Raw genomic sequence first — 72,089 nt, forward strand, 5'->3', positions numbered from 1 at the left:
ACGCACCGGTAATGATCCTTGCGGCTTTCTGGCTGCAGTTGGAGTTCAGCACATTAGTGAATTCTATGGTTTTGTCTTTTTGGGCAGGATCCTGACTTGGATGGGAAACATGACATGTGAGGAATGTGTTATCTGGTAGATAATGGGGGGGGGAGGGGGGGGGGGGCACAGATGTAATCACTGCTCCTGAGTGAGGTTAGTGCAGATCTTGCACATTTCAGCTCCGGAGATGTTTTGCCTCCTGGAAATCTCCATCTGAGACGTCTCCTACAGTGTATGGTGGGGGGAGGGGAGGCGTCATCAGAGGAGGGGACCAGGAACAATCACCGGGGGGCGCTGCGCACAATTTGAATCTTTTATTTGATGACTTTCACAAAATTATCACAGAAATTACCTGAAAAACAAAACTGCGTTCTAATTCTACCACAATTTTGGAAGTTTTTTTTCTAAATTCAGATCAGATTTTTATGCTCCATTTTCTGCCGGAGCTGCATTCACAGTGCGTCTGTGTTGATTTACAAGAGTATAGTTTGCAACAAAAAGCAGCTGTAAATCTGTCAGGTTATTGGTGTTGGAATTGGCAGAATTATGATTACAGCTCCGGATGTATTTAGAGACACATACACAGTAATGGCTCATCGTATAGGGTCAAATCGTGGCCATATTTTTGGATCTGTATCATAATTACAAGACCCCTCAGTAATACAATGACCCTAAGAATGGAATCGTCCTCGGGGGTCCGTTTCCTCCCGGACCCCTCACATATGTGCGTCTTATGCCTTTCTTCATCGATTCCTCGGGGCAGAACGACTTTTCTTCCACTTTCTTGGGTTTTCCGAGTCATAAATGCCTCCTGCCCCCCAAAAGAGGAGCCCCCAATACATTAGCAAATCTCCGGAATCCAACGACTCAGGAAAGTGTCATGCCCCCTGGAATTTTGGGGGTGGGGGGGAACATGGGGGGGGTGGAGAATTCCCAGGAGGGATGCGATCACTGTGAAACGGGGTGCAACTATTCCCAAAAATTTGGATACAAACTGTCGAAAGCTGCAAACATGGGGCAAAGCAGACCAGTCTGGCCACCCGGGAGATCATTTCCTAAAAAGGGGGCTCACAAGGGAGATGCCCCCCGTTTTTGGCTATGTAATAGATGGGGTTAATAATTTTCCAGTCCTAAATGTGAGCACTCTTGTGATTGGGGATATTGGGGTTCATTCTGTTGTATTATTAGGACCCTGCCCCAGAGAGAGAAACCAGTGACCCTACAATGAAGAAGAGGCCATGTTGTAGGGTCAACGTAAAAATCGGCTCACGATTGCAGAAAAGCCGGTCTTCAGCAGTGCGATAGTTGTTGTTGCCACCTCCGTAGCCACCGTCTTCTCTACTGCCACCACCGCCGGCTGTGCCATGACGACAGTCCCCCTGGCCGCAGCGGCCCCGACCACCCCATATATTCCAAGACCGGCAGTGACGCCCAGCGTGACGGCATTACATGTGAACCGTGTGGTGTAACCGGAGCAGAACTTCTCCTGCTCCTCCTGGAGATGAGACGTCAGCTCCGCCTGCAGCGCACGGTGATGAGATGGGTCGGGACCCAGGAGGGAGTCTTTGAACTTTGCTGTCAGTTCTGCAGATTTCTCCGAGACCAGGGTCCTCATCGTTGATGGCAGGAGGTGATAGGGCTACGGAGAGAAGAGAGGAGCACACAATGAGACTCATGACCAAGGTCCACCATCCATGAGACCAACCTACAGGGTTAGGACCTACATGCCGATAGGTTACATGGTTTCATCTGGTCTTAGGTCTCCACCAGTGAAGCGCGTTTCGCATCTCTAGATGTGACTCACCTGACTCTTCAGGAATTCCTGGAGTTCATCTTTGGTGCTTTCAAGGATCTTTTGGTTTTTGATGGCATAAAACATCTGTGGGGTGAAGAATGGACATCGGTGAAGACACAGCGAGGATGGGCAGTGTTCTATAGACTTAGATATTTATGGTCTATGAGATCCTCCGATAATTAGCCAGAGCCGAGAGTCTGAGATCATGGTAGAAGGTCCCATCTTTCCACAGCTCTTGCATCCAGTGAGAGGACATCACTCACCTCCATTGGGGTAGAGAAGCCATATTTTTGATGCTCTAGAACATCAACAAAGACCTAAAGGAAAACCGGTCATTAGAGATTTAATCAGTAAATTACAATCTGAACACATAACGGTCCCACAATATACACAGCGGGTGACATATAAGTACTTAGAAAATTGGGGACGTGTTCAATACTTATTTCACCTGCTGTGTAACTGAAGAGTCCCTACACAACACCCCTGCTGTCACTCCTGCCCGCCTCTACACCACACGCTGCTGTCACTCCTGCCCGCCTCTACACCACACGCTGCTGTCACTCCTGCCCGCCTCTACACCACACGCTGCTGTCACTCCTGCCCGCCTCTACACCACACGCTGCTGTCACTCCTGCCCGCCTCTACACCACACGCTGCTGTCACTCCTGCCCGCCTCTACACCACACGCTGCTGTCACTCCTGCCCGCCTCTACACCACACGCTGCTGTCACTCCTGCCCGCCTCTACACCACACGCTGCTGTCACTCCTGCCCGCCTCTACACCACACGCTGCTGTCACTCCTGCCCGCCTCTACACCACACTCTGCTGTCACTCCTGCCCGCCTCTACACCACACTCTGCTGTCACTCCTGCCCGCCTCTACACCACACTCTGCTGTCACTCCTGCCCGCCTCTACACCACACTCTGCTGTCACTCCTGCCCGCCTCTACACCACACGCTGCTGTCACTCCTGCCCGCCTCTACACCACACGCTGCTGTCACTCCTGCCCGCCTCTACACCACACGCTGCTGTCACTCCTGCCCGCCTCTACACCACACGCTGCTGTCACTCCTGCCCGCCTCTACACCACACGCTGCTGTCACTCCTGCTCACCTTTACACTACACTCTGCTGTCACTCCTGCCTGCCCCTATACCACACTCTGCTGTCACTCCTGCTCGCCTGTACACCACACTCTGCTGTCACTCCTGCCCGCCCCTATACCACACTCTGCTGTCACTCCTGCTCGCCTGTACACCACACTCTGCTGTCACTCCTGCCCGCCTGTACACCACACTCTGCTGTCACTCCTGCCCGCCTGTACACCACACTCTGCTGTCACTCCTGCTCGCCTCCATACCACACTCTGCTGTCACTCCTGCCCGCCTCCATACCACACTCTGCTGTCACTCCTGCCCGCCTCCATACCACACTCTGCTGTCACTCCTGCCCGCCTCTACACCACACTCTGCTGTCACTCCTGCCCGCCTCTACACCACACTCTGCTGTCACTCCTGCCCGCCTCTATAGCTTTCACCACCCATCTACAACACACACTTCGGTAGGTGTTAACTATGGAACAATAATAAGACAACCTCCAACTTTACCTGTAACATGGAGGGAATGTGACCGCAGGTTAACACTTCTCCCATCATATCCATCTTAATCCGGTGCCACACACCCCGCACCACGTCTGCCACGTACATCCTCAGATTTTCCTGGAAATCCTCGTCCATATCTATCAGGAAGAAGTTGCAGGTGGTAGGTTATGAAGCTTCAAGCTATCCCCCACTCTGCGGCACCCTTAAAACAGGATAGTCATCTGCCAAGTCTTTGGTAGAAAAGCATCATGGTTCAAAAATTTTGAGGCATTTCTGACAAGCAAACATTTCTCCTCCATGTCGGAGGACCTCACCTTGGAGTCTTCCTTGGCCTTCTCCAGTGATGCCTTTGCCTGGATGTGGCAGGAGGAAGCAGCGAGTGTGACTGCTCTTCAGACCCCATAAAACTTTGGGGTAACTGTGGCCTTTCTGAAGTTTCTAACATGGATGTAAGAACAGATAAATCAAAACTCATATTCCGAAAACATGGAGGGAAAAGCAGGAGGAGGAAGTCTGTAGCATCGGGACAAAGGATGGTTTGGTCAGTAGAGGAGATGGTCAGCTAAGATGGCCAGCAGTTCTCATGGACCACGGTGTATGAACTACCACTATGGTCAATGCTCTGAAAAGTCCAACTCATGTAGACTGAGATGTTTGGAAGATACCACCATGGATTTTCATACCTCGATTTCCCGGCTGATGTAAAACCGAGCCGCGTCTCTTCCGCAATTGCTGGAGTCGTGCCAGTCTCTGATTAAAATGTCCAGGAACTGAAACAACGTACAGAAGGGAGCAGAAAACATGGAACATCAATAATAGGAGACATGGAGATACAGAGCCTACAAAAACCTTGTATGTCAATCGCTCCATGATTATCCATCATCTCCTGGAGGAAGACAAGTCAGGAGGACCTACCTGCAACCGCTGAGAACCAAACTCCTCTCCCATGTGGAGATACATCTGGAAGGACATGGATTGTATCATTATTGATCATCATTACTGGAATGTTGCACTCGAAACATATTTATACCTGTCTCATTGTCAGAGTCTACTCAATATAAAGACCTATTATGGAGAACACAACCTGGGAACCCGGTCTTTACCCAAGTCCCGATAGACCTCACGATCAAACTTACGTAAGCCAATTTATGGAGAACACAACATATTGGAACCCAATGTTCAAACCTGTCCTGACTAACCTCACACAACCTGACCAATGGAAGCCATTTTATGGGGGGTGACGACCTATTGGAGAAGCCCAATCTTCATATCTGCCCCAATGGACCTTATGATCTAACCTATGTAAGCCATTGTATGGGGGCGATAAACTTTTTGAGAAGTCACCTTTTCACACTAATCCTGACAGACCTCACAATCTCATCTGGAGTATATCAGCTACACATGACTTACTTCATAGCAGATCTTATAATAGAAAGTGAAAGTCCCAATCTTCATACTCATCCAAATCTGGTCCAGTAATGATATTCTCCAGTTCTGTCTGCCAGTAGATCCTGTTCCTCAGGTATCCAAAATATGTGTCCATTACCAACCAGACATAGCAAACCGGTTCAGCAGCCTTGTAGAGTGACTAATACTGTATATCAGGATCCATTGTCGTACATCTCTAAATGTCAGTCACATTCCTCTTTAGATCACCCATACGGTAACAACTTCATGACTGCCTTCAAACATCAACAAGAAGCCATCATACCTCTCTAATCTCTAGTCTACTCTTTAAGAGGCCTCAGGACCCAGTTGCATCCCTCCAGTCTCCTTGAAGACATGGATACCAGATTTCCAATATATATTTGAAGACTTGATATGGAATATACCAGGATTCGGAGGAACCTACGAGTCCTCAGTCTCACCTCTGTATATTCAGAGCACCAAAAAATAATTCTGTCACTAGTCAGTCCTACATCCAGGTAACAACCATGCAAGAACCTATACACTCTAATGATTCCTACAGAAACGCGTTGAATCAGGACATTACTGTATAAATCTCACCCCAATGCTGATGAGGTCCACCTGTATGGCTGAAGGCATTGTAGACAGGTGATCGGCCAAATGCCCATACAACACTCACCTCCATATAGTCCAGTTCTGTCTCCTTCAAACTTCCGGCCACATTGAAAACCTGGAAGATACAACAGATTATTTGTTGAGTCCCTCATCTTCTGTATCAGACACAATAAGATCTATAGACAATAGGAGACTCCTCACCAAATGGGAGCTGAGGAGCATGGACAACGCCGAAAGCTTAATGCAGCTCTCCCGGTCACCCTCGATATCCAGCGACCCCTCTGTGTCCAAAACATAGACCACAACCTAGGGGAACAGAATAAGGTCAGTAAGGAGCAGAAAAATTCCCAGAAATATATGAAGGAGCAGGAATCTCAGATGAGACGGATGCCCTGCTTGGAATGTGATCCATGATCTCACCTTCTCTCCGTTCTGGCCCAAGATGAAGGGTCTGTTCCAGATCCAGATGCCCTTCGTTGTGCTGTCAATGCCACATCTCCAGTCAAAGCCTTGGAGGGGCTCATCATTCGCGCCAAGACTGAACTCCTCGCCCTTCTCCTACAAGAAGTTATAAAGAAAACTGATAATATCAAGTGAAGCTATTGGATCCTTCAGATTAGAAGACAACCAAATAAAGGGTCTAATCTCTCGGTGGGCCACAACCAAACTCGTCACCCATCAGTCCCTATGTAAGAGCTACCAAGGCCCCTATTAAAGCTGATGCCCTAGAGGGACGCTGATTGGCACGTCAATTGTTGGAGAGAGTCTCATGGAGAAGATACCAGTGGACATCTACTAACGTCCATGGAAATCACGGGGTGCCTGTTATCCCAGAATGTAACGAACACTTGTAATAACTTTGTTAGAATATGACCTGAGCCTCATAACTTTGTGGCCCCTCGGCTTCCTTTTACCTGACTCTCCAAAGCCCTCAAGATGTAATTCATCAGGAATGACTTCCCGCGCCGCTTTTCTCCAATGATGCAGAGCAGGTAGACGGGATAATTAGACAGATAGCTGTTCATGAAGCAGTCGTTCACCACCGAATCATCCAGGTGTACGCGGCCATTGCCATCCGTCCACACCAGCTGCATCGGGTAACCTTGATCCAGATGTTGGAGACATTCCTGTGGAGTAATGGATGCTGGTACCACCAAGGTCTCCGTTTTTCCTGATTTATTTATCCCGGTGGTCATATCGTTACCTGCTCAATGGTTTTCTCCTCGATTCCCTTTTGGATCTTGGCGATGAGGTTCATCAGGCGATAGTCGGGTGCAATCTGATTTCGGGCACACTGCGTCCTGCACTCGGGGCAGAGGTAACCCTCTGGGTGTGGGGTGCTCCAGTGTGTGGTAATGCAGTTTCGGCAGAAGGTGTGCCCGCAGGTGATGGACACTGGATTCTGCAGGTCATCAAGGCACACTGAGCAGGTGATGTCCTCTGCTAGGATCTGGAAGCCAATGGCACCATCTGAAGGCTGCGGAGGGTCATTACTGAAGGGAAAACAGATAATTCAATGCAGTCACTATAGGCAATTGGCTATGCAGCTACATTTGCAATTTAGCAGGACAGGGTGGCTATGCCGATGATCGAGCAGGGCACCAGTGATCGAGCTTTGCGGTGGTGGAGCAGGAGAGGGCGGCTATGCCAGCAATGGAGCAGGACAGGGTGGCTATGCCGGCGGTGGAGCAGGACAGGGTGGCTATGCCGGCGGTGGAGCAGGAGAGGGAGGCTATGCCGGCGGTGGAGCAGGAGAGGGCGGCTATGTCGGTGGTGGAGCAGGAGAGGGCGGCTATGTCGGTGGTGGAGCAGGAGAGGGTGGCTATGTCGGGGGTGGAGCAGGAGAGGGTGGCTATGCCGGCGGTGGAGCAGGACAGGGCGGCTATGCCGGCGGTGGAGCAGGACAGGGTGGCTATGCCGGCGGTGGAGCAGCACAGGGAGGCTATGCCGGCGGTGGAGCAGGACAGGGTGGCTATGCCGGCGGTGGAGCAGGACAGGGTGGCTATGTCGGCGGTGGAGCAGGAGAGGGCGGCTATGTCGGCGGTGGAGCAGGAGAGGGCGGCTATGTCGGTGGTGGAGCAGGAGAGGGCGGCTATGTCGGTGGTGGAGCAGGAGAGGGTGGCTATGTCGGCGGTGGAGCAGGACAGGGAGGCTATGCCGGCGGTGGAGCAGCACAGGGAGGCTATGCCGGCGGTGGAGCAGCACAGGGAGGCTATGCCGGCGGTGGAGCAGCACAGGGAGGCTATGCCGGCGGTGGAGCAGGAGAGGGTGGCTATGCCGGCGGTGGAGCAAGACAGGGCGGCTATGCCGGCGGTGGAGCGGGACAGGGCGGCTATGCCGGCGGTGGAGCGGGACAGGGCGGCTATGCCGGCGGTGGAGCGGGACAGGGCGGCTATGCCGGCGGTGAAGCAGACAGTGCTCTTTTAGAACACGGATTACATATTTCGCAGCTGTCTGTCTTCGTCACCTCCGGTGTACACTCTCGCTGTAGCCCCTGGGCTCTCACCTCACCGGCTCGGCGCTCTGGCTGGGTCTGGCCGCTCGCTCTCTCCGTGGCCTCCTTTTCACCCTCTTCCTTTGGGGCTCAGTCTGTGCTTGCGTTGTCCTCAGTGAGGTGTGAGGCTGCGGCCTCTCTGCCTCCCTTTGCCTCCTGGCCTCCATGTTTGTTTATCTGCTGCCGCCTCTCTCTGTCCTGTGACCGGTGTCTGCTCCTCCCTCACTGCTGCCTTCCTGATCCGTCACTACACCCTGCCCTGATGCAGCAGAGCTCCTCACTACACCCTGCCCTGATGCAGCAGAGCTCGTCACTACACCCTGCCCTGATGCAGCAGAGCTCCTCACTACACCCTGCCCTGATGCAGCAGAGCTCGTCACTACACCCTGCCCTGATGCAGCAGAGCTCGTCACTACACCCTGCCCTGATGCAGCAGAGCTCCTCACTACACCCTGCCCTGATGCAGCAGAGCTCCTCACTACACCCTGCCCTGATGCAGCAGAGCTCGTCACTACACCCTGCCCTGATGTAGCAGAGCTCGTCACTACACCCTGCCCTGATGTAGCAGAGCTCCTCACTACACCCTGCCCTGATGCAGCAGAGCTCGTCACTACACACTGCCCTGATGCAGCAGAGCTCCTCACTACACCCTGCCCTGATGCAGCAGAGCTCGTCACTACACCCTGCCCTGATGCAGCAGAGCTCCTCACTACACCCTGCCCTGGTGCAGCAGAGCTCCTCACTACACCCTGCCCTGATGCAGCAGAGCTCCTCACTACACCCTGCCCTGGTGCAGCAGAGCTCGTCACTACACACTGCCCTGATGCAGCAGAGCTCCTCACTACACCCTGCCCTGATGCAGCACAGCTCGTCACTACACCCTGCCCTGATGCAGCAGAGCCCGTCACTACACCCTGCCCTGATGCAGCAGAGCCCGTCACTACACCCTGCCCTGATGTAGCAGAGCTCGTCACTACACCCTGCCCTGATGCAGCAGAGCCCGTCACTACACCCTGCCCTGATGTAGCAGAGCTCGTCACTACACCCTGCCCTGATGCAGCAGAGCTCCTCACTACACCCTGCCCTGATGCAGCAGAGCTCCTCACTACACTCTGCCCTGATGCAGCAGAGCTCCTCACTACACCCTGCCCTGATGCAGCAGAGCTCCTCACTACACCCTGCCCTGATGCAGCAGAGCTCCTCACTACACCCTGCCCTGATGCAGCAGAGCTCCTCACTACACCCTGCCCTGATGCAGCAGAGCTCCTCACTACACCCTGCCCTGATGCAGCAGAGCTCCTCACTACACCCTGCCCTGATGCAGCAGAGCTCGTCACTACACCCTGCCCTGATGCAGCAGAGCTCCTCACTACACCCTGCCCTGATGCAGCAGAGCTCCTCACTACACCCTGCCCTGATGCAGCAGAGCTCCTCACTACACCCTGCCCTGATGCAGCAGAGCTCCTCACTACACCCTGCCCTGATGCAGCAGAGCTCCTCACTACACCCTGCCCTGATGCAGCAGAGCTCGTCACTACACCCTGCCCTGATGCAGCAGAGCTCGTCACTACACCCTGCCCTGATGTAGCAGAGCTCCTCACTACACCCTGCCCTGATGCAGCAGAGCTCGTCACTACACCCTGCCCTGATGTAGCAGAGCTCGTCACTACACCCTGCCCTGATGCAGCAGAGCTCCTCACTACACCCTGCCCTGATGCAGCAGAGCTCGTCACTACACCCTGCCCTGATGCAGCAGAGCTCGTCACTACACCCTGCCCTGATGTAGCAGAGCTCGTCACTACACCCTGCCCTGATGTAGCAGAGCTCGTCACTACACCCTGCCCTGATGCAGCAGAGCTCGTCACTACACACTGCCCTGATGCAGCAGAGCTCCTCACTACACCCTGCCCTGATGCAGCAGAGCTCGTCACTACACCCTGCCCTGGTGCAGCAGAGCTCCTCACTACACCCTGCCCTGATGCAGCAGAGCTCCTCACTACACCCTGCCCTGATGCAGCAGAGCTCCTCACTACACCCTGCCCTGGTGCAGCAGAGCTCGTCACTACACACTGCCCTGATGCAGCAGAGCTCCTCACTACACCCTGCCCTGATGCAGCACAGCTCGTCACTACACCCTGCCCTGATGCAGCAGAGCCCGTCACTACACCCTGCCCTGATGCAGCAGAGCCCGTCACTACACCCTGCCCTGATGTAGCAGAGCTCGTCACTACACCCTGCCCTGATGCAGCAGAGCCCGTCACTACACCCTGCCCTGATGTAGCAGAGCTCGTCACTACACCCTGCCCTGATGCAGCAGAGCTCCTCACTACACCCTGCCCTGATGCAGCAGAGCTCCTCACTACACTCTGCCCTGATGCAGCAGAGCTCCTCACTACACCCTGCCCTGATGCAGCAGAGCTCCTCACTACACCCTGCCCTGATGCAGCAGAGCTCCTCACTACACCCTGCCCTGATGCAGCAGAGCTCCTCACTACACCCTGCCCTGATGCAGCAGAGCTCCTCACTACACCCTGCCCTGATGCAGCAGAGCTCCTCACTACACCCTGCCCTGATGCAGCAGAGCTCGTCACTACACCCTGCCCTGATGCAGCAGAGCTCCTCACTACACCCTGCCCTGATGCAGCAGAGCTCCTCACTACACCCTGCCCTGATGCAGCAGAGCTCGTCACTACACCCTGCCCTGATGTAGCAGAGCTCGTCACTACACCCTGCCCTGATGCAGCAGAGCTCCTCACTACACCCTGCCCTGATGCAGCAGAGCTCCTCACTACACCCTGCCCTGATGCAGCAGAGCTCCTCACTACACACTGCCCTGATGCAGCAGAGCTCCTCACTACACCCTGCCCTGATGCAGCAGAGCTCCTCACTACACCCTGCCCTGATGCAGCAGAGCTCGTCACTACACCCTGCCCTGATGCAGCAGAGCTCGTCACTACACCCTGCCCTGATGCAGCAGAGCTCGTCACTACACCCTGCCCTGATGCAGCAGAGCTCGTCACTACACCCTGCCCTGATGCAGCAGAGCTCCTCACTACACCCTGCCCTGATGCAGCAGAGCTCCTCACTACACCCTGCCCTGATGCAGCAGAGCTCCTCACTACACCCTGCCCTGATGCAGCAGAGCTCCTCACTACACCCTGCCCTGATGCAGCAGAGCTTGACACTACACCCTGCCCTGATGCAGCAGAGCTCGTCACTACACCCTGCCCTGATGCAGCAGAGCTCGTCACTACACCCTGCCCTGATGCAGCAGAGCTCCTCACTACACCCTGCCCTGATGCAGCAGAGCTTGACACTACACCCTGCCCTGATGCAGCAGAGCTCGTCACTACACCCTGCCCTGATGCAGCAGAGCTTGACACTACACCCTGCCCTGATGCAGCAGAGCTCCTCACTACACCCTGCCCTGATGCAGCAGAGCTTGACACTACACCCTGCCCTGATGCAGCAGAGCTTGACACTACACACTGCCCTGATGCAGCAGAGCTCCTCACTACACACTGCCCTGATGCAGCAGAGCTCTTCACTACGCCCTGCCCTGATGCAGCAGAGCTCGTCACTACACACTGCCCTGATGCAGCAGAGCTCGTCACTACACCCTGCCCTGATGCAGCAGAGCTTGTCACTACACACTGCCCTGATGCAGCAGAGCTCCTCACTACACCCTGCCCTGATGCAGCAGAGCTCCTCACTACACCCTGCCCTGATGCAGCAGAGCTCCTCACTACACCCTGCCCTGATGCAGCAGAGCTCGTCACTACACCCTGCCCTGATGCAGCAGAGCTCGTCACTACACCCTGCCCTGATGTAGCAGAGCTCGTCACTACACCCTGCCCTGATGTAGCAGAGCTCGTCACTACACCCTGCCCTGATGCAGCAGAGCTCGTCACTACACACTGCCCTGATGCAGCAGAGCTCCTCACTACACCCTGCCCTGATGCAGCAGAGCTCGTCACTACACCCTGCCCTGGTGCAGCAGAGCTCCTCACTACACCCTGCCCTGATGCAGCAGAGCTCCTCACTACACCCTGCCCTGGTGCAGCAGAGCTCGTCACTACACACTGCCCTGATGCAGCAGAGCTCCTCACTACACCCTGCCCTGATGCAGCACAGCTCGTCACTACACCCTGCCCTGATGCAGCAGAGCCCGTCACTACACCCTGCCCTGATGCAGCAGAGCCCGTCACTACACCCTGCCCTGATGTAGCAGAGCTCGTCACTACACCCTGCCCTGATGCAGCAGAGCCCGTCACTACACCCTGCCCTGATGTAGCAGAGCTCGTCACTACACCCTGCCCTGATGCAGCAGAGCTCCTCACTACACCCTGCCCTGATGCAGCAGAGCTCCTCACTACACTCTGCCCTGATGCAGCAGAGCTCCTCACTACACCCTGCCCTGATGCAGCAGAGCTCCTCACTACACCCTGCCCTGATGCAGCAGAGCTCCTCACTACACCCTGCCCTGATGCAGCAGAGCTCCTCACTACACCCTGCCCTGATGCAGCAGAGCTCCTCACTACACCCTGCCCTGATGCAGCAGAGCTCCTCACTACACCCTGCCCTGATGCAGCAGAGCTCGTCACTACACCCTGCCCTGATGCAGCAGAGCTCCTCACTACACCCTGCCCTGATGCAGCAGAGCTCCTCACTACACCCTGCCCTGATGCAGCAGAGCTCGTCACTACACCCTGCCCTGATGCAGCAGAGCTCGTCACTACACCCTGCCCTGATGTAGCAGAGCTCGTCACTACACCCTGCCCTGATGCAGCAGAGCTCGTCACTACACCCTGCCCTGATGCAGCAGAGCTCCTCACTACACCCTGCCCTGATGCAGCAGAGCTCGTCACTACACCCTGCCCTGATGCAGCAGAGCTCCTCACTACACCCTGCCCTGATGCAGCAGAGCTCCTCACTACACCCTGCCCTGATGCAGCAGAGCTCCTCACTACACCCTGCCCTGATGCAGCAGAGCTCGTCACTACACCCTGCCCTGATGCAGCAGAGCTCGTCACTACACCCTGCCCTGATGCAGCAGAGCTCGTCACTACACCCTGCCCTGATGCAGCAGAGCTCGTCACTACACCCTGCCCTGATGCAGCAGAGCTCCTCACTACACCCTGCCCTGATGCAGCAGAGCTCGTCACTACACCCTGCCCTGATGCAGCAGAGCTCGTCACTACACCCTGCCCTGATGCAGCAGAGCTCCTCACTACACCCTGCCCTGATGCAGCAGAGCTCGTCACTACACCCTGCCCTGATGCAGCAGAGCTCCTCACTACACCCTGCCCTGATGCAGCAGAGCTCCTCACTACACCCTGCCCTGATGCAGCAGAGCTCCTCACTACACCCTGCCCTGATGTAGCAGAGCTCGTCACTACACCCTGCCCTGATGTAGCAGAGCTCGTCACTACACCCTGCCGTGATGCAGCAGAGCTTGACACTACACCCTGCCCTGATGCAGCAGAGCTTGACACTACACCCTGCCCTGATGCAGCAGAGCTCCTCACTACACCCTGCCCTGATGCAGCAGAGCTTGACACTACACCCTGCCCTGATGCAGCAGAGCTTGACACTACACCCTGCCCTGATGCAGCAGAGCTTGACACTACACCCTGCCCTGATGCAGCAGAGCTCCTCACTACACCCTGCCCTGGTGCAGCAGAGCTCCTCACTACACCCTGCCCTGGTGCAGCAGAGATCCTCACTACACCCTGCCCTGATGCAGCAGAGCTCGTCACTACACCCTGCCCTGATGCAGCAGAGCTTGACACTACACCCTGCCCTGATGCAGCAGAGCTCGTCACTACACCCTGCCCTGATGCAGCAGAGCTCCTCACTACACCCTGCCCTGGTGCAGCAGAGCTCCTCACTACACCCTGCCCTGGTGCAGCAGAGCTCCTCACTACACCCTGCCCTGATGCAGCAGAGCTCGTCACTACACCCTGCCCTGATGCAGCAGAGCTTGACACTACACCCTGCCCTGATGCAGCAGAGCTCCTCACTACACCCTGCCCTGATGCAGCAGAGCTCCTCACTACACCCTGCCCTGGTGCAGCAGAGCTCCTCACTACACCCTGCCCTGATGCAGCAGAGCTCGTCACTACACCCTGCCCTGATGCAGCAGAGCTTGACACTACACCCTGCCCTGATGCAGCAGAGCTCGTCACTACACCCTGCCCTGATGCAGCAGAGCTCCTCACTACACCCTGCCCTGATGCAGCAGAGCTCCTCACTACACCCTGCCCTGATGCAGCAGAGCTCCTCACTACACCCTGCCCTGATGCAGCAGAGCTTGACACTACACCCTGCCCTGATGCAGCAGAGCTCGTCACTACACCCTGCCCTGATGCAGCAGAGCTCGTCACTACACCCTGCCCTGATGCAGCAAAGCTCCTCACTACACCCTGCCCTGATGCAGCAGAGCTCCTCACTACACCCTGCCCTGATGCAGCAGAGCTCCTCACTACACCATGCCCTGATGCAGCAGAGCTCGTCACTACACCCTGCCCTGATGCAGCAGAGCTCGTCACTACACCCTGCCCTGATGCAGCAGAGCTCGTCACTACACCCTGCCCTGATGCAGCAGAGCTCGGCTGCTCTTTAACTCTTTCATTGTGGAACATGGAACTTTCTGAACAGTGAAGAGACGATAATGTGGAACATACATGAAATCCTCACAAGATGTCATCCGAGAACCGTCCGGGGCCGAGCTCCGCGTGTATGGAAGCAATTAGTGACTGGAATGGATCGGCGCCGAGTCTCCGGCACATCAAGTCCAGTCCCGTAGTGAAAAGTTCTGTAAATTCCTAACAGACGTTGGGGCCGCTTCATTACTCGCTCCATTATTGTCTGTTTGTTGTTGCTTTTCGCCTGTTTTTCATTTGCGCCTTTTTCTTCTTGACGGTTATTTTTTTTTTCTCCTGTGGACGGAGATTGGAGCTGCCAAAAGTCAGACAATGTCAAAAAAACGACAAACTAGAAAAATATTGGTGGAAAAGCAACAATGGATCGCTCCCAGGAGAAAAGCAACAATGGATCGCTCCCAGGAGAAAAGCAACAATGGATCGCTCCCAGGAGAAAAGCAACAATGGATCGCTCCCAGGAGAAAAGCAACAATGGATCGCTCCCAGGAGAAAAGCAACAAAGAATCGCTCCCAGGAGAAAAGCAACAATGAATCGCTCCCAGGAGAAAAGCAACAATGGATCGCTCCCAGGAGAAAAGCAACAATGGATCGCTCCCAGGAGAAAAGCAACAATGGATCGCTCCCAGGAGAAAAGCAACAATGGATCGCTCCCAGGAGAAAAGCAACAATGGATCGCTCCCAGGAGAAAAGCAACAATGGATCGCTCCCAGGAGAAAAGCAACAAAGAGTCGCTCCCAGGAGAAAAGCAACAAAGAGTCGCTCCCAGGAGAAAAGCAACAAAGAATCGCTCCCAGGAGAAAAGCAACAATGGATCGCTCCCAGGAGAAAATCAACAATGGATCGCTCCCAGGAGAAAAGCAACAATGGATCGCTCCCAGGAGAAAAGCAACAATGGATCGGTGCAAGGAGAAAAGCAACAAAGAATCGCTCCCAGGAGAAAAGCAACAATGGATCGCTCCCAGGAGAAAAGCAACAATGGATCGCTCCCAGGAGAAAAGCAACAATGGATCGCTCCCAGGAGAAAAGCAACAATGGATCGCTCCCAGGAGAAAAGCAACAAAGAATCGCTCCCAGGAGAAAAGCAACAATGAATCGCTCCCAGGAGAAAAGCAACAATGAATCGCTCCCAGGAGAAAAGCAACAATGGATCGCTCCCAGGAGAAAAGCAACAAAGAATCGCTCCCAGGAGAAAAGCAACAATGGATCGCTCCCAGGAGAAAAGCAACAATGGATCGCTCCCAGGAGAAAAGCAACAAAGAATCGCTCCCAGGAGAAAAGCAACAATGAATCGCTCCCAGGAGAAAAGCAACAATGGATCGCTCCCAGGAGAAAAGCAACAAAGAATCGCTCCCAGGAGAAAAGCAACAATGGATCGCTCCCAGGAGAAAAGCAACAATGGATCGCTCCCAGGAGAAAAGCAACAAAGAATCGCTCCCAGGAGAAAAGCAACAAAGAATCGCTCCCAGGAGAAAAGCAACAATGGATCGCTCCCAGGAGAAAAGCAACAATGGATCGCTCCCAGGAGAAAAGCAACAAAGAATCGCTCCCAGGAGAAAAGCAACAAAGAATCGCTCCCAGGAGAAAAGCAACAAAGAATCGCTCCCAGGAGAAAAGCAACAATGAATCGCTCCCAGGAGAAAAGCAACAAAGAGTCGCTCCCAGGAGAAAAGCAACAATGGATCGCTCCCAGGAGAAAAGCAACAATGGATCGCTCCCATGAGAAAAGCAACAATGGATCGCTCCCAGGAGAAAAGCAACAATGGATCGGTGCAAGGAGAAAAGCAACAAAGAATCGCTCCCAGGAGAAAAGCAACAATGGATCGCTCCCAGGAGAAAAGCAACAATGGATCGCTCCCAGGAGAAAAGCAACAATGGATCGCTCCCAGGAGAAAAGCAACAATGAATCGCTCCCAGGAGAAAAGCAACAATGCATCGCTCCCAGGAGAAAAGCAACAATGGATCAGTCCCAGGAGAAAAGCAACAATGAATCGTCCAAGGAGAAAAGCAACAATGGATCGCTCCCAGGAGAAAAGCAACAATGAATTGTCCAAGGAGAAAAGCAACAATGGATCGCTCCCAGGAGAAAAGCAACAATGAATCGTCCAAGGAGAAAAGCAACAATGGATTGCTCCCAGGAGAAAAGCAACAATGGATCGCTCCCAGGAGAAAAGCAACAATGGATCGCTCCCAGGAGAAAAGCAACAATGGATCGGTCCCAGGAGAAAAGCAACAATGGATCGCTCCCAGGAGAAAAGTAATAATGGATCGGTCCCAGGAGAAAAGCAACAATGGATCGCTCCCAGGAGAAAAGCAACTATGGATCGCTCCCAGGAGAAAAGCAACAATGGATCGGTCCCAGGAGAAAAGCAACAATGGATCACTCCCAGGAGAAAAGCAACAATGGATCACTCCCAGGAGAAAAGCAACAATGGATCACTCCCAGGAGAAAAGCAACAATGGATCACTCCCAGGAGAAAAGCAACAATGGATCGCTCCCAGGAGAAAAGCAACAATGGATCACTCCCAGGAGAAAAGCAACAATGGATCACTCCCAAAAGAAAAGCAACAATGGATCGCTCCCAGGAGAAAAGCAACAATGGATCGCTCCCAGGAGAAAAGCAACAATGGATCACTCCCAGGAGAAAAGCAACAATGGATCGGTGCAAGGAAGAATTTTTTATTTTGCACAAAATATATAAAATTCCTGCAACATTTTGAAGAATTTGGAGCTAAAACATCAACACAAATCACAAGACTTAAAAGAACATGAACTTCGGTGGTGAAACGAGCTCCTAGTGTCCAATGCTTCCTGGTCAAGGTCTCTGCTTGCTGTCAGTGAATGATCGTTTATGCAGCCGGGAACCTTTCCATAGCTGAGGGTTTGTTACAATTGTTTCCAGTCTGCGCATTTATCTGTGAGTTACATTAGCAGCACCGATCTTTCTCCTGATCTGGCAGTTTGTTACAATGTATCAGCGCAGGTCGCTGAGGATCTGATGCACTAATCTATAGTAACAGCCCTGCAGCTGTGAGAAGTCATCCGTCTGGAAGTTTCTAATCATGAATTTGTTTGTGCTGAAAGATTCCTGAATTTATTGTTCAGACAAAATGGAGTAAAAGCCAAATCCCCTTGTGAGGTCTGGGGCATTGTCCGCACCCTCCGGGGCATGGCCCGTCCATACGCCCCTCATCTGCTGCACAGTAATCAGCTGCATTGTCTCCAGCCCCTCTCTGTATAAGATCTCTGCTGCTGATCAATGAATAGAGCTGCACAAAAACGATTATCCCGCCACCTGCTGGTGTCACTGAGCATTGCAGCTCACAGGCTGTATAAACGCACGGGGCGCAGAGGATAGTGCAAATATTCATAAACAGCCCACAATGCATTGCATTATAGAGAAACCTTTCCAAAACTTGTATTAAATATAAATATGTCAGTGTCTGATGAAGAAAAGAGGATGAGGCTGAAGAGCGTGCACTCATGCCACGAAAAGAGGATGAGGCTGAAGAGCGTGCACTCATGCCATGAAAAGAGAAAAGAAAGATGGGAAACACGAAGGACGGGCACTAATAGGTCATCAGAGAAGATAGAACAATACTGCTGAGCGAGGACCACCCCGAGAGCACGGAACAGCAGATACAGGCTACCCTCTACCACCAAGTGTCATGGAAGTCAACGGGAAACTCAAGCATTTCCCCCTAGTGGTGGCTGCAGACAGGATCTCATCATGTATCTCTGTATACAGGGAGCTCCCCCTAGTGGTGGCTGCAGACAGGATCTCATCATGTATCTCTGTATACAGGGAGCTCCCCCTAGTGGTGGCTGCAGACAGGATCTTATCATGTATCTCTGTATACAGGGAGCTCCCCCTAGTGGTGGCTGCAGACAGGATCTCATCATGTATCTCTGTATACAGGGAGCTCCCCCTAGTGGTGGCTGCAGACAGGATCTTATCATGTATCTCTGTATACAGGGAGCTCCCCCTAGTGGTGGCTGCAGACAGGATCTTATCATGTATCTCTGTATACAGGGAGCTCCCCCTAGTGGTGACTGCAGACAGGATCTTATCATGTGTATCTGTATACAGGGAGCTCCCCCTAGTGGTGGCTGCAGACAGGATCTCATCATGTATCTCTGTATACAGGGAGCTCCCCCTAGTGGTAGCTGCAGACAGAATCTTATCATGTATCTCTGTATACAGGGAGCTCCCCCTAGTGGTGGCTGCAGACAGGATCTCATCATGTATCTCTGTATACATGGAGCACCCCCTTTTGGGCCATATAGAAATGTATCAGCAGATGTGTAGGTACAATGCTGTGTGAATAAGACACAGGATTTTGGCTCTTTATGAGAAACCTGATAAAGTTTTATTATATAATTTATCAATACAGAAAATAAACAATATCTTTAGTTTATAAGAAATATCCCACATTTCGGGGGCACCGGTTACTGCATTTATATATTTCATTGCTACATTCACTTTATACAAAACCATAAACAATTTATAGAACTTTTATTTTTCCTTTTTATCTATTAAAGTTAATTTACAGTGAATATATTAAAAAATTCAGGCCATTCTGAGGAGCCCCAGACTCGATATCTGGGGTTACGCGGCACCAGGACCGTCATTTCTGGGAACCCTGAGATGAAGCTGACCCTGCGGGAGGAGTGGCAGCAGCGCAGGACCGTTCCCCAGTGACGTGAATAGAGGACTCCAGAGAGGGCGCTCCGCCGACCCTGACCCCTCTCATCACTTCTACAGTAGATGAGTCTTTGATGGAAGCCCTTTTACTCCTCTTGAAGTTTTCATGAAAGTCTGTTCTGTTTAGCGCCCCCTACAGGAGAGACAAATCCAGTATATCCTATCAAGATTTCTCGGAAGATTTAGTTTGGTCCTCAAAAAAAGGAATGAAAAGGGGCCACAACTGTCCAGAAAATCTATAAATAATTAAGACATCTCAATACAATCTTGACGCTAGTGGCCATTTATTGGGGTAAAGGTCTTCTCTAGGGTCCAGTGATGGGTCTCGCGCTTCACTCCGCCTTGGGCACCAGCTTTTGGATGTCTTCAGGTGTTGAACCATTATTACCTTGGTTATTGGGCGTCTGATCCTTCTTCTTCTCCATATGCCCAATAATCCCTCCCACACCTCCTCCAACTCCAGTCCCGAGTGCCCCTCCGAGAGACCCTCCAACCGCCCCACCTATTATGACAGCCTCGGTGGCCAGGACTGTTCCAGCCACGGCTGCTCCTACGATGCCTCCTGCCAAGGTGAGGATCCCCCCACCCACCGCACACCCGATCCCCACCGCACACTTAGTGAAGCGCTTGGAGTATTCGACGCAGAATTTCTCCACTTCTTGGTTCAGTTGATCCTTCATCTCATCTACGAGATTTGCCCTCGCTCCATCAGTGCTGCCTTTCAGATTCTGCTCATACTCCTGCAGGAGACGAGAGGCCTCCTCGCTGACCTCCTCCCTCATCTTAGAGGGTCTGATCTTCAGCACCTTGATAGGAGAAGACGAGTTGGGGGCCTGAGGAGGACACGAGAGGTCACGTTACATTTCATAGATGTAGCACGGCCCGGTCTAATGGACAAGGCAGGCACTGATCCAGAAATATGCCACCACCATGGCCACCAGCACCGGCTCAGATGACCAAACACAATGAACCCACAGCTCGGGTGCTCTTACCTTATTTGCAACAAAATCCTTGAATATTTTTAGTGTGATCTTCAGGTTTTTGTGGTTTTCAAGGGCAAAGAACATCTGGAGGAAGAGAACGAGGCGTTAATGTGGGTGACTTAAAACGAGGAGTCTCATTCCATCCCTGTATATATGATATGGGGCATCCAGGGAGTGAGAGCGGATGATAGTTGGGAGGCCGGTGTGGGATCTGAGGATATGGGGCATCTGGGGAGAGAGTGGCTGATAGTCGGGAGGCCGGTGTGGGATCTGAAGATACGGGGCATCGGAGAGTGAGAGTGGCTGATAGTCGGTAGGCCGGTGTTGGATCTGAGGATACGGGGCATCGGAGAGTGAGAGTGGCTGATAGTCGGGAGGCCGGTGTGGGATCTGAAGATACGGGGCATCGGAGAGTGAGAGTGGCTGATAGTCGGTAGGCCGGTGTTGGATCTGAGGATACGGGGCATCGGAGAGTGAGAGTGGCTGATAGTGGGGAGGCCGGTGTGGGATCTAAGGATACGGGGCATCGGAGAGTGAGAGTGGCTGATAGTCGGGAGGCCGGTGTGGGATCTGTGGATACGGGGCATCGGAGAGTGAGAGTGGCTGATAGTGGGGAGGCTGGTGTGGGATCTAAGGATATGGGGCATCGGAGAGTGAGAGTGGCTGATAGTCGGGAGGCCGGTGTCGGATACGGGGCATCGGAGAGTGAGAGTGGCTGATAGTCGGGAGGCCGGTGTTGGATCTGAGGATACGGGCACGGGAATGTCAAGGAGAATTAGATCTTATTCTTTATAGTATTGAATGACTTGGAGTATAGAGAGTGGAACGCCGGGTCACAGGCGACCACCATTCATGTAGTTTGGGGATTGTGATGCGCTGCCTCTAGTGGACATGTCAGGACATGACACCATTACCTCCATAGGTGAAGCGAAGGTGAAGTTTTCTTGCTGCAATGTACTGACGAAATCCTGAAAAACAAAAACACACAACAAAGAAGAGTAAATCAAACAAAAAAAAAAATATCCTCTGATAAACTGGTCGCAGCAATAACAATCCGCACTCTCTTATTTCCGGCTGTGTTCCGGGAGAAGACGTCTCGCCCAAATTAGAGTTTGGGTTTAAACTTAATTTATTATGTAAGGGTCAAGGGAGGAGGTGGTGGCAAAAATGTGATGCTGAGGGGAATGAATACTTTCCAAGAGGGGCATTATCACTGAGCGGGGGGTGTAATATTCACTGCCCCGGGTGCTGGTAGCCCAGACTGCACCACTAGCCCTTCCATGTCCTATTTTCCGTCTTGATGTAACGATGTGTGAGGAGACCTCCTTTACCTGCAGGTAAGGACGTTGTAAAGCTACAAGAAAAGCTGTGTGAGGAGACTTTACAGCCAGACAGGTCCATACTGCGAGGTCTCTATTATAGCAGGAGAAAACGCCCTATGACGACCCAAGAATTTTATTAACATTTCATATCCAACCTTCAGCATTCGACCCAGCTGGCCACATGTGATCCTCTCTCCACGGACATCGGTTTTACTGTGGAGCCAGACGCCTCCCACGAGGTCGGAGATGTATGTGATGAGGTGATTCCTGAAATCTTCATCCATGTCTGTGGAGAGACCCAGTTATCATTATACTGGGGTGAGGTCAGTCCGGAATATAAAACCTGCAGGTAATCACTAGTCGGAGGAGCTAGCGGATAACGGGATGGCCAATTGTGGAGGCTCTGGCGTCTCTCACCAGGTATTTTGGGGCAAGCTGCATGTGGTGGATGGAGAGGAAATGTAATATTGGATGGCGCCCAAATAATTGTACATAAATCAGGTGGAGCATCCATCGATGGTCTCCCTTATCCCTCAGTGTGATCGGTCCATGGAGGACTGTTACTCCAATCCGTGTCTTACCTGAGAGCCGCCCCTGATTGGATCTCAGGAAGGTTTTCCCCGGGTGAGGCAGGAGGAAGCCGCTTGCGGACGGACTGCGCAGGGTCTCCAGCACACGGCGGTATGTCGCGCTCTTCCGTAACTTCTACAAAAACACAAAGTGCAGCTTTCCATCTTCAGTGTCATCTTCGTACATCATCTGGATCAACACTGTGGCCACATACCTCAGCCCTAGATTACTATCAGATCTCTACCATACCTCCGTCTCATGCTCCATGTAGGTCCTTGCCGCTTCTCGACCACAGTCGTCGGGGTTATGCCAATCACGAACCAGAATATTCAGGTGCTGAAATATAGAAGACATCAAAGATGGAGAGATGAAACCATGGGAGGTGCAGACAGAGAATGTCAAAGGATGATGTGGACACTATATTGGGGCCCACAACGAAACCACTCTGCTCCCATTCGTTAGGCTTGGTGACCCTCTGGTTTTCTATTTCTTGTTAACATTGGAGTTCTGCTGGGAAGACAAGTACCCAACTACAGAATGGCTGACCTCAGCTGTCGTCCTTCATCTAAACATGGTCCAGAGCAGACATAGGAGAACCCACAGACTCAACCAGAGTTGTTGGCTCCACTAATGTGCCAAAAAGTTGTGGTCACAAGTTTGGAAAACAAGCTGAAGGCTTCTGGGAAGAAGCTGTAGACATCGACATCGGATTAATGATGTCACCAAGTTGGTTTTATTGATATTAGCCAGGAATGATCCCTATGAAAAGCCGCACCCTACACATCCGGCAAGACTTTACCTAGAGGATTGGTAAGAAGGTCACCTGTAGATATTGCAGACAGAAGGATTCCCCTGTAAGCTCTGAGACGTGGAGATACATCTGAAAAAACACAGAAACAAGTCTCGATCAGTCCGGTTCATCTCATAGACATGAAATACAAGGTTACATGGGCAGAAGCATCTTCAGTCCTTTGATATATTGAGTGACACAATGTGACGATAGTACATGATACATTCAAGGTCTGACATCAAGGGGGATAACACAATGGATATCTGAAGAGATGTCCTCGGCTTTCCTACCTCCAGATAATCCAGCTCTGTTGTTTTCAAGTTTGCATTAACATTGAAGATCTGAGGACACAAACAAATGTGACATTCAAGAAGAGGATGGATGCCCCATCACCCGCATCCATCCCGCACCAAGACCTCAATCAGCATACCAGGTAGGAGCTGAGGAGCATGGACAGGGCGGACAGCTTCACACAGGTCTCCCTATCACTTTCAATCTCCAGTGAGCCCTCTGTGTCCAGGACAAACACGGCCATCTACACAGAGGAGAAAGAAGAGAAACATCATAACCAAGGACCATGGTGTCAGTCGTGAGAATCACAATCTTGCGTCTACAAATGACGTACAATGGATTAGCTACAATCACATCTGACAATCCTCCAGAGATCTAACATTGAAGCGGTAGTCTTATATTTATTTTACTGCCTGCTCAATGTAAATAGCCCAAGGACAGACCTGACGAGAGACATACATGGTGTCCTTTACCTTTTCTCCGTTCCTCTCCAGGATAAAGGGTCTATTCCACACCCATATCCCTTTGGTGAGACTGTCTGTCCCAGATTTCCACTCAAAACCATCGAGGGGTTCATCCTGTTCCCCCAGGCTGATCGGCTGTCCAGTCTCCTACACAGAAGAAGCAAGTTTAAAGAATTGGTGAAAATTCGCAATACCAAGGATGGATCCTCATTAAGAACAGATCCTCCTCACTGGTGACCATGTGCAGAACCCCTCCTCTACATAAACGTTATAATGGTAACTTTGGGTTGGAGCAGATAAAACCATGATGCCCTCCTGACCCTGATTTTGGGGTGGTGATGAGATGAAGCCCCTTTGCTCCCCTGTCATGTTGGATATTGCTCCTTAGCCTGCAGGTTATGGCTCCTCACCAGACTGTAAAGTGCTCTTAGAACATAGTTCATCAGGCTGGACTTTCCTCTTCTTTTCTCTCCGATCACGCAGATGAGGCACAGGGGGTAACCGGAGTTCTCACTGTCCAAAAAGCATGTGTCGACAACAGATTCATCCAGCCCCATCTTGTTGTTAGCGTCGGTATAGACCAGTTGGACGGCACGTGGAGGCGCCTAGGACGAAATTATACCGTCACACTCAATATTTTTGGAGTAAAGCAGATTATTGAAATTTATATCTACGAAGTTGATGGTTACTCAGACAAAAATGCCCAGTGGTGGTCTGCCACCTGTGAAAATCAGCAGGCTCCCACTCCCCCCGTTTCACATGAGTTTCCATGTGGAATCCATCTAAAACATCAGTGGAGCAGATTAGATTCCTCTCGACTGGCATCACTGGTGCATTGACTGAAGACTGGCGAGGGTTAGGTACTCATGGCATTCCCTACTATTCTATTCTCACATGATAGGCATAGTGCCATGGGACAGTTCTGTGCTGTACATCTTTACAACAGGGAGGTCTTTGTACCAGATATAACCAAGTGTTTCTTTATATTTGCCATTAAAATACAATAATATTTTAAATACTCTAAAAATTCTACTTTATCCTACTAGTTTGGATTGTTGTTCTTGACAACTAGCTAAAATATAGGTATGTCTCCTCGGGTATTGTCACTCACTCATTGTCTGAACAGTGGCGTGGTTGACATACCCATGGCGGTCCCTACTATTCTCCAATTCTTACACGCTATCACATAAGCATAGCGCCATGATATAGGCCTATGCTGTACCTCTCTATAAAATGGAGGTTTTTTTACCAGATCAAGTGTTTCTTTATATTTGGAATTAAGGTATAATCATTTTTAATACTCTAAAAGGTCTACTTTTTCCTACTAGCTTGGATTGTTATTTTTGATAGCCATCTAATACATTGACATGTATCCTCAGGTATTGTGACCCACTCATTGTCTGAACAGTGGCATGGTTGAGATACCCATGGCGGTCCCTACTATTCTTCAATTCTTACATGATACCACATAGGCATAGTGACATGAGATAGTTCTGTGCTGTACATCTTTATAACAGGGAGGTCTTTGTACCAGATATAACCAAGTGCTTCTTTATATTTGCAATTAAAGTATAATCATTTTAAATGCTCTAAAAGCTCTACTTTTTAGGATTGTTATTTTTGATAGCTAGCTAAACCATTGGTATGGATTCTCAGGTATTGTCACCCACTCATTGTCTGAACAGTGGCGTGGTTGACATACCCATTGCGGTCCCTACTATTTATAAAACCCACGTAATACTATATCTAAGCTGTGTCATGATAAGTGATCACTGGTTTGTGCTGTACATCTAATCGAGTGAACTTTGTAACAGTTATAACCATTGTTATTCAGCGTTTGACATTAAGGTATAGAAGGGCACACCTGCTACAGACCGTGCAACTTTCCTACTTTCACCTACCAGTTTGGACTGCTCTTCTTTGACACCCTCCTGAACCTTCGTCACCAGTTGCTGCAGGCGGTAAGCAGGTATGAGCTGCTCTTTTGGACAGACTTTTCTGCATTCCGGACAGCGATACCCAAAGGGTTGTGGGGAGGACCAATAGGAAGTGATGCAGGGTTTGCAAAAGGTGTGTCCGCAGGTGATAGAAACTGGGTCCTGGAGCTCATGGAGACAAATGGAGCACGTGATATCCTCTTTTAGTTTGAAGAAATGTGCAGACCCCTCATTTGCCATGGCCGACCTAAATCACAGAGACATCCGGGGGTGAGGAAAAGCAAAGGTACAAGTCTCATCAAGATAAATTATGTGTAGACGAGGAGTAAAGTACAAGCAAAGGAACCTAGAAAGTAACAGCAGAACCAGCTGTGACGGAGCCTAGATCAAAGGGAACAGAGGGGAAAGTACAAACATGAAGGACAATACGAGCAGCTGATAACGGGTCGGAGGACCTGCACCGGGAATAAAACGACTGTGCAGATTATACACCGAGACCGGAGCCTCAAACAACAGGAAATGAGGGAACTTACGGCTTGGAGCGGCTGCTTCCCATGTGAGGAGTGCAGGGCGCCCCAATAACTATGGAGCCTGCGGGACAGAGGTCAATGGCTGGAATAGGCAGGAGGAGAAAAAGCAAACAGTGAGATATGGGAACACCCTGACCGCGTTAACCCCTGAGCTACTGACAGAGCAGGAGAACGGGAACAAAAGGAAGACACAGGCCCCCGACTACAAAATATCTGCACAGTATATACACCCATCACCATATCTGCACCCTGCATATCCATATACTCCCAATATCCACATTATATCCATGCACCATACACCAATATCTGTTATATCATACACTGTAGCCTCTTCTTACCCCTCCCATTATATGCATACACCATACCGCCCCTGTACCCCCAATTATATCCATATACTGTACACCCCCGAACCCGCCAGTTATATCTGTAAACCATATATTCCTCATATCCCATACATTCTCCATATCCTCCAGTTCTATTTATTCACCGTATACCCCCTATTACCAGTTATATCTGTATACCGTGAATTGCTCCCAGCCCCATTATCCCTTATATATAAATACACTCTCTCTATCCCCATTATATCTATAAACCATACACTCCCCGTATCCAGTGATATCCACACTCCGCGCATCATTGTTATATCCATACACATCGCATATCACTTGTTATATCCATACACTCCGTGTATCCCTGTTAAATCCATACACTCCGTGTATCCCCTCATTATATTCATACCCCGTACACTATGTATCCCCCCCATTATTTCCCTACACCGTACATTGACTATATCTCCCCATTATATCCATACACTCCATGTATCCCACGTTATATCCATACACTGTACATTCTCCATATCTCCGTTATATTCGCACCCCATAAACCCTCCATATCTTTGTTATATTCACACACTCTGTATCTTCACATTATATCCATACCCCGTACACTCCGTGTATCCCCCCGTTATATCCATACACCGTACACTCCGTGTATCCCCCATTATATCCATACCCCGTACACTCCGTGAATCCCCTGTTATATCCATACACTCCGTGTATATCCTTTCCTGTATGTTATTTCTATTGGTATGTGATACTGTTCCAACCACTGCCATTGCCATCTGAATTTCATATTCTTCTAACTCTTTGTTCTTGGTTCACACCTGTCTATTTCTTCTGCATCTTAAGTAGTTCGTTTTCTAGCTGTGAAGTAGTCCAAATGTTTCTCTTAGGCTTCTGCCACACTCACGTGAAATTCACGCACGTGCCGAGAGACACGTATTTCCCCTGCGTGTTGCGTGTGGTAAGTACGTGTCTCTGGTACGTGCAGGACACGTGTGTTCTACGTGTGCTATCCGCGATAGCACACGTAGAACCGGTAATTATCATACTCACCTGGTCCTTCCTGATGTCTGCGCTGCTTTCCGTGGTTCTGATCCTCGGTCTCCAGCACTCCCGTCTCCCCGCTGCTGCTGCTGCCAGGCAGTGAAGTGAATATTCAATGAGAATAATGAGCGGCGGTCGGCAGCAAGAGGCAGCAGCGGCAGAGACAGCAGCGCTGGAGAAGGTGAGTAAATGTTTTGTTTTTTTTCACTGACGTGTGTTTTCTCCGGCGCGTGTCACACGGGACCGCATCCACACTACACCGTGTGATACGGGTGCGGGCCGTGTGACACCCGTGCTGCGGGAGAAAACACTGACATGTCAGCGCTTTGAAAAACGCACACACGTACAAACGCACACGGACACACGTTCCGTGTGGTTTTACGTGTGTGTGCCTGCTACAATAGGGTAGTATTGCTGATCGTGTCTCCGTGCCGCCGGTACGTGTAAAAAATGACAAACACGTGCCGGCAGCACGGATGTGTGGCGCTAGCCTCACCCCTGGTGTGTTTCTCTGAGCTCTCTTCCTCTATCCCCCTCCCTTCTGCTCACACCTGAGTCATTTTCTAGGCCTCTAGAGTTGTATAAATTTGTTGGCACAGGTCTGTTCTGACCATGGTCTGTGTGATTTCATAAGTGGGATTTTCTAAGTGGGCAATCAGAAATGTCCCAGAAGTGACCAGAAGGTGAGCGTTACCTCCTTAACTGTTTGTCACTTGCATTTTGTCCCCTACACTTTTTCATATTCCCATATGTAAACCTTAAACTCGCCATGTTCACCTATGCCCTCACAGTTTTTGCTCCACTCCTCCTCACTCTCCTTCGCTATCCCCCAACGCCAGCACTCGCCAAACAAATATTCATCTCCCCTTCCCTTTTACCTCCCCACCTGTTCTCATCTGCTGACCTGCTCCTATATCTCAGCTCCTCTTAATAACACGCAGACCAGGCCGTCCACTCTCCTTCTCCCACCTGCTCTCCCTTTCTCTACTTCTCCTCACTGCTGGTGACATATCTCCCAATCCTGGACCTCCCCAGATGGGACACTGCTCTCTACCACCCCCCTATCGCTCCACCCTTACTAGTAACTACCGCAACCTCTCCAATATAAAACCCATCCCCCTCTCACCCACTCCGCCGCCCCCTCTCTCTGGAGCGCTGTGGAATGCCCGTTCGGTCTGTAACAAACTGCACATCATTCACGACCTCTTTACCTCTAGCAATCTATCCTTTCTGGGTCTCACTAAAACATGGCTGACACCATCCAACACTGCCTCCTCTGCTGCGCTGTGCTACGGTGGCCTTCACTTCACCCACACTCCTCGCCCTGGCAATAGACAGGGCAGAGGAGTGGGCCTCCTTCTTTCTAACAACTGCAGCTTCACCCCAATCCCACCTCTACTCTCCCTTGTCCTGCCTTCCTTTGAAGTGCACTCTGTCCGCATCTATTCTCCCTCCAACCTCCAAGTGGCCATCATATACAGACCCCCGGGCCCTACCACTTCCTTATCGACCAGTTCTCTGCCTGGCTTCTACACTTTCTCTCTGCTGACATTTCCACTATCATCATGGGTGACTTCAACATCCCCACTGACACCCGCCAGTCAGCAGCCTCTAAACTACTCTCCCTTGCTTCATATTTTGGTCTATCTCAGTGGTCCACCTCTGCCACCCATAAAGATGGACACACATTAGACCTTATCTTCACCCGTCTTCTCTCTATCTAACCTCACTACCTCCCCTCTCCCCTTATCTGACCACCATCTATTGACCTTCTCTGCTCTGTCCTCCTCACCTGCCCCCCCTGTCCAGCACATATCACACCCCCCGCAGAAACCTCGCACACGTCAACATACACTCCCTTTCTGACTCTATCCTACCTCTGTCCTCGATATCTTCACTCCGTGACACAGACAGTGCCACCATTTTCTACAACGCCACTCTCACATCAGCTATTGATTCAGTCGCTCCTCTTGTGAACGGCAGAGTGAGACAAATCAATAGACAGCCCTGGCACAACAGCCATACTAAAAAACTGCGGCAAGTGTCTAGGGCCGCAGAGCGGCGGTGGAAGAAAACGCACTCCCAGGAAGACTTCACCACATTCAAAAATGCAATTCACACATTTCGCTCGGCCCTCACCTCCGCTAAACAGGATTACTTCAGAAACCTCATATCCTCTTTAACACACAACCCCAAACAACTATTTAACACTTTTACCTCCCTCCTTCGCCCACCACTGCCCCCTCCAACCTCCCTCATCTCTGCAGAAGAATTTGCCACATATTTCAAAGAAAAGATCGACCAAACCAGACAAGTCTTCTCTGCTCAATCACCACAACCCCTCATATAACAGACCACTGCTCCTCCCCCATAAACTTCCTCTCCTCTATCACCGAAGGAGAGCTTGCACATCTTCTCTCAAAAGCGCACCTCACCACCTGCGCACATGACCCCATCCCATCCCACCTCCTCCCCAACCTCGCCACTATCCTTATTCCAGCCTTATCCCATCTCTTCAACCTATCCTTAACCTCTGGTACCTTCCCCTCTGCCTTTAAACACACATCAGTCACACCCATACTATAGAAACCTTCCCTCGACCCAACCTCTGCTGCCAGCTATCGACCCATATCGCTACTCCCACTTGCCTCAAAACTCCTGGAACAGCACGTTCATGCTGACCTTCCCTCCCACCTCTCCTCTAACTCTCTCTTTGACACCCTACAGTCCGGCTTCCGTCCACATCATTCCACTGAAACTGCCCTGACTAAAATCACAAATGACTTACTTACTGCCAAAGCTAACAGCCACTTCTCCATACTCCTACTTCTAGACCTGTCCTCAGCCTTTGACACTGTTGACCACTCCCTGCTACTACAGATCCTCTCTTCCCTTGGTGTCAGAGACCTCGCCCTCTCTTGGATCTCTTCATACCTCTCCAACCGCACTTTTAGTGTCTCCCACTCCCACACAACCTCTTCATCCCGTCCTCTCTCTGTTGGTGTCCCTCAAGGCTCTGTCCTGGGACCATTACTTTTTTCTATCTATACATTTGGCCTGGGACAACTCATAAAGTCCCATGGCTTTCAGTACCACCTATATGCCGATGACACTCAGATCTACCTCTCTGGTCCAGATGTCACATCTCTGCTGTCCAGAATCCCAGAGTGCCTATCTGCTATATCTTCCTTCTTTTCCTCTCGCTTCCTAAAGCTCAATGTGGCCAAAACTGAGCTGATCATCTTTCCTCCGTCTCACCTACACTCTCCACCTGATCTATCCATTACAATTAATAACATCACGCTCTCCCCAGCACCCAAAGTTCGGTGCCTCGGAGTGACCTTTGACTCTGCCTTGTCCTTCATACCACACATCCAATCCCTCACCACCTCCTGCCATCTTCAACTCAAAAATATTTCCAGAATCCGCCCTTTCCTCAATCCCCAATCTACAAAAATGCTAGTGCATGCCCTCATAATCTCCCGCATCGACTACTGCAACATCCTCCTCTGTGGTCTCCCTGCTAACACGCTCGCCCCTCTCCAGTCCATCCTTAATTCTGCTGCCCGAATTATCCACCTCTCTCCTCAATACCACCCCGCTTCTCCTCTCTGCATGTCCCTTCACTGGCTCCCAATCTTCCATCGTATCCAATTCAAACTACTAATACTGACCTACATAGCCATCCATAATCTGTCTCCTCCGTATATCTCTGAACTAATCTCTCGCTACACTCCAAAACGTAACCTCCGGTCCTCCCAAGATCTCCTTCTCTCCTCCTCTCTCATTCGCTCCTCATGCAACCGACTCCAAGACTTCTCCCGAGCATCCCCAGTCTCCTGGAACTCGCTGCCTCAACACGTCAGACTATCTACTACACTTGCAAGCTTCAAACGGACCCTGAAAACTCATCTGTTCAGAAATGCCTATAACCTTGAATGACCTCACTGCCCCACCACCGTGCGGAGCTGCCGCCCCACCACCGCGCGGAGCTGCCGCCCCACCACCGCGCGGAGCTGCCGCCCCACCACCGCGCGGAGCTGCCGCCCGACCCCCACCCCACCTACTGTCTCCACCCCATAATCCTATAGAATGTAAGCCCGCAAGGGTAGGGCCCTCTTCCCTCTGTACTAGTCTGTCTACTGTAACTTGTATATGTATTTTGTATGTAACCCCCTTCTCATGTACAGCACCATGGAATAAATGCTGCTCTATAAATAAACAATAATAATAATAATATCCCCGTTATATCCATACATCGCACACTCCGTGTATGCCCCGTTATATCCATACATCGCACACTCCGTGTATCCCCCGTTATATCCATACATCGCACACTCCGTGTATCCCCCCGTTATATCCATACATCATACACTCCGTGTATCCCCCGTTATATCCATACATCGCACACTCCGTGTATCCCCCCGTTATATCCATACATCATACACTCCGTGTATCCCCCGTTATATCCATACATCGCACACTCCGTGTATCCCCCCGTTATATCCATACATCGTACACTCCGTGTATCCCCCGTTATATCCATACATCGTACACTCCGTGTATGCCCCGTTATATCCATACATCGTACACTCCGTGTATCCCCCGTTATATCCATACATCGTACACTCCGTGTATCCCCCCGTTATATCCATACATCGTACACTCCGTGTATCCCCCCGTTATATCCATACATCGTACACTCCGTGTATCCCCGTTATATCCATACATCGCACACTCCGTGTATCCCCCCGTTATATCCATACATCGTACACTCCGTGTATCCCCGTTATATCCATACATCGTACACTCAGTGTATCCCCCGTTATATCCATACATCGTACACTCAGTGTATCCCCCGTTATATCCATACATCGTACACTCCGTGTATCCCCCGTTATATCCATACATCGTACACTCCGTGTATCCCCCCGTTATATCCATACATCGTACACTCCGTGTATCCCCGTTATATCCATACATCGCACACTCCGTGTATCCCCCCGTTATATCCATACATCGTACACTCCGTGTATCCCCGTTATATCCATACATCGTACACTCCGTGTATCCCCCGTTATATCCATACATCGTACACTCCGTGTATCCCCCGTTATATCCATACATCGCACACTCCGTGTATCCCCCCGTTATATCCATACATCGTACACTCCGTGTATCCCCCCGTTATATCCATACATCGTACACTCCGTGTATCCCCCGTTATATCCATACATCGTACACTCCGTGTATCCCCCGTTATATCCATACATCGTACACTCCGTGTATGCCCCGTTATATCCATACATCGTACACTCCGTGTATGCCCCGTTATATCCATACATCGTACACTCCGTGTATGCCCCGTTATATCCATACATCGTACACTCCGTGTATCCCCCGTTATATCCATACATCGTACACTCCGTGTATCCCCCGTTATATCCATACATCGCACACTCCGTGTATCCCCCCGTTATATCCATACATCGTACACTCCGTGTATCCCCCCGTTATATCCATACATCGTACACTCCGTGTATCCCCCGTTATATCCATACATCGTACACTCCGTGTATCCCCCGTTATATCCATACATCGTACACTCCGTGTATCTCCCCGTTATATCCATACATCGTACAGTCCGTGTATCCCCCGTTATATCCATACATCGTACACTCCGTGTATCCCCGTTATATCCATACATCGTACACTCCGTGTATCCCCCCGTTATATCCATACATCGTACACTCCGTGTATCCCCCGTTATATCCATACATCGTACACTCCGTGTATCTCCCCGTTATATCCATACATCGTACAGTCCGTGTATCCCCCGTTATATCCATACATCGTACACTCCGTGTATCCCCGTTATATCCATACATCGTACACTCCGTGTATCCCCCCGTTATATCCATACATCGTACACTCCGTGTATCCCCCGTTATATCCATACATCAAACACTCCGTGTATCCCCCCGTTATATCCATACACCCCGTACACTCCGTGTATCCCCCCGTTATATCCATACATCGTACACTCCGTGTATCCCCCGTTATATCCATACATCAAACACTCCGTGTATCCCCCCGTTATATCCATACACCCCGTACACTCCGTGTATCCCCCCGTTATATCCATACACCCCGTACACTCCGTGTATCCCCCCGTTATATCCATACATCGTACACTCCGTGTATCCCCCGTTATATCCATACATCGTACACTCCGTGTATCTCCCGTTATATCCATACATCGTACACTCCGTGTATCTCCCGTTATATCCATCCATCGTACACTCCGTGTATCCCCCGTTATACAGTTAGGTCCAGAAATCTTTGGCCAGTGACACAATTTTGGCGAGTTGGGCTCTGCATGCCACCACATTGGATGTGAAATGAAACCTCTACAACAGAATTCAAGTGCAGATTGTAACGTTTAATTTGAAGGTTTGAACAAAAATATCTGATAGAAATTGTAGGAATTGTCACATTTCTTTACAAACACTCCACATTTTAGGAGGTCAAAAATAATTGGACAAATAAACCAAACCCAAACATAATATTTTTATTTTCAATATTTTGTTGCGAATCCTTTGGAGGCAATCACTGCCTTAAGTCTGGAACCCATGGACATCACCAAACGCTGGGTTTCCTCCCTCTTAATGCTTTGCCAGGCCTTTACAGCCGCAGCCTTCAGGTCTTGCTTGTTTGTGGGTCTTTCCGTCTTAAGTCTGGATTTGAGCAAGTGAAATGCATGCTCAATTGGGTTAAGATCTGGTGATTGACTTGGCCATTTCAGAATGTTCCACTTTTTTGCACTCATGAACTCCTGGGTAGCTTTGGCTGTATGCTTGGGGTCATTGTCCATCTGTACTATGAAGCGCCGTCCGATCAACTTTGTGGCATTTGGCTGAATCTGGGCTGAAAGTATATCCCGGTACACTTCAGAATTCATCCGGCTACTCTTGTCTGCTGTTATGTCATCAATAAACACAAGTGACCCAGTGCCATTGAAAGCCATGCATGCCCATGCCATCACGTTGCCTCCACCATGTTTTACAGAGGATGTGGTGTGCCTTGGATCATGTGTTGTTCCCTTTCTTCTCCAAACTTTTTCCTTCCCATCATTCTGGTACAGGTTGATCTTGGTCTCATCTGTCCATAGAATACTTTTCCAGAACTGAGCCGGCTTCATGAGGTGTTTTTCAGCAAATGTAACTCTGGCCTGTCTATTTTTGGAATTGATGAATGGTTTGCATCTAGATGTGAACCCTTTGTATTTACTTTCATGGAGTCTTCTCTTTACTGGTGACTTAGAGACAGATACACCTACTTCACTGAGAGTGTTCTGGACTTCAGTTGATGTTGTGAACGGGTTCTTCTTCACCAAAGAAAGTATGCGGCGATCATCCACCACTGTTGTCATCCGTGGACGCCCAGGCCTTTTTGAGTTCCCAAGTTCACCAGTCAATTCCTTTTTTCTCAGAATGTACCCGACTGTTGATTTTGCTACTCCAAGCATGTCTGCTATCTCTATGATGGATATTTTCTTTTTTTTCAGCCTCAGGATGTTCTGCTTCACCTCAATTGAGAGTTCCTTAGACCGCATGTTGTCTGGTCACAGCAACAGCTTCCAAATGCAAAACCACACACCTGTAATCATCCCCAGACCTTTTAACTACTTCATTGATTACAGGTTAACGAGGGAGACGCCTTCAGAGTTAATTGCAGCCCTTAGAGTCCCTTGTCCAATTACTTTTGGTCCCTTGAAAAAAAGAGGAGGCTATGCATTACAGAGCTATGATTCCTAAACCCTTTCTCCGATTTGGATGTGAAAACTCTCATATTGCAGCTGGGAGTGTGCACTTTCAGCCCATATTATATATAGAATTGTATTTCTGAACATGTTTTTGTAAACAGCTAAAATAACAAAACTTGTGTCACTGTCCAAATATTTCTGGACCTAACTGTATCCATACATCGTACACTCCGTGTATCCCCCGTTATATCCATACATCGTACACTCCGTGTATCCCCCGTTATATCCATACATCGCACACTCCGTGTATCCCCCAGTTATATCCATACATCCCGTACACCCTCTGTATCTTCATTATATCCACACACTGCGTATCTTCACACTATATCCATACAATGTACAGTATATCCTCTGTTACATCTCAGCCCCGGACTGTGGATCCACATCTATGTAGAGGTTCAAAGGACGGAGCACGGGAAGAAGAAAGAGTAAGTGTGCTGAAGGCACATATAGAGTATACGGTATATCCATAGACAGAGGAGAATGGCTTCCAGCAGCCGATGCAACAATTAGTTTAAAAACAAACATTTATTGAAAAACATTAAATAGCAGGAAGGGATAAGAGGACGCCGTCCTCTCCGGGGACAGCAGCCATAACGTAAACCGTCAGATTTATAGAAATTCCCGCTGGAAACTCCGGACTTTTAGTAGCCGCCTTATAACGAATATAATCCAACAAATGACGCAGCGGAGATAAAGAGCGACCAATCAGTGATCACCGCCGACCTGAGGGGATATCCATCAGTGATCACCGCCCACCTGAGGGGATATCCATCAGTGATCACCGCCCACCTGAGGGGATATCCGTCAGTGATCACCGCCGACCTGAGGGGATATCCATCAGTGATCACAGCTGATCTGAGGGGATATCCATCAGTGATCACCGCCCACCTGAGGGGATATCCATCAGTGATCACCGCCCACCTGAGGGGATATCCATCAGTGATCACCGCCCACCTGAGGGGATATCCATCAGTGATCACCGCCCACCTGAGGGGATATCCATCAGTGATCACCCGCCCACCTGAGGGGATATCCGTCAGTGATCACCGCCCACCTGAGGGGATATCCGTCAGTGATCACTGCCCACCTGAGGGGATATCCATCAGTGATCACAGCTGATCTGAGGGGATATCCATCAGTGATCACACGCCCACCTGAGGGGATATCCATCAGTGATCACCGCCCACCTGAGGGGATATCCGTCAGTGATCACCGCCCACCTGAGGGGATATCCGTCAGTGATCACCGCCGACCTGAGGGGATATCCATCAGTGATCACAGCTGATCTGAGGGGATATCCATCAGTGATCACCGCCCACCTGAGGGGATATCCATCAGTGATCACCGCCCACCTGAGGGGATATCCGTCAGTGATCACCGCCGACCTGAGGGGATATCCATCAGTGATCACAGCTGATCTGAGGGGATATCCATCAGTGATCACCGCCCACCTGAGGGGATATCCATCAGTGATCACCGCCCACCTGAGGGGATATCCATCAGTGATCACCGCCCACCTGAGGGGATATCCATCAGTGATCACCGCCCACCTGAGGGGATATCCATCAGTGATCACCGCCCACCTGAGGGGATATCCGTCAGTGATCACCGCCCACCTGAGGGGATATCCGTCAGTGATCACTGCCCACCTGAGGGGATATCCGTCAGTGATCACCGCCCACCTGAGGGGATATCCATCAGTGATCACAGCCAAATATGGGGGATATTCAAAGATATTCACAAACACCAAAAAAGACTCAAATTCCAGGGAAGAAAGAAAACAAAATTTAATCTAACCAGCTGTTTACTCCGCAGAATTCGCTGAAGGCGGCAAAAATCCTGCAGCTTTGTCTACATTACCGCCGGACCCCGGGACCCTGCCCTCAGGGAGTAAACGCTCCTGAAAATCGTCTCCACCCAGAAGAGCCGGCGAGCAGCGGGGTCTGCAGACACTCTGGATATCGGAAGATACCGAAGATTGCTCCAAGGACGGGTATCACACCTGTTATATTCATACCCCGAACACCCTCTATATCTTTGTGATATCCATACATCGTGCTTATTATATCCACACACTGTACACTCCACGTATCCCCCATTATATTAGGAAACTATATGCTCCACGTATACCTCCATCATATCCATACATTCAACGTAACTCCTCGTATCTCACCTCATCATATTCATACACTGTACACAGACCATAACCACATGTTATATCCATACTCTGCCCCCCCCCCCCCGTATCCCCCGGTATTCTTGTTCTCTGTCCCCCCCTGTATTCTTGTACTCTGTCCCCCCCTGTATCCCCCCGGTATTCTTGTAGTCTGCCCCCCCTGTATCCCCCGGTATTCTTGTTCTCTGCCCCCCCTGTATCCCCCGGTATTCTTGTTCTCTGTCCCCCCCTGTATCCCCCGGTATTCTTGTTCTCTGTCCCCCCCTGTATCCCCCGGTATTCTTGTTCTCTGTTCCCCCCTGTATCCCCCGGTATTCTTGTTCTCTGTCCCCCCCCTGTATTCTTGTTCTCTGTCCCCCCCCTGTATCCCCCGGTATTCTTGTTCTCTGTTCCCCCCTGTATCCCCCGGTATTCTTGTTCTCTGTTCCCCCCTGTATCCCCCGGTATTATTGTTCTCTGTCCCCCCCTGTATCCCCCGGTATTCTTGTTCTCTGTCCCCCCCTGTATCCCCCGGTATTCTTGTTCTCTGTCCCCCCCCTGTATCCCCCGGTATTCTTGTTCTCTGTCCCCCCCTGTAGCCCCCGGTATTCTTGTACTCTGTCCCCCCTGTATCCCCCGGTATTCTTGTACTCTGCCCCCCCCGTATCCCCCGGAAATCTTGTACTCTGTCCCCCCCCGTATCCTCGGTATTCTTGTACTCTGTCCCCCCCCCCTGTATCCCCCGGCGGTATTCTTGTTCTCTGTCCCCCCCTGTATCCCCCGGTATTCTTGTTCTCTGTCCCCCCCTGTATCCCCCGGTATTCTTGTTCTCTGTCCCCCCCCGTATCCTCGGTATTCTTGTTCTCTGTCCCCCCCGTATCCTCGGTATTCTTGTTCTCTGTCCCCCCCTGTATCCCCCGGTATTCTTGTTCTCTGTCCCCCCCTGTATCCCCCGGTATTCTTGTTCTCTGTTCCCCCCTGTATTCTTGTTTTCTGTCCCCCCCCTGTATCCCCCGGCATTCTTGTTCTCTGTCCCCCCCTGTATCCCCCGGTATTCTTGTTCTCTGTTCCCTCCTGTATCCCCCGGTATTCTTGTTCTCTGTCCCCCCCCTGTATCCCCCGGTATTCTTGTTTTCTGTCCCCCCCTGTATTCTTGTTTTCTGTCCCCCCCTGTATTCTTGTTTTCTGTCCCCCCCTGTATCCCCCGGCATTCTTGTTCTCTGTCCCCCCCTGTATTCTTGTTCTCTGTTCCCCCCTGTATCCCCCGGTATTCTTGTTCTCTGTCCCCCCCTGTATCCCCCGGTATTCTTGTTCTCTGTTCCCCCCTGTATCCCCCGGTATTCTTGTTCTCTGTTCCCCCCTGTATCCCCCGGTATTCTTGTTCTCTGTTCCCCCCTGTATCCCCCGGTATTCTTGTACTCTGCCCCCCCCCTGTATCCCCCGGAATTCTTGTACTCTGTCCCCCCCTGTATCCCCCGGAATTCTTGTACTCTGTCCCCCCCTGTATCCCCCGGTATTCTTGTGCTCTGTCCCCCCCCGTATCCCCGGTATTCTTGTGCTCTGTCCCCCCCCCGTATCCTCGGTATTCTTGTACTCTGTCCCCCCCCCTGTATCCCCCGGTACTCTTGCTCTCTGTCCCCCCCTGTATCCCCCGGTATTCTTGTACTCTGTCCCCCCCCGTATCCTCGGTATTCTTGTGCTCTGTCCCCCCCTTGTATCCCCCGGTATTCTTGTACTCTGTCCCCCCCCTGTATCCCCCGGTACTCTTGCTCTCTGTCCCCCCCTGTATCCCCCGGTATTCTTGTACTCTGTCCCCCCCCCGTATCCTCGGTATTCTTGTGCTCTGTCCCCCCCTTGTATCCCCCGGTATTCTTGTACTCTGTCCCTCCCCTGTATCCCCCGGTACTCTTGCTCTCTGTCCCCCCCCCGTATCCCCGGTATTCTTGTACTCTGTCCCCCCCCGTATCCTCGGTATTCTTGTGCTCTGTCCCCCCCTTGTATCCCCCGGTATTCTTGTACTCTGTCCCCCCCTGTATCCCCCCGGTATTCTTGTACTCTGTCCCCCCCCGTATCCCCGGTATTCTTGTACTCTGTCCCCCGCCGTATCCCCGGTATTCTTGTACTCTGTCCCCCGCCGTATCCCCGGTATTCTTGTACTCTGTCCCCCCCCGTATCCTCGGTATTCTTGTACTCTGTCCCCCCCCCCCCGTATCCTCGGTATTCTTGTACTCTGTCCCCCCCCGTATCCCCGGTATTCTTGTGCTCTGTCCCCCCCTTGTATCCCCCGGTATTCTTGTACTCTGTCCCCCCTGTATCCCCGGTATTCTTGTACTCTGTCCCCCCTGTATCCCCCGGTATTCTTGTACTCTGTCCCCCCTGTATCCCCGGTATTCTTGTACTCTGTCCCCCCTGTATCCCCGGTATTCTTGTACTCTGTCCCCCCTGTATCCCCGGTATTCTTGTACTCTGTCCCCCCCCGGTATTCTTGTACTCTGTCCCCCCCTGTATCCCCGGTATTCTTGTACTCTGTCCCCCCTGTATCCCCCGGTATTCTTGTACTCTGTCCCCCCCTGTATCCCCGGTATTCTTGTACTCTGTCCCCCCTGTATCCCCCGGTATTCTTGTACTCTGTCCCCCCTGTATCCCCGGTATTCTTGTGCTCTGTCCCCCCTGTATCCCCGGTATTCTTGTACTCTGTCCCCCCTGTATCCCCCGGTATTCTTGTACTCTGTCCCCCCTGTATCCCCGGTATTCTTGTACTCTGTCCCCCCTGTATCCCCGGTATTCTTGTACTCTGTCCCCCCCGGTATTCTTGTACTCTGTCCCCCCTGTATCCCCGGTACTCTTGCTCTCTGTCCCCCCCGTATCTCCCTTGTTTGTACCTCTCTCTTCTCTTTCCTGGCGTCTCCTCAGTTAACAGGAAACAGGAATGGAAAGTGAAAGTCTCCAGGTGCCGCCTCCTGCGCTGTGATTGGTGGCGGCTGTGCAGGGGGCGGAGCTATCGTTGTATCCCGCACCTGCTCGTCTGTTACTTTCTGTTTATGTTTCTGCTTAACCCCTTATCTCCCGGCAGTTAATCACTGACCCCCGCACTCCGGGCTCATCACCTCATCTGCTGGAGGGCTTTGTGAATAAGAACATCGCCGGATTCTTCATGTCACTGTCAGAAATCAGTATACAGCCCCCCCAGTATTAGTATACAGCCCCCCAGTATCAGTATACAGCCCCCCAGTATCAGTATACAGCCCCCAGTATCAGGCTGCAGCCCCCCAGTATCAGTATACAGCCCCCAGTATCAGTATACAGCCCCCCAGTATCAGGCTGCAGCCCCCCAGTATCAGTATACAGCCCCCAGTATCAGGCTGCAGCCCCCCAGTATCAGGCTGCAGCCCCCCAGTATCAGTAAACAGCCCCCCGGTATCTGGTTGCAGCCCCCCAGTATCAGTGTACAGCCCCCCAGTATCAGTATACAGTCCCCCAGTATCAGTATACAGCCCCCCAGTATCAGTATACAGCCCCCCAGTATCAGTATACAGCCCCCCAGTATTAGTATACAGCCCCCCAGTATCAGTATACAGCCCCCCAGTATCAGTATACAGCCCCCCAGTATTAGTATACAGCCCCCCAGTATCAGTATACAGCCCCCAGTATCAGGCTGCAGCCCCCCAGTATCAGTATACAGCCCCCAGTATCAGTATACAGCCCCCCAGTATCAGGCTGCAGCCCCCCAGTATCAGTATACAGCCCCCAGTATCAGGCTGCAGCCCCCCAGTATCAGTATACAGCCCCCAGTATCAGGCTGCAGCCCCCCAGTATCAGGCTGCAGCCCCCCAGTATCAGGCTGCAGCCCCCCAGTATCAGTATACAGCCCCCAGTATCAGGCTGCAGCCCCCCAGTATCAGGCTGCAGCCCCCCAGTATCAGTAAACAGCCCCCCGGTATCTGGTTGCAGCCCCCCAGTATCAGTGTACAGCCCCCCAGTATCAGTATACAGTCCCCCAGTATCAGTATACAGCCCCCCAGTATCAGTAAACAGCCCCCCAGTATCAGTAAACAGCCCCCCAGTATCAGTGTACAGCCCCCCAGTATCAGTATACAGCCCCCCCAGTATCAGTATACAGCCCCCAGTATCAGGCTGCAGCCCCCCAGTATCAGTAAACAGCCCCCCGGTATCTGGTTGCAGCCCCCCAGTATCAGTGTACAGTCCCCCAGTATCAGTACACAGCCCCCCAGTATCAGTAAACAGCCCCCCAGTATCAGTAAACAGCCCCCCAGTATCAGTGTACAGCCCCCCAGTATCAGTATACAGCCCCCCCAGTATCAGTATACAGCCCCCAGTATCAGGCTGCAGCCCCCCAGTATCAGGCTGCAGCCCCCCAGTATCAGTATACAGCCCCCAGTATCAGGCTGCAGCCCCCAGTATCAGGCTGCAGCCCCCCAGTATCAGTATACAGCCCCCAGTATCAGTATACAGCCCCCCCAGTATCAGTATACAGCCCCCAGTATCAGGCTGCAGCCCCCCAGTATCAGGCTGCAGCCCCCCAGTATCAGTAAACAGCCCCCCGGTATCTGGTTGCAGCCCCCCAGTATCAGTGTACAGCCCCCCAGTATCAGTATACAGCCCCCCAGTATCAGGCTGCAGCCCCCCAGAATCAGTATACAGCCCCCCAGAATCAGTATACAGCCCCCCAGTATCAGTGTACAGCCCCCCAGTATCAGTATACAGCCCCCCCAGTATCAGTATACAGCCCCCCAGTATCAGGCCACAGCCCCCCAGTATCAGTATACAGCCCCCCAGTATCAGGCCACAGCCCCCCAGTATCAGTATACAGCCCCCCCAGTATCAGTATACAGCCCCCCAGTATCAGTATACAGTCCCCCAGTATCAGTACACAGCCCCCCAGTATCAGTAAACAGCCCCCCAGTATCAGTAAACAGCCCCCCAGTATCAGTGTACAGCCCCCCAGTATCAGTATACAGCCCCCCCAGTATCAGTATACAGCCCCCCAGTATCAGGCCACAGCCCCCCAGTATCAGTATACAGCCCCCCAGTATCAGGCCACAGCCCCCCAGTATCAGTATACAGCCCCCCCAGTATCAGTATACAGCCCCCCAGTATCAGTATACAGCCCCCCAGTATCAGTACACAGCCCCCCAGTATCAGTATACAGCCCCCCAGTATCAGTATACAGCCCCCCAGTATCAGTATACAGTCCCCCAGTATCAGTATACAGCCCCCCAGTATCAGTATACAGCCCCCCAGTATCAGTATACAGCCCCCAGCATCAGGCTGCAGCCCCCCAGTATCTGGCCGCAGCCCCACAGTATCAGTATACAGCCCCCCAGTATCTGGCCGCAGCCCCCCAGTATCAGTATACAGCCCCCCAGTATACAGCCCCCCAGTATCAGTATACAGCCCCCCAGTATCAGGCTGCAGCCCCCCAGTATCAGTATACAGCCCCCCAGTATCTGGCCGTAGCCCAGCCAGTATCAGTATACAGCCCCCCAGTATCAGGCTGCAGCCCCCCAGTATCAGTATACAGCCCCCCAGTATCAGTATACAGCCCCCCAGTATCAGGCTGCAGCCCCCCAGTATCAGTATGCAGCCCCCCAGTATCTGGCTGCAGCCCCCCGGTATTTGGCTGCAGCCCCCAGCATCAGGCTGCAGCCCCCCAGTATGAGTATACAGTCCCCCAGCATCAGTATACAGCCCTCCAGCATCAGTATACAGCCCCCCAGTATCAGGCTACAGACCCCCAGTATCAGGCTACAGACCCCCAGTATCAGGCCGCAGCACCCCAGTATCAGTATACAGTCCCCCAGCATCAGTATACAGCCCTCCAGCATCAGTATACAGCCCCCCAGTATCAGGCTACAGACCCCCAGTATCAGGCTACAGACCCCCAGTATCAGGCCGCAGCACCCCAGTATCAGTATACAGTCCCCCAGTATCAGGTTGCAGCCCCCCAATATCAGGCTGCAGACCCCCAGTCTCAGGCTGCGGCCCCCAGTATTAGTATACAGCCCCTCAGTATCAGTATACAGCCCCCCAGTATCTGGTTGCAGCCCCCCAGTATCAGACTGCAGCCCCCCGGTATCTGGATGCAGCCCCCCAGTATCAGGCTGCAGACCCCCAGTATTAGTATACAGCCCCCCAGTATCAGTATTCAGCCCCCAGCATCAGGCTGCAGCCCCCCAGTATCTGGCCGCAGCCCCCCAGTATCAGTATACAGCCCCCCAGTATCTGGCCGTAGCCCCCCAGTATCAGTATACAGCCCCCCAGTATACAGCCCCCCAGTATCAGTATACAGCCCCCCAGTATCAGGCTGCAGCCCCCCAGTATCAGTATACAGCCCCCCAGTATCTGGCCGCAGCCCAGCCAGTATCAGTATACAGCCCCCCAGTATCAGGCTGCAGCCCCCCAGTATCAGTATACAGCCCCCCAGTATCAGGCTACAGACCCCCAGTATGAGTATACAGCCTCCCAGCATCAGTATACAGCCCTCCAGCATCAGTATACAGCCCCCCAGTATCAGGCTACAGACCCCCAGTATCAGTATACAGTCCCCCAGTATCAGGTTGCAGCCCCCCAGTATCAGTATACAGCCCCCCAGTATCAGGCTGCAGACCCCCAGTCTCAGGCTGCGGCCCCCAGTATTAGTATACAGCCCCCCAGTATCAGTATACAGCCCCCCAGTATCTGGTTGCAGCCCCCCATTATCAGGCTGCAGCCCCCCAGTATCAGGCTGCAGCCCCCCAGTATCAGTATACAGCCCCCCAGTATCAGTATACAGCCCTCCAGCATCAGTATACAGCCCCCCAGTATCAGGCTACAGACCCCCAGTATCAGTATACAGTCCCCCAGTATCAGGTTGCAGCCCCCCAGTATCAGTATACAGCCCCCCAGTATCAGGCTGCAGACCCCCAGTCTCAGGCTGCGGCCCCCAGTATTAGTATACAGCCCCCCAGTATCAGTATACAGCCCCCCAGTATCAGTATACAGCCCCCCAGTATCTGGTTGCAGCCCCCCATTATCAAGCTGAAGCCCCCCGGTATCTGGTTGCAGCCCCCCAGTATCAGGCTGCAGACCCCCAGTATTAGTATACAGCACCCCAGTATCAGTATACAGCCCCCCAGCATTAGGCTGCAGCCCCCCAGTACCAGGCTACAGACCCCCAGTATCAGGCCGCAGCCCCCCAGTATCAGGCCGCAGCCCCCCAGTATCAGGCCGCAGCCCCCCATTGTTATCTGCTATGGGGGACGGTTTCTTGCTCCTCCAGGTTTCCTGCACCTGTGGATAATCAGCTCCTGATAAAGCCCCCTCCCCCCCCCCCCCCCCTCTATGCAGAGAGGTATAGGAAGGAAAGAGTTAATAGGTCAGTGCCTGTCTGTAGATGTCCGGGGAGATGAGGGTGGGGGGCTTCTGTCTGTAGATGTCCGGGGAGATGAGGGTGGGGGGCTTCTGTCTGTAGATGTCCGGGGAGATGAGGGTGGGGGGCTTCTGTCTGTAGATGTCCGGGGAGGTGAGGGTGGGGAGCTTCTGTCTGTAGATGTCCGGGGAGATGAGGGTGGGGGGCTTCTGTCTGTAGATGTCCGGGGAGATGAGGGTGGGGGGCTTCTGTCTGTAGATGTCCGGGGAGATGAGGGTAGGGGGCTTCTGTCTGTAGATGTCCGGGGAGATGAGGGTGGGGGGCTTCTGTCTGTAGATGTCCGGGGAGGTGAGGGTGGGGGGCTTCTGTCTGTAGATGTCCGGGGAGATGAGGGTGGGGGGCTTCTGTCTATAGATGTCCGGGGAGATGAGGGTGGGGGGCTTCTGTCTGTAGATGTCCGGGGAGATGAGGGTGGGGGGCTTCTGTCTGTAGATGTCCGGGGAGATGAGGGTGAGGGGCTTCTGTCTGTAGATGTCCGGGGAGATGAGGGTGGGGGGCTTCTGTCTGTAGATGTCCGGGGAGATGAGGGTGGGGGGCTTCTGTCTGTAGATGTCCGGGGAGATGAGGGTGGGGGGCTTCTGTCTGTAGATGTCCGGGGAGGTGAGGGTGGTGGGCTTCTGTCTGTAGATGTCCGGGGAGATGAGGGTGGGGGGCTTCTGTCTGTAGATGTCCGGGGAGGTGAGGGTGGTGGGCTTCTGTCTGTAGATGTCCGGGGAGATGAGGGTGGGGGGCTTCTGTCTGTAGATGTCCGGGGAGATGAGGGTGGGGGGCTTCTGTCTGTAGATGTCCGGGGAGATGAGGGTAGGGGGCTTCTGTCTGTAGATGTCCGGGGAGATGAGGGTGGGGGGCTTCTGTCTGTAGATGTCCGGGGAGGTGAGGGTGGGGGGCTTCTGTCTGTAGATGTCCGGGGAGATGAGGGTGGGGGGCTTCTGTCTATAGATGTCCGGGGAGATGAGGGTGGGGGGCTTCTGTCTGTAGATGTCCGGGGAGATGAGGGTGGGGGGCTTCTGTCTATAGATGTCCGGGGAGATGAGGGTGGGGGGCTTCTGTCTGTAGATGTCCGGGGAGATGAGGGTGGGGGGCTTCTGTCTGTAGATGTCCGGGGAGATGAGGGTGAGGGGCTTCTGTCTGTAGATGTCCGGGGAGATGAGGGTGGGGGGCTTCTGTCTGTAGATGTCCGGGGAGATGAGGGTGGGGGGCTTCTGTCTGTAGATGTCCGGGGAGATGAGGGTGGGGGGCTTCTGTCTGTAGATGTCCGGGGAGGTGAGGGTGGTGGGCTTCTGTCTGTAGATGTCCGGGGAGATGAGGGTGGGGGGCTTCTGTCTGTAGATGTCCGGGGAGGTGAGGGTGGGGGGCTTCTGTCTGTAGATGTCCGGGGAGATGAGGGTGGGGGGCTTCTGTCTGTAGATGTCCGGGGAGATGAGGGTGGGGGGCTTCTGTCTGTAGATGTCCAGGGAGATGAGGGTGGGGGCTTCTGTCTGTAGATCTCCGGCGAGGTGAGGGTGGGGGGCTTCTGTCTGTAGATGTCCGGGGAGGTGAGGGTGAGGGGCTTCTGTCTGTAGATGTCCGGGGAGATGAGGGTGGGGGGCTTCTGTCTGTAGATGTCCGGGGAGATGAGGGTGAGGGGCTTCTGTCTGTAGATGTCCGGGGAGATGAGGGTGAGGGGCTTCTGTCTGTAGATCTCCGGCGAGGTGAGGGTGGGGGGCTTCTGTCTGTAGATGTCCGGGGAGATGAGGGTGGGGGGCTTCTGTCTGTAGATGTCCAGGGAGGTGAGGGTGAGGGGCTTCTGTCTGTAGATGTCCGGGGAGGTGAGGGTGAGGGGCTACTTTCTGTAGATGTCCGGGGAGATGAGGGTGAGGGGCTTCTGTCTGTAGATGTCCGGGGAGGTGAGGGTGGGGGGCTTCTGTCTGTAGATGTTCAGGGAGGTGAGGTTGGGGGGCTTCTGTCTGTAGATGTCCGGGGAGGTGAGTGTGGGGGGCTTCTGTCTGTAGATGTCCGGGGAGATGAGGGTGGGGGGCTTCTGTCTGTAGATGTCCGGGGAGATGAGGGTGGGGGGCTTTTGTCTGTAGATGTCCGAGGAGGTGAGGGTGGGGGGCTTCTGTCTGTAGATGTCCGGGGAGGTGAAGGTGGGGGGCTTCTGTCTGTAGATGTCCGGGGAGGTGAGGGTGGGGGGCTTCTGTCTGTAGATGTCCGGGGAGGTGAGGGTGAGGGGCTTCTGTCTGTAGATCTCCGGCGAGGTGAGGGTGAGGGGCTTCTGTCTGTAGATGTCCGGGGAGATGAGGGTGGGGGGCTTCTTTCTGTAGATGTCCGGGGAGATGAGGGTGAGGGGCTTCTGTCTGTAGATGTCCGAGGAGGTGAGGGTGGGGGGCTTCTGTCTGTAGATGTCCGGGGAGGTGAGGGTGGGGGGCTTCTGTCTGTAGATGTCCGGGGAGGTGAGGGTGGGGGGCTTCTGTCTGTAGATGTCCGGGGAGGTGAGTGTGAGGGGCTTCTATCTGTAGATCTCCGGCGAGGTGAGGGGCTTCTTTCTGTAGATGTCCAGGGAGATGAGGGTGAGGGGCTTCTGTCTGTAGATGTCCGGGGAGGTGAGGGTGGGGGGCTTCTGTCTGTAGATGTCCAGGGAGGTGAGGTTGGGGGGGCTTCTGTCTGTAGATGTCCGGGGAGGTGAGTGTGGGGGGCTTCTGTCTGTAGATGTCTGGGGAGATGAGGGTGGGGGGCTTCTGTCTGTAGATGTCCGGGGAGATGAGGGTGGGGGGCTTTTGTCTGTAGATGTCCGAGGAGGTGAGGGTGGGGGGCTTCTGTCTGTAGATGTCCGGGGAGGTGAGTGTGGGGGGCTTCTGTCTGTAGATGTCCGGGGAGGTGAGGGTGGGGGGCTTCTGTCTGTAGATGTCCAGGGAGGTGAGTGTGGGGGGGCTTCTGTCTGTAGATGTCCGGGGAGATGAGTGTGGGGGGGCTTCTGTCTGTAGATGTCAGGGGAGATGAGGGTGGGGGGCTTTTGTCTGTAGATGTCCGAGGAGGTGAGGGTGGGGGGCTTCTGTCTGTAGATGTCCGGGAGGTGAGGGTGGGGGGCTTCTGTCTGTAGATGTCCGGGGAGGTGAGGGTGGGGAGCTCCTGTCTGTAGATGTCCGGGGAGGTGAAGTTGGGGGGCTTCTGTTTGTAGATGTCCGGGGAGGTGAGGGGCTTCTGTCTGTAGATGTCCGGGGAGGTGAGGGTGGGGGGCTTCTGTCTGTAGATGTCCGGGGAGGTGAGGGTGGGGAGCTCCTGTCTGTAGATGTCCGGGGAGGTGAGGGTGGGGGGCTCCGGTCTGTAGATGTCTGGGGAGGTGAGGGTGGGGGGATTCTGTCTGTAGATGTCCGGGGAGGTGAGAGTGGGGGGCTTCTGTCTGTAGATGTCCGGGGAGGTGAGGGTGGGGGGCTCCGGTCTGTAGATGTCTGGGGAGGTGAGGGTGGGGGGATTCTGTCTGTAGATGTCCGGGGAGGTGAGAGTGGGGGGCTTCTGTCTGTAGATGTCCGGGGAGGTGAGGGTGGAGGGCTTCTGTCTGTAGATGTCCGGGGAGGTGAGGGTGGGGGGCTTCTGTCTGTAGATGTCCGGGGAGGTGAGGGTGGGGGGCTTCTGTCTGTAGATGTCCGGGGAGATGAGGGTGGGGAGCTCCTGTCTGTAGATGTCCGGGGAGATGAGGGTGGGGGGCTCCGGTCTGTAGATGTCTGGGGAGGTGAGGGTGGGGGGCTCCTGTCTGTAGATGTCCGGGGAGGTGAGGTTGGGGGGATTCTGTCTGTAGATGTCCGGGGAGGTGAGAGTGGGGGGCTTCTGTCTGTAGATGTCCGGGGAGGTGAGGGTGGAGGGCTTCTGTCTGTAGATGTCCGGGGAGGTGAGGGTGGTGGGCTTCTGTCTGTAGATGTCCGGGGAGGTGAGGGTGGAGGGCTTCTGTCTGTAGATGTCCGGGGAGGTGAGGGTGGGGAGGCTTCAGAAATAATGTAATCTCCATTGATGACCATGCTCTGGTTTTGTGTAAGGGGTGCACCATGCCACCAGAGCAGGGTAAGGGGTGCACCGTCCCACCAGAGCAGGGTAAGGGGTGCAAAGTGCGACTACAGCAGGGTAAGGGGCGCACCGTGCCACCAGAGCTGGGTAAGGGGCGCACCATGCCACTAGAGCAGGGTTTTACAGAAGATCCAAAGTTTATCATCATAAAACCTTTATTTTGTGTAAAACGTGATGCTGATAATTAGAGAGAGATGATCAGTAAATGTTCTGCAGGTAACAACAGTCACAATCAGTAGGACGTGCATCGGTCGTTGCTGGGAATGACTTCAGCACACCTGCAGCCACAGCACAGCACTAGTCTCTCACACTGCTCTGCTGGGATTTGTTAAAAATATACTTAAATATATTTAAGAAAAATATATTTTTCTTCAAATACGTGATAAGCGCATGAAAGAAAGAACTTCAAAAAATGTAAAATGTAAATATATACATAAATGTATTTTATATCTGATAAAAATGGTTGCCAAGTTATAAAGTTGCAGTTCAGTTACAGAAAGGAAAAATAATATTCTTCGTTAGCTTACGTAAAACAGTTCAATTAGTCCATACTAATCAATAGAAATATTCATCAATCTTTCCTTGGTTCCTGAATGGTAATGCAAGGATGATATGCTGTAGGCCTGACAGGCATATCTTGCTTCGTGGAGGGCTGGATCCGTTGAACAGGCTTCCAGTAGCCTGACATGTGCTTGTGTGAGAGAGCGAGCGCCCCTCCCTCCGTGTCATATTTATACAGCTGTCCAAACCCATATAGAGTTATTCTGTTGAGCACAGTTACACATGATGTAATCCTCTATCTGGAAAAATCCAGATAGAATATATATATATATATATATATATATATATATATATATATATATATACCATACTATGTCAGCATTTATTTATGTTCAATACAGATACCTTAATATTTATTCCTTATAAGAACTGTTATCAATAAGCTATGCCCTCCAATATAGACAGAATTGTGAACATTTATAATATGTCCTATTATAAAGTGTTTGATAACTAGATGTATTAATTTTAATGTTTTTACAGGATTTTGGTCCACTCTTCTTCCAGTCTCTTCCACAGTTCTTGGACTGTTGTGGGTTTCTTGGCCACAACTTTGTCACCAAGTATTTTCCGGAGATTTTCTATTGGGTTTAGATCAGGACTCTGGGCTGTGGCCATTTCATTGTTTCCAGGCGTTTTGCTGTGTGACAGGCGGCATTGTCCTGCATGAAAATTGCTGCTGAATGAGTGATGGACACAAGTAAGGAACCACATGTTGTGCAGAAGGTTCTGATCCACACTTGCATTTACTCTGCCATGTAGCTGTATGAGAGGTCCAACTCCTGCTGCAGAAAATATTCCCCAAACCATGACCCTTCCTCCACCGCCTGTCACTGACTTCTTAACACATGTTGGGTTCAATCTTTCCCCAGTTTGTTGATGAACATAATGTTTCCCATCAGATCCAAATAAATTAAACTTGCTTTCATCAGTAAATTGACCTGTGGCCTCTTCTCCTCTGTCCACACAACATACTCCTCACCACAGGGGATTCTAGCATTGTGATTCTTTCTGCTAATGGGAGGTTTGGTCACTGCAGAGTGGGCTTTCAGTCCAAATGTTCTTACATGTCGTGACACTGTATGACAAGACAGATCCTTACCCTGTTCAGTGCTGAATGGCTGCAGTGGTGAAACGATTACCCATGGATATTCTCTGCATTATCCTGTCCTCTCTGGTATTTGTTTTTCGAGGGCGACCAGCCTTCTTGGGGTCTTGGAAGAGTTTGTGCTGTTGTAAAGTTGCAATATTCTCGAAATCACAGACATGAAATAACCAACGTCTCTTGCTATGGCTGATATGGTCACCCCTTTGGCCTTCATCTGGACAACCTGCTGCCGGAGGCTTTCAGTCACTTTGGAACGGCAAAGTCAGTGCAAACTGGAAAGTTAGGCTGCCAGTTACATGGCGTTTGTCAGATAATGAAGCAAATTAGCAGCAGGTGCAGATTAACACCAATAACCTGCAGGGATCTGACAGTGTTCTCTAATTGTGATCAGTGTCTTTTTAATTTGTCATGTACATTTTTATTATTTGCGTTACAATAATTTGCATCTCCAGTAATATATACACAATGCAAAAATCAGTCTCACCCATTCCAATAGACAGCAAAAAATGTGAAGGCAGCACACAGTATATTACAGTGCCTTGCAAAAGTATTCGCCACCCTTAAATTTTTCAACCTTTTCCCACATTTCAGGCGTCAAAGATAAAGATAAAAATTTTAATGTTCTGGTGAAAAATCAACAAGTGGGACACAATTGTGAAGTTGAACAAAATTTGTTGCTTATTTTAAACTTTTTTAATGAATAAACTGAAAATTGGTGCGTGCAATATTATTCACCCCCTTTACTTTCAGTGCAGCAAACTCCCTCCAGAAGTTGATTGAGGATCTCTGAATGATCCAATGTTGTCCTAAATGACTGATGATGATAAATATAAGCCCCTGTGTGTAATCAAGTCTCCGTATAATGCCCCTGCTCTGTGATAGTCTCAGGGTTCTGTGTAAAGTGCAGAGAGCATCATGAAGACCAAGGAACACAACAGGCAGGTCCAGGATACTGTTGTGAAGAAGTTTAAAGCCGGATTTGGTTACAAAAAGATTTCCACAACTTTAAACATCCCAAGGAGCACTGTGCAAGCGATCATATTGCAATGTAAGGAGCATCATACCACTGCAAATCTACCAAGACCCGGCCGTCCATCCAAACTATCATCTCACACAAGGAGGAGACTGATCAGAGATGCAGCCAAGAGGCCCATGATCCCTCTGGATGATCTGCAGAGATCTACAGCTGAGGTGGGAGAGTCTGTCCATAGCACAACAATCAGCCGTTCACTGCACAAATCTGGCCTTTATGGAAGAGTGGCGAGAAGAAAGGCATTTCTCAAAGATATCCATAAAAAGTGTTGTTTAAAGGTTGCCACAAGTCACCTGGAAACACCAAACATGTGGAAGAAGGGGCTCTGGTCAGATGAGACCAAAATCAAACTATTTGGGCACAATGCCAATCGATATGTTTGGCGTAAAAGCAACACAGCTCATCACCCTGAACACACCATCCCCACTGTCCAACATGGTGGAGGCTGCATCATGGTTTGGGCCTGCATTTCTTCAGCAGGGACAGGGAAGATGGCTAAAATTGATGGGAAGATGGATGGAGCCAAATACAGGACCATTCTTGAAGAAAACCTGTTGGAATCTGCAAAAGACCTGAGACTGGGACGGAGATTTGTCTTCCAACAAGAAAATGATCCCAAACAAAGCAAAATCTACAATGGAATGGATCACAAATAATCGTATCCAGGTGTTAGAATGGCCAAGTCACAGTCCAGACCTGAACCCAATCGAGAATCTGTGGAAAGACCTGAAAACTGCTGTTCACAAAGGCCTCCATCCAACCTCACTCAGCTCCAGCTGTTTACAAAGGAAGAATGGGCGAGAATTTCACCTCTCCATGTGCAAAACTGATAGACACATACCCCAAGAGACTGCAGCTGTAATCGCAGCAAAAGGGGGCGCTACAAAGTATTCACTTACAGAGGATGCATAATATTACACACCCCAATTTTCAGTTATTTATTTTTTATAAAAGTTTAAAATAAGAAATTTCGTTCATCTTCACAATTGTGTCACTTGTTGTTGATTCTTCACCAGAACATTAACATTTTATCTTTGTTTGAAGCCTGAAATGTGGGAAAAGGGTGAAAAATTCAAGGGGGCCAAATACTTTCACAAGGCACTGTGTGTCTATCTATCTATCTATCTATATACATACTAGCTGTAGTACCCGGGCGTTGCCCGGGATAGTAACTGTCTCTCTGTCTCTCTCCCAGTCTGTCTGTATGTCGCTATCTGTCTGTGCCTTTTTTTGTCTGTCTGTTTCTATCTGTCTGTATTTGTATCAGTCTATCAGTTGCCATCTCTGTCTGTCTGTCTCTCTTTATCTCTCTGTCCGTCTCTTTGTGTGTGTCTGTCTGTCTCTTTCCTGCGCTGTCTCTTTTCCAGGTCTGTCTCTTTTCCAGGTCTGTCTCTTTTCCAGGTTTCTCTCTTTGCCCGTCTGTCTTTTTGTCTCTTTCTGTCACTTTCTGTCTCACCACCGACATCTTATTACCTCACACATAAGCTTCTTATACTGACAGTTTCTTTTGTTCTTATAACAACCACTGACAGTTGCTATTAATAGCCTGCAGCTCCCACCTATTCAGTTTAATAGAGGCAGGACTTTTGAGAGTAACTTTAAAGCGCGGGGTTAATTTTTCCCGTCAAAACATAGTCTATGACGTTCCCTGCGTCACATCTGGCGTCTGTGCAAAATTTCATGATTGTAAATGCGACAGTACAAATCAGTACAAATTCCTTTAGCGGACATACGCACACATACATGCACACATACATACATACATACATACACTGAGCTTTATATATCAGATTATATATATATAATCAGTATAGACCAAAAGTTTGGAGTTTTCTTTATTTTCATGACTCTGAAAATTGTAGATTCACATTGAAGGAATCAGAACTATGAATTAACACATGTGGAATGCAATAACAAGAAAGTGTGAAACAACTGAAAATATGTCTTATATTCTAGGTTCTTCACAGTCGCCGCCTTTTGCTTTGATTACTGCTTTGCACACTCTTGGCATTCTCTAGATGAGCTTCAAGAGGTAGTCACCGGAAATGGTTTTCCAACAGTCTTGAAGGAGTTCCCAGAGATGCTCAGCACTTGTTGGCCCTTTTGCCTTCACTCTGCGGTCCAGCTCACCCCAAACCATCTCGATTGGGTTCAGGTCTGGTGAATGTGGAGACCAGGTCATCTGGTGTAGCATCCCATCACTCTCCTTCTTAGTCACATAGCCCTTACACAGCCTGGAGGTGTGTTTGGGGTCATTGTCCTGTTGAAAAATAAATGATGGTCCAACTAAACTCAAACCGGATGGAATAGCACGCCACTGCAAGATGCTGTGGTAGCCATGCTGGTTCTGTATGCCTTCAATTCTGAATAAATCCCAACAGTGTCACCAGCAAAGCCCCTCCCACACCATCACACCTCCTCCTCCATGCTTCACGGTGGGAACCAGGCATGTAGAGTCCATCCGTTCACCTTTTCTACAAAGACACGGTGGATGGATCCAAAGATCTCAAATTTGGACTCATCAGACCAAAGCACAGATTTCCACTGGTCTAATGTCCATTCCTTGTGTTCTTTAGCCCAAACAAGTCTCTTCTGCTTGTTGTCTGTCCTTAGCAGTGGTTTCCTAGCAGCTATTTTACCATGAAGGCTGCTGCACAAAGTCTCCTCTTAAGGGTACGCTCACACGAGCGTGAAAATCGGACGAGTGCAATGCAAGAAAATCTCGCATTGCACTCTGACCAATGTTAGGCAATGAGGGCCAGCAGTTGGGCAGCTTTTATCGCATCCAGATTCTGGATGCGAGAAAAGCGGCAGCATGCTGCGATTTTCTGCTACAGCCGTATCTCTCGCACCCATTCAAGTGAATGGATGCGAGATACCTCGGACTGCACTCGGAAATTATCCCAGTGCAGTACGATATACGCACAGGCTGACAGTGGAGGAGATGGAAGGATTAACCCCTCCCTCTCCTCTGCAGTGACTGTCCTTCGCTTCACAGCTGTGACCTGATCGTAAGATTGGGTTACCGTCACATGACACTCGGTCATACTCACAGCAGAGCCTGAGCCTGGGGTCATTAACATATTGCATCCAATGCTCTCGCATCGGATGCCATACGCTCGTATGAGTCCAGCCTAACAGTTGTTCTAGAGATGTGTCTGCTGCTAGAACTCTGTGTGGCATTGACCTGGTCTCTAATCTGAGCTGCTGCTAACCTGCGATTTCTGAGGCTGGTGACTCGGATAAACTTATCCTCCGCAGCAGAGGTGACTCTTGGTTTTCCTTTCCTGGGGCGGTCCTCATGTGAGCCAGTTTCTTTGTAGCATTTTGTTTTTGCCACTGCACTTGGGGACACTTTCAAAGTTTTCCCAATTTTCCGGACTGACTGACCTTCATTTCTTAAAGTAATGATGGCCACTTGTTTTTCTTTACTTAGCTGCTTTTTTCTTGCCATAATACAAATTCTAACAGTCTATTCAGTAGGACTATCAGCTGTGTATCCCCCAGACTTCTGCACAACACAACTGATGGTCCCAACCCCATTTATAAGGCAAGAAATCCCACTTATTAAACCTGACAGGGCGCACCTGTGAAGTGAAGACCATTTCCGGTGACCACCTCTTCAAGCTCATCAAGAGAATGCCAAGAGTGTGCAAAGCAGTAATCAAAGGAAAAGGCGGCGACTGTGAAGAGCCTAGAATATAAGACAGATTTTCAGTTGTTTCACACTTTTTTAAGTATTTCATTCCACATGTGATAATTCATAGTTTTGATGCCTTCAATGTGAATCTACAATTTTCAGAGTCATGAAAATAAAAAAAAACTCTTTGAATGAGAAGGTGTGTCCAAACTTTTGGTCTGTACTGTATATATCTATACAGACCCCCTCCTCGGCATATTTGATTGTCAGCTCTGTGGTTATTCTGCTGAAAGATCAGGAACCGGCTCTTCAGGTTGCCGGGAGGTGGTGATGTCAGAAGGGTACGATACTGATGTATAGACCTTAGGGCGAGGTGCCGCCTCATATCTGCTAAAAATGTACATTCAGGTCCAGAACCGGTCACCTCACATTCTCTGAGCTCAGCGGAAAGATCTGACAGCGGCCACCGAGCGCAGAACAGGAGCCGAACATGTCCCCTCCGAGAGCCGCCCGGACCCTGCTGCTGCTGCTGGGTGAGTGACCCCTGACCAAAGCTGCTCCGGCCGTCTGTCTGTCTATCTATCTATCTACAGTGGGGAAAACTACAGTGGGGAAAATAAAGTATTGGATCCTCTGGAGATTTTGCTGTTTTCCCCCCTACACAGAATGTAGAGGTCTGTGTAATTTTTATCGTAGATAACTTCAACTGTGACAGAAAAAAAAATCCAGAAAATCCCATTGTCTGACTTATAAATAATTTGCATTTTATTGCATGAAATAAGTATTTTATCACCGACCTACCAGCAGGAATTCTGCTCTCACAGACTTGTTATTTCTTCTCCTCCTCTGCACTCATTACCTGGATTAATTGCACCTGTGTGACCTCGTTACCTGTATATTAGACCCCTGTCCACACAATCAATCACACTCCAACCTCTCCACTATGGCCAAGACCAAGGAGCTGTCTAAGGACACCAGGGACAAAATTGTAGACCTGCACAAGGCTGGGATGGGCTACAGGACAATAGGCAAGCAGCTTGGTGAGAAGGCAACAACTGTTGGCACAATTAGAAAATGGAAGACACACAAGAGGACTGTCAATCTTTCTCTCTTACTCGGTCTGGGGCTTCATACAAGATCTTGCCTCGTGGGGTAAGGATGATCTGAGAAAGGTCGGGAATAGCACAGAACTACACGGGAGGACCTGGTCAATGACCTGGGACCACAGTCTCAAAGATTACTGTTAGCAACACACAATTCCGTCATGGATTAAAATCCTGCAGGGCACACAGGATGTTCAGGCCTGTGTGAAGTTCATCAATAACCATTTGGATGATCCATAGGAAGGATGTGGTCAGATGAGAACAAAATAGAACTTTTTTGTTATCAACTCCACTCGCCTGTTTGGAGGAAGAAGGAGGATCAGTACAATCCCAAGAACACCTTCCCAACCATTAAGCATGAGGTGGAGACATCATACTTTGGGGGGTCTTTTCTGCAAAGGGGACAGCATGACTGCACCGTATTGAAAGTATTGGTAAGAGCATTAAAGATGGGTCGTGGCTGGTTCTTCCAGAATGACAATGACCTGAAACACACAGCCAGGGTAATTAAGGAGCAGCTCCATAAGAAGCATCTCAAGGTCCTGGAGTGGCCTAGCAAGTCTCCAGACCTGAACCCAATAGAAAATTTATGGAGGAGCTGAAACTCAATATTGTCCAGTGACAGACCCGAAACTTGAAAGATCTGGAGAAGATCTGTAAGGAGGAGTGACCTGAAGGATCTGGAGAAGATCTGTAAGGAGGAGTGACCTGAAAGATGTGGAGAAGATCTGTATGGAGGAGTGACTTGAAAGATCTGGAGAAGATCTGTATTGATGAGTGACCTGAGAGATCTGGAGAAGATCTATATGGAGGAGTGACCTGAAAGACCTGGAGAAGATCTGTATGGAGGAGTGACCTAAAAGATCTGGAGAAGATCTGTATGGAGTGACCTGAAAGATCTGGAGAAGATCTGTATGGAGGAGTGACCTGAAAGATCTGGAGAAGATCTGTATGGAGGAGTGACCTGAAAGATCTGGAGAAGATCTGTATGGAGGAGTGAGCTGAAAGATCTGGAGAAGATCTGTATGGAGAAGTGACCTGAAAGATTTGGAGAAGAGCTGTATGGAGGCGTGACCTGAAAGATCTGGAGAAGATCTGTATGGAGGAGTGACCTGAAAGATCTGGAGAAGATCTGTATGGAGGAGTGACCTGAAAGATCTGGAGAAGATCTATATGGAGGAGTGACCTGAAAGATCTGGAGAAGATCTGTATGGAGGAGTGACCTGAAAGATCTGGAGATCTGTATGGAGGAGTGACCTGAAAGATCTGGAGAAGATCTGTATGGAGGAGTGAGCTGAAAGATCTGGAGAAGATCTGTATGGAGGAGTGACCTGAAAGATTTGGAGAAGAGCTGTATGGAGGCGTGACCTGAAAGATCTGGAGAAGATCTGTATGGAGGAGGGACCTGAAAGATCTGCAGAAGATCTACCGTAAACAACTATCTGTTACAGGAATGAAAGGTTTCTACCAAATATTTAGTTCTTTTTTTCTATTGACTCCAATACTTATTTCATGCAATAAGATGCAAATTACTTATTTATAAGTCAGACAATGAGATTTTCTGGATTTTTTTATTCTGTCAGAGTTGTAGTTACCTATGATAAAAATTACAGATCTCCATTCTGTGTAGGGGGGAAAACAGCAAAATGAGCAGTGTACCAAATATTTATTTTCCCCACATCTATCTATCTATCTATCTATCCCTCTATCTATCTATCCCTCTATCTATCTATCCCTCTATCTATCTATCCATCTATCCATCTATCTATCTATCTATCTATCTATCTATCTATCTATCTATCTATCTATCCCTCTATCTATCTATCTATCTATCTCTCTATCTATCCCTCTATCTATCCCTCTATCTATCTATCTATCTATCTATCCCTCTATCTATCTATCTATCTATCTATGTTAGGGTGAACTCTTACAAAGTTCCACAAGTTGCCTATTTCCTGATTCTAATTGTTTTTGGATCGAGTGCATGCTTGAAAAATGAGATCAGACACAGTCTTTCATCTTTCCTCGACCAAAGTCGGCCCAGACTGCTTTATTTCAACTGAAGCATGCCCTGATATAACCTTGGAAAGCGGCATGTCTGGATGTGTTCATTGGTCAGTGGGTTGAACAATGTGTTAGTCCATGAGCTGATTGGTGGTCGTCATCGTAGGCGGGTCTATGTCATCTGGGGCCATCTTGGTGATCCTCTGATGGGCGGGTCTGTGATGTCATCAGGGGCCATCTTGGCTTCCTCTGAAGACTGACTGGCTTATGTATAGAGAATTCATTTCATTGAACACACTTCTCACAGTGCTCTATTTTCAGGGGTTAAGTATTTCATCTTATGTCTCTCCTCAACAGTCCCCCCTAAATACTTAATTAGCCTTCTGACCCTACCGTTGTCCTCTCACACGTCAGCCCAAATGCGTATCTCCCACCCTTTTTATGGTGTCCGTTAGATAAACAATGCAAAGCCTTTTCTCTCTTCCGTGACCAATTCCAGGTATATCATGAGGTATATAGGAGCGCGCTACCCGCATCCTCGGGACTTCGCCACAGTTCCCTACCTGAATACACATAATTGTATCACGGCACAAATGAATCTGTTCTTCGACAGGATTTTCCCTTACGCATGGATCCGATTACCTTCAGTAACACAGAGTAGCACTTTTACGGCTTCAAATACCAACAAATAAGACAATACCAGTTACCTACAAGTGCATGTTATCTTTAAGTCACTTAAACCCTTAAAATAATTGGTTCAGATCAGATAATGTTTTTCCCACCATGAGCCCTTATTTGTGTAATGTTCCTGTACCCATTGTTCCCTTATGGTTATTTCCCATGTATCATCCCCAATCTAGAAATTCTCCATAAGGTTCTATGTGAGATAATCCAGCACTATGTGTGTTGTGACCCTCATTCTGCCAGTACGATGGACTCTTTACAGCCGCTGTTGTCTGGGTTTTCCCTCAAGCTTCATGGAAGTTGCTGTGGTTGGGATAAGCTGGATCGGTCCACCTGATTCTGACTCAGGGATCATTCTGACTTGTCTTTTTAGAATCACCCGGTCTCCTGGCTTGAGACCACGTGCTCCTGACACTGATTTAGGATCTGGAATTGGAGGATACACATGTTTAACACACTATATATGCAGTTGTACACGGCCCGTACATCACTGGTCAGGACATCACACTGTAACTGAAGTATCTGTGAGGTATATAATCACATTCCAGGTGCTAAACCGAAAATATCTTATATAAAGACCTAATTATTAAGAAAAATGAAAACAAACATTTGTTACATGATTTGCAGCGTCCACCATTATCTTGTGGATCGTTACATCTTTATGTTATAATCATTAAAATTCCAAACATACACCCATGTGACTATAGACACAATTAGATATTCCAATAAAGGAGGGGCAGGGATTGGGGCAATAGCCCTAAACTCTCCCTACCTCGCAGCGGAGGTCGGCACCCTATAAGGTGAATTGGCGCCCCCGCTCACCGACGGCTCACCCTCCCTATTCCTACACTGCTAAGCTAATACGTGCTGCTAATGTCAGTGAGGGAATATAGAAACCGTGAGCTACCGGGATAAAGAGGCGTCAATATGCAATTATATATATCCAATTCATTCCCAAAGATTAAATATTCACACTCTGTATATGTTTGTAGCTTAAATCAATATGATACAGCAAATTCAAGGACCAAACCGTAAACCAAATGGAATATTTCACATGTATAACATGTACCCACTTTATCAATATAATAATAATAATAATAATAATAACAACAACAATAAGGCCAGGTAACGTCACGAGGAGATCTTGTCCAATCACAGACCCTCCTGCCAATCACAGACCCTCCTGCCAGCTGCCAATCCCCAGGTACTGTAAGATCTCTATACTGACCTCTACTATAGAACATGTACTTTACCACTTTTTAGGAACTTTTTAGGAACTCCATCTTTACATACCACCAGCATCATGAGTTTTTCAGCAGTAACGTTGTCCATACTGGATATGTTTCAGAGCAGGCCTGAAAAGAAATTCACACAACACGCACAAAACTCATATAAACCTACTCATGGTAGATGTATATGACTAATCTACAATCAGTGGCGCAGTAGAGCGGATGAGGGGGGTGTTTTTACGAGGTATTTACAGTTTTTCTAGCTTAATAGGCACACGTCTTACAAGACTGGATGTGTCTGGCCACCTGGGTACTGAAGCAGTGGTGCCGCCCATATCTTGTCCACCACCACACTCTTTGTCACGTGTTCATTGGTTACCTGGGCCATTATTGAGTAGAGCACTCATGGTAGAGAAAGCTTACCGCCCTTGATACACAGACCTTCCTCAGTCACTGGCTCCCTGCGTCTCACACTCCGCTCCTTGCTGAATCGCTTGTTCCCGTAAGGATTTAAGAACACAAGGAGTGACAGATGTCACGGACGACGTGACAGGTGCCACCGAGGTATGGTACTGGTCTGCATTGGTAAAGGACTCTCAACTCTAGACCCGTTCACTGCTTCTTTGTTGTCTGCACCTGTACGAGCATCTCCTCTGGCTCCATCAGTCACCGGCTCCTTTGATATCAGGAGGGCCTCCACCTGGGCTCACACCCACTCTACGGTCTTTTATAGGTTTATCACGTCACACTACCAAATATCTGCTACCTATATACACTTTTGACTATCTAACTCCTTTCCGCTCTACGAACCACAGTGATCACAAATCTTCATCTCGTTCTCCTATTGCGATGGGAGAGGAGCGAGTGGTTTGATTTTTATTACCTCATGTTGCGTAACCTCAGCATATCCAGTGTAGAATCAACCAGCATCTTGGTATCTAGATCCATCTACGCAAAAACTCAAAATATGAATTAGTAATGGAATCATCTCAGACATGTTCAAAACCTCACAATTCTTGTTACATCAGAAAAACCATGAGATATATGGATGGATATGGACTTAATAGAAAAATTCAATCGGTGAACAGATTAAAACCTTAACAATAGGTGTGACTTTCCACATCATCTTTCCCACCTTTTTGAACCTATTATCCAAAACCTAGTTAGATTGAAAAAGTGTGTGGCCCCGGAGCTCTACATTTAGGCATAAAAGTCACATTGTGTAGATTGTACCCAACCGGGAACACCATAAATATTGTGTTATGTGTAACTTAATAATGGAAAACCATTTCTATGACTTTTCAACCTTTGCTTGAACCACAGAAATCTGTGTTACAATCTTTCTTTCTACAAAAAGAAAACAGATGATTCAAGACATTAAATATCAAACACAGAATGCCATAAATCATCCACATACCTTAAATCTAATTATTGTAATTATTAAGATTATTAATAAAGATTATTATTATTATTATTATTACTACTAATGCAACACAACCTCTGGATATAGGGACAACGTCCATAGTTGCAAAATAGAGGACATTATCAGCGAATTGTCTGTATCTCTGTGATATAACTTCTGTATGACCCAAGAAGGGATAAAAGAATCTAGAACAAATAAATGCTCATGCTTGGGCTGCTCTATCACAATAAACCCCCATAAGGTGAGACAAAAATAGATAGGACTATCCCCCCTGTAAGCTGAAACTTCAATTCTTTTTCCTACAAACTGGGAAAACCTGTTTTTGTTTTTTGTTTTCCACCCCCTGAACCAAAAAGGGCTTTTCAAAACCACTTATTTTTCTGTCTGAGTATGTAGTAGTCCACCTTGTCTATTGTTCAAACATTTACACAGCACATGGCCTTCACACATCCCCCACTCACTTTTTTTTGTTTAAACCATGCATGCCTCGGCCATCATGTGCTTCATCCACCATTTTAAAATCTGACCTAAAATGGCTGCCACCAGGAATACGGCATAGAGTCCCCACATCCCAACAAAGTCCACTCTCATCTGGATTTTTCCGACCACAACTAGACACAACTTCATCAATTTCTCTAGTTTTTTCTCAAGATAAACAACACCAAACAAGCAATCTTTCTCTATGCAGACCAAGATAAACACGAACAAACAAAAAAGACAGGGGAGATCACAACTGAAACACTAAAGAAAACTTGCAATTTGCAGCACCTACTTCTAAATCTGTCCTTGTTCCGTGGTCCCTGTCTGATTTCTGCGTTCTATAACTTAAGTCTCTTACTATTCCCTGCAACAACACATATCAACAACTTTGAGAGCCCGTGGAAAACACGTGTCTAACCTGACCAATTAAAACCGCGCTATAGTTCTAGGCCTTGTACCAAACCGTATTAACTACTTAAGTTTCCACTAGAACCACAAACCATATCACAGACGACAACTAACGGAACTCAAAATCCACTTGCTCTCTTAACTACCAGTCAATCTCCCCTCGAGACAAACACATAACAGGCAGCAGGCAACTAAAACATGTGATGGTTCTTCCGAGATTAATATGGCCAATAGCCGCTCGTTTGCCATCAACAGATACCCCATAAAACCGGACATGGTCAGGCAATCAGCGCCCCCCCCGAGACCACGGGAAGACTACAGGTTATGAAAAATCAGCAGACTTACCGTGCTCTCGTTAGGAGGTGATCAAATTCCTGGGGTGTCCAGCACGTCATGCCGATTCCTCCGGATTTTGGCTGTCTTCATCTATTGGCCCCACGTTGGGCACCATTTGTTAGGGTGAACTCTTACAAAGTTCCACAAGTTGCCTACTGCCTGATTCTAATTGTTGTGGATCGAGTGCATGCTTGAAAAATGAGATCAGACACAGTCGGATATTCATCTTTCTTCGACCAAAGTTGGACCAGACTGCTTTATTTCAACTGAAGCATGCCCTGATATAACCTTGGAAAGGGACATGTCCGGATGTGTTCATTGGTCAGTGGATTGAACAATGTGTTAGTCCATGAGCTAATTGGTGGGCGTCATTGTAGGCGGGTCTATGTCATCTGGGGCCATCTTGGTGATGCTGATGGGCGGGTCAATGGTATCATTGGGGGCCATTTTTGGTTCCTCTGAAGACTGACTGGCTTATGTATAGAGAATCGATTTCATTGAACACACTTCTCACAGTGCTCTATGTCCAGAGGTTAATTAAGTATTTCATCTTATGCCTCTCCTCAACATATCTATCTATCTATCTATCTATTATCTATCTATCTATCCCTCTATCTATCTATTCCTCTATCTATCTATCCCTCTATCTATCTATCCCTCTATCTATCTATTTATTATCTATCTATCTATCCCTCTATCTATCTATCCCTCTATCTATCTATTTATTATCTATCTATCTATCCCTCTATCTATCTATCTTTCTGTCTATCTATCTATCTATCTATCTATCTATCTATCTATCTATCTATCTATCCCTCTATCTATCCCTCTATCTATCTATCCCTCTATCTATCTATCTATCTATCTATCTATCTATCCCTCTATCTATCTATCTATCTATCTATCTAGCTATCTATCTATCTATCCCTCTATCTATCTATCCCTCTATCTATCTCTCTATCTATCTATCTATTTATCTATCTATCCCTCTATCTATCTATCTATCTATCTATCTATCTATCTATCTTTCTATCCCTCTATCTATCTATCTATCTATCTATCTATCCCTCTATCTATCTATCTATCCCTCTATCTATCTATCTATCCCTCTATCTATCCCTCTATCTATCTATCTATCTATCTATCTATCTATCTATCTATCCCTCTATCTATCTATCTATCTATCCCTCTATCTATCTATCTATCCCTCTATCTATCCCTCTATCTATCTATCTATCTATCTATCTATCTATCTATCTATCTATCTATCTATCCCTCTATCTATCTATCTATCCCTCTATCTATCTATCCCTCTATCTATCTATCTATCTATCTATCTATCTATCTAGCTATCCCTCTATCTTTCCATCCTCCTCTTACATCTTGCCTATTGTACCGGATGAGGCCAATTATTATTAACACTTTGTTTTCCATCTTCAGGGACTTTTCGTCTTTGTTTCTCTGCACAAGGTGAGTACAGACAGACTAGACTTATAGATCAGAAACACTAATCTCAGATGTGCACAAGAGATAAAAGCTTGTGTTTATACAACTGCGTCCTGCACAGCTTCCCCATAACACAGCGTGGAACGCTGCGTCTGTGCAACGTCACGTATAATGCCGCACCCATAGAGGTGATACTAAGTCATAAGACATCTGCAAAGTCACCAGTGTATAGAAAAGTCACGTAACCAAACAGACAGTAATATAGGAGTTATATTCTTGTATATAGGGGCAGTATTATAGTAGTTATATTCTTGTATATAGGGGGCAGTATTATAGTAGTTATATTCTTGTACATAGGGGGCAGTATTATAGTAGTTATATTCTTGTACATAGGGGGCAGTATTATAGTAGTTATATTCTTGTACATAGGGGCAGTATTATAGTAGTTATATTATTGTACATAGGAGCAGTATTATAGTAGTTATATTCTTGTACATAGGGGGCAGTATTATAGTAGTTATATTCTTGTATATAGGGGACAGTATTATAGTAGTTATATTCTTGTATATAGGAGCAGTATTATAGTAGTTATATTCTTGTACATAGGGGCAGTATTATAGTAGTTATATTCTTGTACATAGGAGCAGTATTATAGTAGTTATATTCTTGTACATAGGGGGCAGTATTATAGTAGTTATATTCTTGTATATAGGGGGCAGTATTATAGTAGTTATATTCTTGTATATAGGGGGCAGTATTATAGTAGTTATATTCTTGTACATAGGGGCAGTATTATAGTAGTTATATTCTTGTATATAGGGGGCAGTATTATAGTAGTTATATTCTTGTACATAGGGGCAGTATTATAGTAGTTATATTCTTGTATATAGGGGGCAGTATTATAGTAGTTATATTCTTGTACATAGGGGCAGTATTATAGTAGTTATATTCTTGTACATAGGGGCAGTATTATAGTAGTTATATTCTTGTACATAGGGGCAGTATTATAGTAGTTATATTCTTGTATATAGGAGCAGTATTATAGTAGTTATATTCTTGTACATAGGGGGCAGTATTATAGTAGTTATATTCTTGCACATAGGGGCAGTATTATAGTAGTTATATTCTTATACATAGAGGCAGTATTATAGTAGTTATATTCTTATACATAGAGGCAGTATTATAGTAGTTATATTCTTGTATATAGGGGGCAGTATTATAGTAGTTATATTCTTGTACATAGGGGCAGTATTATAGTAGTTATATTCTTGTATATAGGGGCAGTATTATAGTAGTTATATTCTTGTACATAGGGGCAGTATTATAGTAGTTATATTCTTGTATATAGGGGCAGTATTATAGTAGTTATATTCTTGTACATAGGGGCAGTATTATAGTAGTTATATTCTTGTACATAGGGGGCAGTATTATAGCAGTTATATTCTTGTACATAGGGGCTGTATTATAGTAGTTATATTCTTGTATATAGGGGGCAGTATTATAGTAGTTATATTCTTGTACATAGGGGGCAGTATTATAGTAGTTTGTTTATTGTTGTACATAAGGGGCAGCATTTAAATCTAGTTATCCTATGGTATGTGTAGCTATTCGCACTTAGAGAATAGTAATATATTAGTTATATAATTCTGTATATGGTCCATATATAAGAATAGAATTGTTATATTACTGGTTATTGGATCAGTAATTTAATGTATATACACAGTGACTGCACCAGCAGAATAGTGAGTGCAGCTCTGGAGTATAATACAGGAGGTAACTCAGGATCAGTAATGTATGTACACAGTGACTGCACAAGCAGAATAGTGAGTGCAGCTCTGGAGTATAATACAGGATCAGTAATGTAATGTATGTACACAGTGACTGCACCAGCAGAATAGTGAGTGCAGCTCTGGAGTATAATACAGGAGGTAACTCAGGATCAGTAATGTATGTACACAGTGACTCTTCTGATTATTTGTCTCTATTAAATATATGTATTGTTAGTAGTTGTGTGACTTTATTTACTAATATGTAGAGTTAATCCTTTATATAAAGGGCGCTGTTATTTTAGTAGCACACTTCTTGTGTATATACTCATGCGACCACTAGATGTCAGTGTTGTCGGCGTTTTAGCTTCTTTTAGGTCGATCCAAAGATAAACTAATAATAGTAGATATAGAACACTTTGCAGTGATTTGCTCTGAGGTTAATATATGATATTGCACAGTTTATATATGTCACCACATTGCAGAATTTGGAGTAAACTGTAATTTTATTTTTGTTTAAGCCAAAATCTGCTGTAAATGTTTAGATTTCTCCGTCACACGGGGACATCAGTGACTTTCGCTGTTTCTCCTCATCCTCGGCACTGACTTTCCTCCAGGCCTCTTAATTTGTTCTTTCTTCTCTTTCCTCGTTCTCTTTTGCTCACTCTTCTGTTTTGTATCTCTTCATTGTTTTTCCGTTTTATTATTCTTCTTCCTACGTTGCACTGATTTGTTCCTGATCCTCTTCAGCCATCACTCCTCCATTTCTTTCCCACATCCTTCCCCTTTTTTGCCTAGGCTGTTCCTCCCCTTCCTCCACCGTTCCTCTTCCTCCTCCATTGTTCCTCTCCTTCCTCCACAGTTCCTCCCCTTCCACTACCGTTCCTCCTTTTCCACCACCGTCCCTCTTCTTCCACCACCGTCCCTCTCCTTCCACCACCGTGTCTCTCTTTCCACCACCGTCCCTCTGCTTCCACCACCGTCCCTCTGCTTCCACCACCGTCCCTCTCCTTCCACCACCGTCCCTCTCCTTCCACCACCGTGTCTCTCTTTCCACCACCGTCCCTCTGCTTCCACCACCGTCCCTCTCCTTCCACCACCGTCCCTCTCCTTCCACCACCGTCCCTCTCCTTCCACCACCGTCCCTCCTTCTTCCACCACCGTCCCTCCCCTTCCACCCCCGTCCCTCTGCTTCCACCACCGTCCCTCTGCTTCCACCACCGTCCCTCTGCTTCCACCACCGTCCCTCTCCTTCCACCACCGTCCCTCTCCTTCCACCACCGTGTCTCTCTTTCCACCACCGTCCCTCTGCTTCCACCACCGTCCCTCTCCTTCCACCACCGTCCCTCTCCTTCCACCACCGTCCCTCTCCTTCCACCACCGTCCCTCCTTCTTCCACCACCGTCCCTCCCCTTCCACCACCGTCCCTCCCCTTCCACCACCGTTCCTCTCCTTCCACCACCGTCCCTCCCCTTCCACCACCGTTCCTCTCCTTCCACCACCATTCCTCTCCTTCCACCACCGTTCCTCTCCTTACACCACCGTTCCTCTCCTTCCACCACCGTTCCTCTCCTTCCACCACCGTTCCTCTCCTTCCACCACCATTCCTCTCCTTCCACCACCGTTCCTCTCCTTACACCACCGTTCCTCTCCTTCCACCACCGTTCCTCTCCTTCCACCACCGTTCCTCTCCTTCCACCACCATTCCTCTCCTTCCACCACTGTTCCTCCTTTTCCACAACCGTTCCTCCCGTTTCCGCCACCGTTCCTCCTTTTCCACCACCGTTCCTCCTTTTCCACAACCGTTCCTTCCCTTCCACCACCGTTCCTCTGTCACTTTGTGGTTTGTCTCTCGGTGAGTATCCTAAATCCTCTCTCATCCTTCTTAGTTGCTTAGTGTTCTTCTTGTATTTCTTGCATTGTTTTTCCCTTTTTCTTCTTCCTATGTTGCACCAATTTGTTCCTGATTCCTCTTCAGCCATCGCTCCTCCATTTCTTTCTTACATCTTTCCTCTTTTTCCTTCATTGTTCCTCCCCTTCTACCACCATTCCTCTTCCTTGTTTGTCTCTTAGTGAGTACCTTAAATCCTCTCTCATCACTTCTTAAAATCCCCAAACTTTCTTGTATTTTTCTCCTCTATAGAATGTGGAATTCCTCAAGTTTCCAATCGAATCATGGGAGGGCATGCCGCGCAGCCCGGTCAGTGGCCATGGCAAGTCAGCTTACGGTTGTATGGCAGTCACTTTTGTGGAGGGTCTCTCATCAGTGAGTCGTGGGTGGTCTCGGCAGCGCACTGTATAACAAGGTTAGATGCTTCTTCTTATGCATTAATGGTGGTGACCTCTCAGCATTGCTCCTAATGACTGCATTTGTCTTTCTCTAGTGAGGTGACCACCTCCTCGCTCACCGTCCATCTTGGTGTATATAACATCTCTATTCCAAACTCAGAAGAAATCTCTGTAAACGTGAAGACGATCATTAAGAATCCTAACTTTACTGATGTAGGATCACTAGGTGACATCAGCCTCATCGAGCTGGCGACCAACGTGACCTTCACCCCTTACATCCTCCCCGTCTGCCTCCCTACAGCCAGCGTAACCTTCCCCATGGGCCTCATGTGTTGGATCACCGGCTGGGGAAACACTCGGTCTGGTGGTAGGTATTCACATTGTGTCGTGTTCTTTATATCAGGAATGTTTTATACAGAAAGTTCATACAAACAAACAAGTTTTTAATCATTTTCTACAAGAGAAGAGCAATGCTTACTGGTTATGACATTGGTAAAGCATGCAGCTTTATGGTTATGACTCCATTGTGGTGTGCAGATTGATAGGTTCTGACTCCAGTGAGGGGTGCAGCTTGATGGTTATGACTCTGTTGAGGGACGCAGCATGATGGTTATGACTCCAATGAGGGGCGTAGCTTTATGGTTATGACTCCATTGTGGTGTGCAGATTGATAGGTTCTGACTCCAGTGAGGGGTGCAGCTTGATGGTTATGACTCTGTTGAGGGACGCAGCATGATGGTTATGACTCCAATGAGGGGCGTAGCTTGATGGTTATGACTCCATTGTGGTGTGCAGATTGATAGGTTCTGACTCTAAAGAGGCATGCAGCTTGATGGTTATTACTGCGGTGAGGCGCGCAGCTTGATGGTTATGATTCCGGTGAGAAGTCATAAGCAATGGTTCATGGTTGCTCTCAGATTAGATACAGCAAGATGACAATTGATGACAGAAACCTCATATCCTCTCTAACACACAACCCCAAACAGTTATTCAACACTTTCAACTCCCTCCTTCGCCCACCACTGCCCCCTCCAACCTCCCTCATTTCTGCAGAAGACTTTGCCACCTATTTCCAAGAAAAAATCGACCTAATAAGGCAAGTCTTCTCTGCTCAGCCACCACAACCCCTTCATGTAGCTGACCACTGCCCCTCTCCCATAAACTTCCTCCCCACCATCACCGAAGGAGAGCTTGTACGTCTGCTCTCAAAAGCGCACCTCACCACCTGCGCACTTGACCCCATGCCATCCCACCTCCTTCCCAACCTCACCACCATCCTTATTCCAGCCTTAACCCATCTCTTCAACCTATCTTTAACGACTGGAACCTTCCCCTCTGCCTTTAAACATGCAACAGTCACACCTATCCTAAAGAAACCTTCCCTCGATCCAACCTCTACTACCAGCTACCGCCCCATATCACTACTCCCACTTGCCTCAAAACTCCTGGAACAGCATGTCCATGCTGAACTTTCCTCCCACCTCTCCTCTAACGCTCTCTTTGACAACCTACAGTCCGGCTTCCGTCCACATCACTCCACCGAAACTGCCCTGACTAAAATCACAAATGACTTGCTTACTGCCAAAGCGAACAAGCACTTCTCTATACTCCTACTCCTAGACCTGTCCTCAGCCTTCGATACCGTTGACCACTCCCTCCTATTACAGACCCTCTCTTCCCTTGGTGTCAGAGATCTTGCCCTCTCTTGGATCTCTTCATACCTCTCAAATCGCACTTTTAGTGTCTCCCACTCCCACACAACCTCTTCATCCCACCATCTCTCTGTTGGCGTCCCTCAAGGCTCTGTCCTAGGACCCCTACTTTTCTCTATCTACACATTTGGCCTGGGACAACTCATAAAGTCCCATGGCTTCCAATACCACCTATATGCCGACGACACCCAGATCTACCTCTCTGGCCCAGATGCCACATCTCTGCTGTCCAAAATCCCGAAATGTCTATCTGCTATATCCTCCTTCTTCTCCTCTCGCTTCCTAAAGCTCAATGTGGCCAAAACTGAACTAATCATCTTTCCTCCGTCTCACCTACACTCTCCACCTGATCTATCTATTACAATAAATAACACCACGCTCTCGCCAGTACCCAAAGTTCGCTGCCTCGGAGTGACCTTTGACTCTGCCTTATCCTTCATACCACACATCCAATCCCTCACCACCTCCTGCCGTCTTCAACTCAAAAATATTTCCAGAATCCGCCCTTTCCTCAATTTGCAATCTACTAAAATGCTAGTGCATGCCCTCATAATCTCCCGCCTCGACTACTGTAACATCCTCCTCTGTGGCCTCCCTGCCAACACGCTTGCCCCTCTCCAGTCCATCCTTAACTCTGCTGCCCGAATTATCCACCTCTCTCCTCAATACCACCCCGCTTCTCCTCTCTGCATGTCCCTCCACTGGCTTCCAATCTTCCACCGTATCCAATTCAAACTTCTAACACTGACCTACAAAGCTGTGCATAATCTTTCCCCTCCGTACATCTCCGAACTACTCTCCCACTACACTCCAACACGTCACCTCCGGTCCTCCCAAGATCTCCTCCTCTCCTCCTCTCTCATTCGCTCCTCACACAACCGACTCCAAGACTTCTCCCGAGCATCCCCAGTCTCCTGGAACTCGCTGCCTCAACACGTCAGACTATCCCCTACCCTTGCAAACTTCAAACGGAACCTGAAAACGCACCTGTTCAGAAATGCCTACAATCTACAATGAACTCGCTGCCGCCCGACCACCGTGAGGAGCTGCCGCCCGACCACCGTGCGGAGCTGCCGCCCGACCACCGTGCGGAGCTGCCGCCCGACCACCGTGCGGAGCTGCCGCCCGACCACCGTGCGGAGCTGCCGCCCGACCACCGTGCGGAGCTGCCGCCCGACCACCGTGCGGAGCTGCCGCCCGACCACCGTGCGGAGCTGCCGCCTGACCTACACCCCACCTATTGTCTCCTCCCCATAATCCTATAGAATGTAAGCCCGCAAGGGTAGGGCCCTCTTCCCTCTGTACTAGTCTGTCTACTGTAACTTGTATACGTATTTTGTATGTAACCCCCTTCTCATGTACAGCACCATGGAATTAATGGTGCTCTATAAATAAATAATAATAATAATAATAATAATAATTGAAGCATGGCCAACCATCACTTGTCAGTGACACCCTGGAGCCAAGCATTGCCTCCCCACTATAGCCTGTGTCAATGCTTAGTGTCTATCCACGGCACTCAGCTGACTGCAGCCTGTCTACCTGGGATAGACCCTTCTGTATCTAGCTACGTACGATTGTTTGGCGTCTCATCTCCACGAGCTCCACACTCATTCTTCACAAGCCCAAAGGAACCAAACTACAATCTGACTTTCTCCAAATGCTCTCAACTTCCCCATCACAGACCGGTATCTGACCACATCTCAAGGAGCTTGTGTCCTTACACAGGTGTGTGCCCAGTAGGGTTTCTTGCACCAACCCTGCATTTTGTAAGGTCCCATGAACTCTACCGCAGAGCATCCCTCCATTCCTCAACATTATCCTA

The 72,089-nt window shown here is 49.5% G+C and overlaps 3 protein-coding genes across 3 annotated transcripts in view; 1 reads left to right on the plus strand and 2 right to left on the minus strand.

Moving 5' to 3' along the window:
• Positions 1-341: 341 nt before the first annotated feature.
• LOC142245705 (RING finger protein 112-like) lies at positions 342-8,273 on the minus strand. The gene is made up of 13 exons (XM_075318644.1): positions 7,968-8,273; positions 6,666-6,954; positions 6,376-6,588; positions 5,882-6,019; positions 5,663-5,767; positions 5,526-5,576; positions 4,355-4,399; positions 4,123-4,209; positions 3,754-3,877; positions 3,446-3,576; positions 2,101-2,154; positions 1,847-1,921; positions 342-1,681 (listed from the first exon to the last, which is right to left on the minus strand). The coding sequence occupies exons 1-13, from the start codon at positions 8,120-8,122 to the stop codon at positions 1,292-1,294; spliced, it is 1,857 nt and encodes a 618-aa protein (XP_075174759.1). The 5' UTR covers positions 8,123-8,273; the 3' UTR covers positions 342-1,291.
• A 10,695-nt stretch (positions 8,274-18,968) lies between these two features.
• Positions 18,969-40,521, minus strand: LOC142246559 (RING finger protein 112-like). The gene is made up of 14 exons (XM_075319627.1): positions 40,461-40,521; positions 26,214-26,292; positions 25,645-25,927; positions 24,154-24,348; positions 23,753-23,890; positions 23,419-23,523; positions 23,279-23,329; positions 23,022-23,078; positions 22,448-22,534; positions 22,210-22,333; positions 21,784-21,914; positions 21,221-21,274; positions 20,316-20,390; positions 18,969-20,156 (listed from the first exon to the last, which is right to left on the minus strand). The coding sequence occupies exons 2-14, from the start codon at positions 26,234-26,236 to the stop codon at positions 19,656-19,658; spliced, it is 1,824 nt and encodes a 607-aa protein (XP_075175742.1). The 5' UTR covers positions 26,237-26,292; positions 40,461-40,521; the 3' UTR covers positions 18,969-19,655.
• Positions 40,522-55,874: 15,353 nt separating this feature from the next.
• Positions 55,875-72,089, plus strand: part of LOC142246796 (serine protease 27-like) — a 19,285-nt gene continuing 3,070 nt past the window's right edge. The window contains exons 1-3 of the mRNA XM_075319847.1: positions 55,875-55,917; positions 68,407-68,569; positions 68,648-68,919. Of these exons, the coding sequence (XP_075175962.1) occupies positions 55,875-55,917; positions 68,407-68,569; positions 68,648-68,919 (478 nt within the window). The remainder of the gene's footprint in view (positions 55,918-68,406; positions 68,570-68,647; positions 68,920-72,089) is intronic.

This window comes from Anomaloglossus baeobatrachus, chromosome 7 (assembly GCF_048569485.1).
Source record: "Anomaloglossus baeobatrachus isolate aAnoBae1 chromosome 7, aAnoBae1.hap1, whole genome shotgun sequence".
In the NCBI taxonomy this organism is placed as follows: Eukaryota; Metazoa; Chordata; class Amphibia; order Anura; family Aromobatidae; genus Anomaloglossus; species Anomaloglossus baeobatrachus.

Coding starts and splice junctions, on each gene's coding strand:
- LOC142245705 (XM_075318644.1), bottom strand. CDS start 8,122: ATGGAGGCCAGGAGGCAAAGGGAGGCAGAGAGGCCGCAGCCTCACACC. Junction 3,878..4,122: donor ACATCAGCCGGGAAATCGAG/GTATGAAAATCC, acceptor CATCCATGTTAG/AAACTTCAGAAAGGCCACAG. Junction 1,682..1,846: donor AGGAATTCCTGAAGAGTCAG/GTGAGTCACATC, acceptor TTCTCTCCGTAG/CCCTATCACCTCCTGCCATC.
- LOC142246559 (XM_075319627.1), bottom strand. CDS start 26,236: ATGGGAAGCAGCCGCTCCAAGCC. Junction 23,079..23,278: donor CAGAGCTGGATTATCTGGAG/GTAGGAAAGCCG, acceptor GTGTTTTTTCAG/ATGTATCTCCACGTCTCAGA. Junction 20,391..21,220: donor CCTTCGCTTCACCTATGGAG/GTAATGGTGTCA, acceptor CTCTTCCTCCAG/ATGTTCTTTGCCCTTGAAAA.